At 35.9% G+C, this 68,571-nt stretch overlaps 9 protein-coding genes across 12 annotated transcripts; 6 read left to right on the plus strand and 3 right to left on the minus strand.

Annotated features, from left to right (window-relative positions):
* Positions 1–6,698: 6,698 nt before the first annotated feature.
* LOC149399709 (thaumatin-like protein 1) lies at positions 6,699–9,382 on the plus strand. 2 transcript variants are annotated; one of them, XM_089611425.1, is made up of 4 exons: positions 6,704–7,036; positions 7,110–7,449; positions 7,967–8,296; positions 8,921–9,382. In XM_089611425.1, the coding sequence occupies exons 1-4, from the start codon at positions 6,976–6,978 to the stop codon at positions 9,132–9,134; spliced, it is 945 nt and encodes a 314-aa protein (XP_089467551.1). In that variant the 5' UTR covers positions 6,704–6,975; the 3' UTR covers positions 9,135–9,382. The 2 variants fall into 2 exon arrangements, with proteins under 2 accessions (XP_089467552.1, XP_089467551.1); XM_089611426.1 differs by lacking the exon at positions 8,921–9,382 and having other exon boundaries at positions 6,699–7,036; positions 7,967–8,300.
* A 2,544-nt stretch (positions 9,383–11,926) lies between these two features.
* On the minus strand, positions 11,927–15,144 carry LOC149399710 (S-adenosyl-L-methionine-dependent methyltransferases superfamily protein). The gene is made up of 7 exons (XM_089613518.1): positions 14,970–15,144; positions 14,696–14,888; positions 14,384–14,463; positions 13,795–13,855; positions 13,574–13,689; positions 12,941–13,073; positions 11,927–12,425 (listed from the first exon to the last, which is right to left on the minus strand). Exons 1-7 carry the CDS (start codon positions 15,061–15,063, stop codon positions 12,143–12,145), a joined length of 960 nt encoding a protein of 319 aa, XP_089469644.1. The 5' UTR covers positions 15,064–15,144; the 3' UTR covers positions 11,927–12,142.
* Positions 15,145–15,410: 266 nt separating this feature from the next.
* LOC149399711 (oligopeptide transporter 7-like) lies at positions 15,411–20,068 on the minus strand. The gene is made up of 7 exons (XM_089613594.1): positions 19,906–20,068; positions 19,761–19,817; positions 19,127–19,676; positions 16,971–17,540; positions 16,634–16,889; positions 16,377–16,559; positions 15,411–16,297 (listed from the first exon to the last, which is right to left on the minus strand). Exons 1-7 carry the CDS (start codon positions 19,946–19,948, stop codon positions 15,680–15,682), a joined length of 2,277 nt encoding a protein of 758 aa, XP_089469720.1. The 5' UTR covers positions 19,949–20,068; the 3' UTR covers positions 15,411–15,679.
* A 3,031-nt stretch (positions 20,069–23,099) lies between these two features.
* Positions 23,100–25,971, minus strand: LOC149399712 (S-adenosyl-L-methionine-dependent methyltransferases superfamily protein). 2 transcript variants are annotated; one of them, XM_089610237.1, is made up of 9 exons: positions 25,804–25,971; positions 25,558–25,702; positions 25,392–25,482; positions 24,771–24,968; positions 24,447–24,664; positions 24,209–24,340; positions 23,946–24,013; positions 23,798–23,859; positions 23,100–23,562 (listed from the first exon to the last, which is right to left on the minus strand). In XM_089610237.1, exons 1-9 carry the CDS (start codon positions 25,917–25,919, stop codon positions 23,429–23,431), a joined length of 1,164 nt encoding a protein of 387 aa, XP_089466363.1. In that variant the 5' UTR covers positions 25,920–25,971; the 3' UTR covers positions 23,100–23,428. The 2 variants fall into 2 exon arrangements, with proteins under 2 accessions (XP_089466363.1, XP_089466362.1); XM_089610236.1 differs by having other exon boundaries at positions 24,447–24,679.
* A 1,903-nt stretch (positions 25,972–27,874) lies between these two features.
* LOC149399713 (rhodanese-like domain-containing protein 17) lies at positions 27,875–29,710 on the plus strand. 2 transcript variants are annotated; one of them, XM_089612479.1, is made up of 6 exons: positions 27,875–28,013; positions 28,149–28,232; positions 28,360–28,439; positions 28,543–28,613; positions 28,686–28,739; positions 29,425–29,709. In XM_089612479.1, exons 1-6 carry the CDS (start codon positions 28,006–28,008, stop codon positions 29,506–29,508), a joined length of 381 nt encoding a protein of 126 aa, XP_089468605.1. In that variant the 5' UTR covers positions 27,875–28,005; the 3' UTR covers positions 29,509–29,709. The 2 variants fall into 2 exon arrangements, with proteins under 2 accessions (XP_089468605.1, XP_089468604.1); XM_089612478.1 differs by having other exon boundaries at positions 27,904–28,232; positions 29,425–29,710.
* A 3,885-nt stretch (positions 29,711–33,595) lies between these two features.
* On the plus strand, positions 33,596–36,978 carry LOC149399714 (MLO-like protein 4). The gene is made up of 15 exons (XM_089612133.1): positions 33,596–33,827; positions 33,922–33,979; positions 34,124–34,350; positions 34,554–34,670; positions 34,758–34,818; positions 34,927–35,033; positions 35,125–35,199; positions 35,278–35,363; positions 35,434–35,483; positions 35,564–35,604; positions 35,706–35,876; positions 35,974–36,009; positions 36,080–36,147; positions 36,236–36,296; positions 36,396–36,978. The coding sequence occupies exons 1-15, from the start codon at positions 33,711–33,713 to the stop codon at positions 36,798–36,800; spliced, it is 1,680 nt and encodes a 559-aa protein (XP_089468259.1). The 5' UTR covers positions 33,596–33,710; the 3' UTR covers positions 36,801–36,978.
* Positions 36,979–39,226: 2,248 nt separating this feature from the next.
* Positions 39,227–43,298, plus strand: LOC149399715 (26S proteasome non-ATPase regulatory subunit 4 homolog). Its single transcript, XM_089612577.1, has 11 exons — positions 39,227–39,340; positions 39,486–39,599; positions 39,872–39,977; positions 40,433–40,547; positions 40,801–41,010; positions 41,275–41,593; positions 41,991–42,114; positions 42,531–42,634; positions 42,712–42,780; positions 42,868–42,942; positions 43,052–43,298. The coding sequence occupies exons 1-10, from the start codon at positions 39,329–39,331 to the stop codon at positions 42,907–42,909; spliced, it is 1,215 nt and encodes a 404-aa protein (XP_089468703.1). The 5' UTR covers positions 39,227–39,328; the 3' UTR covers positions 42,910–42,942; positions 43,052–43,298.
* A 2,524-nt stretch (positions 43,299–45,822) lies between these two features.
* Positions 45,823–52,272, plus strand: LOC149399716 (Glycosyl hydrolase family 38 protein). The gene is made up of 28 exons (XM_089610341.1): positions 45,823–46,076; positions 46,182–46,265; positions 46,766–46,854; positions 46,929–47,103; positions 47,285–47,404; positions 47,527–47,610; positions 47,708–47,779; positions 47,863–47,976; positions 48,048–48,148; positions 48,246–48,339; positions 48,455–48,622; positions 48,700–48,789; positions 48,883–48,948; positions 49,051–49,107; positions 49,186–49,408; positions 49,493–49,617; positions 49,730–49,795; positions 49,899–49,958; positions 50,082–50,153; positions 50,579–50,626; positions 50,728–50,847; positions 50,931–50,996; positions 51,081–51,193; positions 51,280–51,367; positions 51,448–51,558; positions 51,644–51,739; positions 51,818–51,865; positions 52,051–52,272. The coding sequence occupies exons 1-28, from the start codon at positions 45,846–45,848 to the stop codon at positions 52,270–52,272; spliced, it is 3,003 nt and encodes a 1,000-aa protein (XP_089466467.1). The 5' UTR covers positions 45,823–45,845.
* A 4,737-nt stretch (positions 52,273–57,009) lies between these two features.
* On the plus strand, positions 57,010–59,075 carry LOC149399717 (uncharacterized). Its single transcript, XM_089610342.1, has 7 exons — positions 57,010–57,014; positions 57,115–57,249; positions 57,319–57,384; positions 57,479–57,551; positions 57,619–57,831; positions 57,899–58,341; positions 58,925–59,075. The coding sequence occupies exons 1-7, from the start codon at positions 57,010–57,012 to the stop codon at positions 59,073–59,075; spliced, it is 1,086 nt and encodes a 361-aa protein (XP_089466468.1).
* Positions 59,076–68,571: the final 9,496 nt, after the last annotated feature.

The following is a 68,571-nucleotide window of genomic DNA, read 5'->3' on the forward strand; positions in this document are numbered from 1 at the left end:
TGTTGGCAAAATTTTGGAATACTGAGAAAGTGGTTATTGAAGGAGATAGCAAAGGCATAATAAATAGGCTCGCGAATAATTTGAACTACTTTACTTGGCCCTTGTTGCCCCTCTTTGAGAATATTTTAAAAGTGGTTAATGTTTTCTCTCATTGTAATTTTGTTTGGTCTCATAGGAGAAACAACTCCTTATAGCTCATGAACTCTGTCAATGTGATAGGCATGAGAATGACAATTTAGAAGTCGGCTGATGAGAATATAGGACACTCTTTTTTCTAATGGACTTCCCAAAAAGAAATATTAGGAGAGGTTTTAACGAGGTCCTCAAATTATAAAAAAATAATTAAAAAATTGCTATAGTCTTCTCTTCCGTATGTTATCCCACTTGTAAAGATGAAGTAAATAAGACAAAATTGACTAGATAAAAAAGTATTGGTACATGTTTTTCAACACCTTTATGTTTCTGAATAAAAAAAAAAGGACCTATAGTATTATACGTTACACATGGCTAGAGAATTGTTTCCAGAGGTGGCTATATACTGAATTGAATAATTTATGTTTACAGCTCATTACTTTAAAATCTTTGTAGATATATACGTAACCGTGTTTACTTTTCACGTCTGAGAAGGTTACATTCATGAATAACAACACACTATCAATATAATAGTGGGTCAATTTAATCTAATATTTTCTTTTTAGTCATATGATATCTTATTTTTCACTAGCAGCCTGAGACACCCCCACTTGCAATAGTTTCCAGTATTATTGACGACATGATTACGAAGCTCTAAATTGTCGATAATGTAATGAGCAATTCAAAACTGCCTATACCTATGCTGTGCATAAGAAACTCCATTGAAGTTGCTCTTAGAAGATCTAATAATGCTCCATGATACCAAATATTGTGGTGACATCGATGTGAACAATCTCGTCTTCACCCGAAAGAAAGACACCCATATTTTTTCGATTATATCATCGTAAAAGTGAAGAAAATGTACACTAAATGACTCACGCCAAAGACTCTTAGGCAGCATGTCAGAGAAAAACCAATTAATTCGATCATTTTCCATTTTACATAATAAAAAAAATCTTTTATTACATATAATTAATAAAAGTATTATAGAAATAGTACTCCTTCACTATAATACATATATATAGGCATTGACCGACTGAGTCGGTCATATTAATTTTCGAAATCACATCTTATTTTCTACGATCATAGGACCGTAATGTTCTACAAACATGATTTGGAGGATATAAATAAATAATTTTGAGGTCTCTGAACTCATTCACATATTCAGAAATGAACGCTATTTAAGAGTGAGTACAAGAGCTTAAAAGAATCACAAAATAACTTATCGGAGTTGGAGTTCGAAGTTCGCCGAAAAATACAACAAGGGCGGATGATAACTCGAGTTTTTCGCTTCCGCTTTTACGAGTTCTTATATTTAAAACACCTTAAGTACGTGTAAAAAGCTCTTACCCTATTAGGATTGTTGACCTTTTTGTAGTTACCAGTTAATTATTTAAATACATTAGCTCAATTAAGAAAAAAAATCCTGCTCAATCATTTTCCAACACACACATGCGCGTTGACGTCATTTTGACATCTGTGGATGGAATCAACTAGTATCACAGATTCACAGTCGAACAAATCAACAAAATTATATTCCTTTCATTCAGAACTAATGAAGGTTAAAAGTTCAAAATTTTGTGTTTAAAAAATGGATAAGGTCTCAACATCAACTACAATTTTTTTATTTTTTTATTTTTTTTATTTTTTTTTTTAAGAAAAGGAAAACAAGCCAAGAAATGGGCTCCCGTCATTTTATATCGAAAGCCCACAACTTCGTGGAATTTTTCTGACTGGAAATCACCCAAAGCCGTGACATTTTAAAATATATTTTTAGAATACCTCAATTCTTAGTTATACTGAGAATTGTCATTTTAGTTTTAAAATTCCTCATTTTGAAGTTATTTTTCTTGTTCGTTACAGTTATATTAGAGTGATTTTTTTTTACTGTATAGTTTTATTTAAATTTTTAATCAGCTATTCACATTTGAAAAAATTAGACATCTATAAAATGTTTGAAGATTAAGATATTCAGAGAATCAACATCTTCAAATTGTATATTATTTTTTGAAATGCAAAATATAGTTAAAACGCCATGTTCAAGCTTCAAGCCTTCAACGGTATCCGACAAGGAATTCTCAACACAGTGTTGCTAATTAAAATTCATTTTTTTTTCCTTTGATGCAAAAAAATAATAATTTAAATTCATTTTTTTGGTGTATGAACATTGGGATTCCCAAAAAAAAAATTGGATGGTTTAGGCATAGTTTCTAAGCTAAATGGTGTTCTTTTGCTAAAAATTCTAAAAATGATCATATATAAGCTGTATAAAAGGCAAGCATTAAAATTTAGGAATATATTGCAACTTTGACCACAATCTTTCAATTTATTCCTTGTTGAATTCTTTCAGGCGACAGACCTACCTGATATACCTACCAGCAAAGCACAACTAGAACCCAAAACAATATTTATAACTTGCTGATTGTTGGAGTGTCCACGTGCCTATAGAAGTTAAAAAGCTTGGTTTGATTTTGTTTTAATAGCTGTATGAAATATAATTGACCATGCAATTTTTTTGTTTTTTGTTTTTATACACAACAAAGCTAACAATTCATCTTCACATGTTAATATTTTGAAGGAAATTTAACAATGCTTGGATAAAAACATTCCTCACAAACGATATATTACAAGCAAAAGAAAAAAGAGAAAAATAAAAGTCACTTCGGAAAAAACATATCTTAAAAAGGCATAGAAAACCAAAAGATTTTGGAGGGATCCATGTTTGCTTCAACATTACATTTTCTTTTCTTTATTTTTGGTGTGATTCTAGTTAATGTGAAACATATCTTTCCATTATTCCCTTCTAATATCAATATCACAATTTCTCTTTAACTATACTAACAAACATCATGAGTGTCGGAGCAACCCCTTTTCACCGTTGATCGATCACAACATGCAGACCCATCGAAAAGCCTAACCAACCCACCATTCTAATTAACACCAACTTTTTTTTCTTCTTTCAAAGAGTGTCTTTTTATTATATATACAAAAATCAAAAATCAAAATGGAAAGGTGGTAGAAGGAGGTGATGTATGTTTTGATGGAAATTAAATAAATAAAGAAAACAAAAGGTAGAAATCATCTTATCCAAATGTGACACTTTACACGTTCATGTAGCCCATCAATGGAGACCTTGATCTGTTGATCATGCTGCTGGAAAGTGAATAAAGATTTTGTAGGAGAAAGATCGCGATTATTAATAATTAACCATCAATTTTGGTTTGATTGTTTGGTAACTGATACGTAGTCACAAATTTTAAGTGGATTTTCTTGATAAGTTCTTATCAGGCCATGATATCGTTATTCCTTAAAGAACATTAATACTTATAGTATATTATACAATATAATTCATAATGTTGATGATGGGGAATTCGGGAATGGGGATGATGATAACAAAATAATAATGCAAATAATATATATATATATATATATATATATATATATATATAAGTCGATAATTTTTCGCTGACCGATAATGGCTCGTCGATAGTTTTATTATTTTATGTAATTTCTATTGGAATTTTATATTTATGCGAATATGTTACCAATATATTGTTTTATTTCGATATCATTTTGACGTTATTCAACCAAAAAAAGTTATAAAAAAAACACATTGTATAAGGAAACTACAAAAAAAATAAAATTCCCATGTTAAGAAACAACCACAAATCTTTCTTAGACACATGGACGATTTTAGAAAGAAAATGAAATTTTGATTTTTCAAAATTAGTTTATGACCTTTTATATTATTAAATTTACTCAAGTTCTTCAATAATCATAAAGAACTGTAATGGCATTTCTTAGAATATATTCCAAGTCCGTTGAGGACCTGAGCTGGGACTTTTGGTTAATTATTAACGAGCTTAAATTAATTTGCATGACCAAAGGCCATTGATTTGGCAATGATGACGAGCTATGATGGAGAATCTTGTCAACCTCACATGGTTCCACAATAATTCTTTTCAACCACACATTCCCATTTATATATTTACACATAGCTTTATAATTTTTATAATTTTTACAAGGTGCCCCCGCTTTACTCTCAAATAATTAATATATTTTAATTTGGAGAATAAAATATTTGAAAATATATCCAAAAATATTGTGTTACACATATAATTTGCACAATCCAAGCAAGAGTTCGGATGCACTGAAAACGGAAAGAATTCAGTACCGAGCCCAAGTCAAATAGACCCGATGACTCATTAAGTCTAAGCAACGTTAAGAAAGAACCCTATCGAGCAGAACTTCAGATAGAAGAGAAGCTGATAGGTCAAAAACTAGTCAAACAAAAAATAAATACGTGTAAACAAATTCAAGCTAAAGTAAAACGCACACCTCGACGATTATACTGAGCACGCGAGGGAATAACTACCCACTACACTTGTTTTGGGAATGGTTACCTGATAACTGTCAGGGACGTGAGATTGATCACCTCACGTACGCAACCCCAAGGTCTATAAATACAAGAGGACGCCGTTGAAACAGGAAAGTTTCATTTTTCATACATACAAAGTACGCCAGAAGTCTTACTTATCATTCAGCACCTTCAATTATTTGCTCTCTTTTACTAGATTCTTATGTATTTAGAGACAATCTTGGCTAGAATCTTGAAGTTCTCGGGACTGCGTGCTCGGAACCAAGTGCTATTCGAGAGACAATTATTATACTAATTTTGTTTGTCAATACTATGTAATATGATTTTGTGTTTTTTGTATATTTACTTTCTAAAAGTAGTACAATAAAATCAAATAAATTGACGATTTAATTAGACTAAGATCATGATTATAGGTAATTTAAATTGAGCTTGCTCGACTTCTTGAGTGATACTTGTTTAATTAATTTATAGGATCCTAATTTATAAGGCTATACTTGTTTACATATTGGTCATTTTAGGCCATAGTACACCCCGGTTCTCGACTTCGAGTGCCACTGATTTATTATCAACTTTAGCATAATGTCTCACTCCTCAGATCCGGCCAAACCCTCTAGTGAAAGAGAGGCCAGGCCGGAACGGGCCTAGGCCCAGACTTCTCCATGGCTTGACCATATTATTCTTGATCGTCGGTCAAATATATGGGAAATGATTTAAATTAATAGTAACTTTGATACTTTTGACCAAAATAAGTCAAAATTATATTTTTGGACACCCTTACTAATAATTGTAAATCTATGTATCTACAATTCTTGTTATTTGTAAAATTGTAAGTCTACAGTTTATGACAACTATATATTTTCATATCTATAGTTATTAGTAAAAATGTTAAAAAAAACATAATTTAATTTATTTTGATGTAAAATATCAAAATTACTACTATGTGTGACCATTTCCTCAAATATATTTGCATATTAGCCAAGAAAAAAATAATTAGGTGTACGTAAAGCAAATCGTGTAACGACCTTCCATGTAAGAGGTAAGAGACACCTTCCAGCAAGTGCACAGACATAAGATATGCCCAACAAAAGGTATATTTTAATCACACTGAACTCAATCCTTACTGGCCACATAAAAGTGATTTGGTCATATTCTCTTTTTAGATTATACTGTTTATAACTTATAACAATTATAGTTTTAAAAAATAAAATTAAAAAACGCATACCCACACAAAAACTTGCCACCGCGGATCTCTAGTAATCTACTCCAAATTCCTCTTTTATTCCTCGTTCCGAATTCCGATGCAATTTATGATACTTGAATCCAAAATAAGGGACTTACCTGCTAATAAAAACATGAACCATTAATTTTAAAAAAATATTAGATAAAATAATGATAAAATAGACAATCCTATTATTTTCCGTCAAACTTCAAGTAAAATATTCTTTATAAGGTGCAAAATGATGAAAAACCATATAGAGCTTATCTTAGCTCGTTTAATATTGGCTATGGTTCAGCTTATTAAGCTTGATTTTAGTTTTTTCTAAAAGTTAAATCATATTTAAGTGTTTGGTAAAATTGTTTTTTCTAAAAACTAAAAAGTGTTTTTGAATATTTTAACTAAAAAACCAAAAGCTACAATTTGTAGCTTTTATATGTAGCTTTAGTTTTTTGTTTGTAATTTCTCTCTCTTAACTTTTTTTTCTCTTACACTAACTTTTAATTCTAATTATCTTTATATGTTTTTATCAAATAATTTTTTTGACGTCACCAAAATTTATAATTTATTTTTTACATTCTATAGACACCCACTTTGATATATTTTTTATATAACAAAATATATCTTATTATTATTATTAATTACATTTTATATAAATAATTATCACTTATATATTTTACCAAACACTAAATCAGCTTTTGTTAACAGCTACAACTATTTTACAATAGTTTACCAAACACTCATCTGTTTTTTAAAACAATAGTTTTTTCGTGCAACTATTTTAAAATCACTTTTTTTTAAAGCAAAGCTATGCCAAACACAGTCATTATCGATCACTGTTCAAGGATTAAAGTGCAATCTAGCTTTCGACTCAAAGACAAAAGTAGAAATTAGCCGTTTCACATTTTACCTTCCATTTCCACATTCCGTCAATTATATTGTTTGTTTATAAATATAGACTCGGACGCTGATTCAGATTCTCCCACCTCTCTCTCTCTCTCTCTCTCTCGTCTTAGTTTTCTCTTCACTGAAAAAAGAGAGAAGGAAAAAAAAAATCAAAGCCAGCAGTCAGTGCGGTGTATATGCAGGGCTGTGAGTAATGCTGTTCATCTTCGTCTTCAACAATACTCATTGATTATTCAACAATACTAATCCTCTCTAACCGCCATTAAAGCTAATAATACCTCACCAAAAAAAGCCTTGCCTCCTAATTGATTAGATTGAATCCACGCCCATTCATTTAAATTTCATGACAATGGACCGAATTTCCCATCATCTCATCGTCTTCTTCCTCCTGCTCATTTCCAGAGGTAAAAAAACAATCATATAAGAAAGCCTTTTTTCAACTGAAGTGATCAACTTAATAGTTATATGATGTTGCAGTTTGGGGAGCTACATTCACATTCGTGAACAGGTGCGAGTACACAGTGTGGCCGGGGATTCTGTCGAGCGCGGGGAGTCCGAGCCTGGACAGCACGGGGTTCGAGCTCCAAAAGGGATCGGGTCGGACCTTTCAGGCTCCGGCGGGGTGGTCCGGAAGGTTCTGGGCCCGGACCGGCTGTCAGTTCGACTCCTCCGGACGCGGCTCTTGCGCCACCGCCGACTGTGGCTCCGGGACCGTGGAATGCAACGGCGCCGGCGCAGCTCCTCCGGCCACGCTCGCCGAGTTCACCCTCGCCGGCGCCGATGGAAAGGACTTCTACGATGTCAGCCTTGTCGACGGGTAAGTCCTTCTCATAACTTCCAAACCTTTTCATCTTCTCTTTAGTTAAATCAATTATATCGAAATATTGTTTCTTACTAAAGGTTAATAGTAACTACCTGTAAATATATATATATATATATACACACACACATGTTTTTATTAGTCAAAATACACATAACTACCCCCCGTTTAATTTTTTTACCAGCCATTTGTGTGTGTGTGTGTGTGTGGAGCCGTTCAACTAGTCGCTCGCTCACTCATATCTACAAATAGTTACGTAATGGGCGAAAAAAGTTCCGTAAAATATTATTAATTTTTCGGTGTCTATGTAACATAATTTTGATAAAGAGAAATGAATCTCCCAATAATCAAAGCAAGTTATAATATAATTGTCTAGTAGGGGACGTCTTAATAATTTATTTTCAAGAGGTCTCTAATTCCTAGCAACTTGGCTAGTGTCTTTTAAGAAAAAAATAAAAGGGGGTATAAATGTAAAAATTGATTTGTTATGGTATCGGAATGAACTATGTGTCAGGTACAACTTGCCGATGGTGGTGGAAGGGAACGGGGGGATGGGGGCATGCGCGGCGACAGGGTGTATAGTGGACTTGAACAGACGGTGCCCCGCGGAGCTGAGGGCGGAGGGCGGGGGTGCGTGCAAGAGCGCCTGCGAGGCCTTTGGGACAGACGAGTATTGCTGCAGTGGGGCCCACGCGACCCCCGATGCGTGCAAGCCGTCGATCTACTCCCAAATCTTCAAGTCCGCTTGTCCCAAGTCCTACAGCTACGCCTATGACGATGCCACCAGTACTTTCACCTGCACAGGAGCCGATTACACTCTCACTTTTTGCCCTTCTCTTCCTAGGTAAACATTTCTCAATGCTTCCATTAAGAAAATGAAGTGTGAAAGTGCCATGGGGTTCTATCTCAAAAAAACGATTAATAACGAGAGAAGTAACCCATGATCAATTGGTAATTGTCATATCACTTTTTAATGTGAGATTCCTAACATTCGTTGTCTGTCTGTCGTCTCAGCTATTGGCGATTAAAATTTGTTGGAGGATTCTTATTATTAAAGAAAGATTAAATAAAAGTCTAGCTTTTTTCAGTATAACAATAAAAAAAAAAAAACGAGTATAAATAGACATTTTTATTGATCTAAGCTTAGATGAAGAGATTGAATAAATATTTATTTAATTTATAAAAATTATAGACATTTTCTTTAGTAGATGTTGGTTATTGGATTTCTATCCAAATTTCTTATATAAGAATTAATAAAAATGAATGTTTCGCACTATAATCAAATGAAACCTTAAGAAAAAAATAAGTATTTTTACAGTTTAGTCTTTTTAACATTTCATCTATACCACGTGATAGTTTGCTTCTTAGATAGTAAACTTAATTTGATTATTGTTGTAAAATGAATTGTATATATTTTGTACAATCTTCCTAACAAAAATTAAAACATGTGTTTTTTGTCATCATGCAGTCAAAAAACATTGAGTGATTCGTCATCAACTCCGGCGGTGGTGGAAACGACAGCGAGCGGGTCGGGGCAAGGGTCGATTCAAGAGGCTTCTTTTGCTAGTTCATGGCTGGCGGATCTCGCGACCGGGGATTCGATCCGAACGCAACGACAACCTTTTGCATTTCAAGTGACGACATTTTTTATTTTATTGATTATTTCACTTTTGCACTTGTGATACAACTTGTAACCCCTTGTTCTTCTGCCAACTTTTTTTTAGACAAAAAGAGGTTAGACATTTAGTGAAACATCATTCTGACCTGGTAATGTCAGGAAAAAGTTGAGAGAGTCCAGATTGTAAAACCATCCAATTTCCAAATCCTACATATGTATTGTTCTAATCAAGCATACATAAAATTATTTGTGCAAAAGCTGAATAATTGAGCATAGAAATAGAAGAAGTAGCGTGTTTCTTTTTTTGTGTAATTGGTTTTTGACACCTGGAAAAAAATTTCTGCTTTGCAATTTACAAGAATGAAAAAGGAAAAATGAAAATAAAGTTTTGTACAGTGGTACACATGTGAATTGAGGTTTTGCAAAAGAAATACAGAAAGAATGCTTTTACTAAGCTTTTATGTTTTTTTTTTTTTTTTTTTTTTTTTATTATTTATTACATATTTTGGTAAAGACATGAGAGAAAATATTGACCTTGCCCATTAGTGATTTGTCATTATAAGATTTCTACCAATATACGGTATGGAATATGGATGATTATCTAGATACTTCATTTGGTGGGAATCAATGCTCCGCTGAATAATAAGTAGCGCTTAAATATGATTTAGTAGGGTCTCAATTGTTGAAACTTGCAAGTATTGGCTTTCAAATCCCACTCTACCTGACGTGATCATTAAAGGAAAAATAGAAGAAATGCTTATTGGTCACTTTTCGATGTGGTGACGCACAACAAAATCGTAAAAAAATAAAAATAAACTATTGTTAACCAAATGAAGTGTAAATAATAGATTTAAAAAAAAAAAAAAAAAAAAAAAAAAAAAAAAAAAAAAAAACCGTTCTGCTCATCACTCCGTGAAAATCAGTTAATGTTTAATAGACGATTTCAAACGTAGTAATTTATTCAAAGCGTTTCAGTGTGTCAGTCATTCTAGAATTTGCCTCTACGATGACTTGCATAGCATACATTAGTGATTAGACGCGCTTGAGAGTCTACATGCTTAACACTTTACCACTTAGAAATTCATACATAAAATTTTCCACTTTAGACTTTTTTTTTCTTCAGAGACTCATGTTTATTTGGACCACTCTTTAAGCATTCAGTTATTCTATCCAGGCTCTAATTATGACGAATTAATAACTGATTTTATACATCTCGTAACTCATAAGGAGGAATCAAGAGTCCAATTAGACTATTTGTTCATGAAGTGTATCTCTAAATCATTTTTCAAAAAGTATATTATTGAGAACTTGAAACCATGAAAAGCCAACGAAATTAATAATAGATCATTTGAAATATATCACATTTCATAAATAGTAATAGTTTCAACCTTGCCATCATAGGGATATTTGGAAAGAAAGGCAGCAACCAAACTGAAAGGGCAATTTACTTCAATAACGACGTTTCACCTAAATATCTTAGGAGATCTCTCAATGGTCGATGATCACGAATTTCTTTGTATCCATTTAAGCACAAACATAAAATGTATTATTGATCAATAAGAAGTTATGACTTATGATTGAACGCGAGTTTTTTTTTTTTTTTTTTTTTTTGCTTTTCTTTCAACATGGTTGAAGAGACGCACTTGTGGCATGGCATGGTCACATATTTGGAATATTTCAAACGTCCCTGTTTAATTTGGAGAAAGAAAACAACGGCTTGGGAAAAAGTAAGTGGTCACTGATGTTGAGGATTGCCCTTTTGGGGATTCTAGTTTAGCGGGAACAATAGCTTATTCTTCACCCACTTGAGGAAATCCATACACGAGAGAGAGAGAGAGTGAGAGATGTTCATTTCATTCCTAGTGGTGTTTTCATGATTTACCTTTTAGTGGTTCCGGATTTAGAAAGGTAAATATGAGCCAACGGCCATTATAGATGGAAATGAAACGGTGCAAAAATTAAAAAGAACAGGAAAAAGGAAAAGGAAAAAGGAAAAAAAAAAAGAAAAGCATAACTGATGTGTAAGGATAAGACTGTTTATCGCACTACCACTTATTCACATGATCATGTAATTAGTGATTTATTAATTATGTTTTATCAGTACGAAATCAAACCCTAAAACCGGAACCCCTGCCGACGCATTTGTCGTTATCTTAAATCAATTCACAACCTCAAAACATATTGTTAGTTTTCGTCATGATTCAAAAAGCAGAAGATAATCCTGCGTGTACTATAAGAAAATAGAAAATCCTCACTATTTCTATTTGTATTGAACACTAACCATCAAATTATTAATTAACGCAATGAAGCAAAGTCTACTAAGAAAAGCTATGATAACGATATGGGAAAAAAAGAGTGTATGTATACATTTACGTATATACAGCAAGTATTCGATGGCAAAGATATGTTAGCAATATGCCAATTCTAATTGGCCATTGTCTATTCTATTGACGTCTAATGAAAAGGCCAAAAAGCAATTTCCCACTTCAATAATAAATAAATAAAAAGCAATAAAAAAAATAAACAGTCTCGTTTAGGGACAGACAGTCCAAGCGTTAGAATCGCTTTCTAGACTTTGTTGTGCATCATCCTTTACAGAAAGGCTCGTCTTTATACTCCTTGATGCCAATTTTTAAAGCAACTACATTTGCTACTTGTGATATGAAGAAGATAAGGAATCTTCAGTCAAATTAAAAAAAATATATAAAAAAATAACGTTCAGTGCGTTCATCAAGATCATATTTAAAAGGAAAATATTAACCAGTACACCAAGACGATAAAACTTATTTAAAAAAAGGTAAAGGAATACAAGCCAATCGGTTAAGAAAATGCAGCTTTTAAGAATGGGATCCAACAATATAAGAGAGCAAGAATTTTGTTTTCCCTTCTGAGCTCTGCTTTAAAATAGAAAGTAGAAACTACACTCGTTAATAAAGTGATACACGGATAAAATATACTTTATCATCAACATAAAGTTTTAAAGGTTTTCCCTGTTGATGGTGCTCAGAGTGTAAAATTGCTAGATAAGATATATGTGCATGGTGTAAATCAGGTATTACGGTCTGAAAAGGGTCATCGCGTGATTCTGACCAGTAATGGGAAACAGTGATCCTTTTCGTAGCCGGGCCAGGAATCGTCATCGCCATTGATAAAGCTCTGATGGCGCTTCCAAATTTCATCGTCGTATTTCTCTGTCACGCTGAACTTCAAGCCGTGCTCAGTGATTTCCTCTAGGAACATGTCTAATGAATCGCCTCGTTTGGGACTGAAAAACATTGCCTCACAAGGTCCCACTTTCTTCAACAAACACTCAACAAGCTGAGCGAGCCCTTTGTGGAATTCCTTAAAGAATGTGCTGCCAAATCACACAACTTAAAAGCAAATCTTAAAAGGAAGATAAATTTGATAGGGCAAAAAGAACAGAAAAAAGAGATTTGACATGCACGTCTTTATGCTTGAATGTGTGTGAATACACTGCATTGTGTAGAAGATACGTGGATTAGTCTTGTCAACTATATCAAGATCTATACAGCTCCATGTCATCAAAAGCAGCGTTAATATAGTAAGGTTTCTTAGCCCAATTGCCTCAGTATCTCAGTGCAGATATGATGTTATAAAACAAGAAAGTGGAATCAGTCTGATGATTTAATGAAAGTGGAGTGTGGTGTATACACCTAATAGATGGCCAGCTAATGCACACCTAATATCCAGGTCACTAGTGATTTTATTCATTGGAAATCATCAGACACAAAATATAAATATTTTTCCACATCTTCTTTTCTCTTTATAATCAAAAGCAGTAGAGAACTGTGCATTTATACATGTACCATGAATAAAAAAAGACACCAAAAAGAGATAAGGAAATCTAACCAGTCACTTGCAACAATGAGGTCAAAAGCGTTGGCAATATCTGATATTTTGTCCTGATTCCAGTGCAACAGCATAGGCTTTACTTGTGTGTCACCAAATGCATCAGAGTTTGCCTCGACATTACTTGCAATATCTGGGCATTAAGGAACTTCCCAAATATGTTATCTGTTTCACTGTAAGCAATAACAAAAATAACAAAAAACCAGGATAACATGAAAGTTTTAGTCAACCTGGCAGAAGCATGTGTTTTCAGCATATCAATCTGTCTGATCATGTATTTGTTACAAGTAATTGTAATGAGAAGTTTCATTTACTTAAGAGTTTAGTTCTATATGTGAAATGCCATGAAGTATTAAGTGTGGGGTCATTTAGTAAAACTTGTAACGTACTCCAGCATATAATTGAAAGAGTACTTCAGGGAACGTCATTCAGTCTTAAACCCATTTCATGAAACTTGTAGTTCGTAGACCAGCCACCATAGCTCGAGGTCGAGGCTGGACAGCTGGTTTGATCTATCAGCCATCAGCTTCAGTTCAATCGATTAGTGAGAGGCGGTTGATAGCACGAGTATTTTATTAATTGAGATATTCCAATATAAGTTATATATGCACTCTGGTCGAGCTAAAAGGATACAATTAACTACTTGAGAATTTCCATCCGAGATAACGACTTCTGAAGCATCCGTCACTGCAGCGATAACTAAACCAGCCAAGCCATATCCTGCTCCAAGTTCAATCACTCTTTTTGACCTGAGGAATGACAACGAACCCACATGAGGAAACCGTCAGATGAATTTCACTGAAAACGGTAAAATTAAACCTGGGACAACCAAATGACACTTGACTTAAACAAACCTGAACATGTCTGCGTTTGACAAACAATAATATGCAAGAACGTCCTCCGATGGCCACTGACCTGTAATTCATGTAGAAAGGTAAAGCACTAATAATCAGAGGCTATTTACTGACAGTTTAATTTAAAAGCCACACATAATTAACATCAGAAATCTCGTCTGGAAAAAAGCCGACTCATGGCACCAAAACAGCGTGGCTGGTTGGTGCTTCATTTTGGCATTTAGAAATTAAATCATTCTCTCTTCTTATGTCTCTCGCAAACTACACCGCACTAAAACTTAACAGCAACAATAACAACACCCATTATGAAAAGATGAAATGGCACTACTAATTTTCAGTTGTGGCGTTGATGGCATTTGCTCAATTATCCGAACTTTAGCATAGCCAAATTAAGATGATATCGAGGACTTCCAATTAATGATTAGTGAGTCCATAAACATTATTTACATGAAGAATCTAACCTACTTTAGGACATTTAAACCTAAGACATTAGTGAAACTTCAAAAATGTGAAACAAATATCAATTATAAAGCCCACTACAGCCTAATTTATGAAAAATCAGGTCAGCAGGAAGTAAAAATGAACTTACAAACAATGCCGGTATTATCAATGTTATGGTTATTACAAAACTCGAGATCGCTGAGGTCAGCAACATTGCTGGCTCTTTGGCTGTGAAAAAAGTCGCATTTAGTATCAAACAATGAACTAATACAAACATCATTTGAATTATATCCTCTGTTAAAAAAATGAAAAAAATATTTTTTTATTTTTTTTTAAATAATTCGTTTAGCACAATCTAGCTCATTTGAGATGACATAATTAAACGATCACCGTAGTTTGGGCCAGATTTTCTTTGCAGTGCTAAATCAAATTCCGAGGTTCGAATTAAGTGCTCACTCACGTTAAGAAAAGCTGCGGAAAGCTCTCAACTGGCAAGAGGTAGCTCAGAGTGACATCTCTCGCGTCGTTTGGCTTTGATATAGAAGCTGTATCGTCAATGGAATCGCCTTTACTAGACAATCGACACTGTATCAAGTTGAATCCTTGCTTGGACTTCCTCGAAATTCGATATAAATCTATCTCAGATCGCTCGTCTTTGCAGGTGAAAAACGCAAAACGATCAGATTTCGTAAACGAACTGAACTCACATTCAGACACAGAGAAAGAGTAAGAACCTGATGGTTGAATATCTAGACGGTGGCGACGGAGAAGAGCTTGACGAAGGAGTTTCCATCGGAGAGACGAAGCTTTTGGAGCTCCGTTTTCCATGGCATTGCCCTGAACTCTCTAACCTCTCTTTCTCTCTCGCCTGGGGAAATGGGTGTCCGGACCGGTGCCCAATTTTGGGCTTCGCTCGAGATTGATTATTGGCCCACGATGAAATTAAGCCCAATTCTATAATTTTACAAATAAAAAAGCTACTTTCGTAATAAAAAAATTTAAACACGCTATTTCTGAAATTAGTTTTGTAAAACACACACACATACAATTTCCATTAAAATAAATAAATAAATAAATTAGAGACATACATTCCTCTTATTAACAAATACAGTACATAACGCAAATAAATTTTAAAATAACAGAGTTCCGCAACTCATAATTAAAAAGTTGAGAAATAAAAAATCAAACCACATTTCATTGATTCTAAAATGACATAACATTTCCTAACTAAGATGCTCCACCAAATTTCGTGGTCAATTCAAACATTGATACATACAATGTAAAAAAAAACGTGTGTTTCAAGCCAACCAAGCTTCAAGCAACGTACTCGATCTTTCAGAAACTTTCAACAAGAAGAATCATATATACAATGTTTTCGCTAAAAGAATCCCAAACCGAGGACGTGAAATATGATATATCCAACAAAATAAACGGCCTTGTGTTTTCAGAACACAGCAGGGCAGGCTTTGACCACAACACCGCGTTGAGTCGGACAAGCAGCCAAGGGACAACCCTCGGAGTCATTTCCCCACCACGTGAGCCTCACGTGCTCCGTCCCCAAGCACACGTAAAGCAAAACCCCCATGAAAGCCAGCCCTGCGTCGAGAGCCCCGGAGAGCACGTAGTTGTTCCGGCTCCACCAAGCTCGGTGCCACCTGTACAACACGAACCCGGACAAGAACCCGATGACGACCCAGCTCACGTAGTTCACCGACGTGGCCGGTGGCATATTGATCACCGAGCTCAGGATCACCGGCGCGTTGACCAGCCCGATCCAACGGCTCCCGGGGAACGCCCTCGACGCGAGCCAGATCGCGATCGGCGCCACCGCTCCGAACAGGAAAAACCAGTTGATGGAGGAGTAGAATCCGAGGTCGCCGAAGATTCTGCGGGGCCCGATGAGGCCCCAGATCACGGACGCGTCGTAGAAGACGTGGTCGCTAGGGCAGGTCCACGGGCTGTCCGGTGGGAGCGCGGCTCGGTCGCATAGGTCCGGGACCGTGTCCATGAGCCACCACGCTGTTCCCAGGTGAGCAAGTGATGATACAATAGTACCCACTACCTGATCAAGAAGAACATAGAAATGAAAACATAGATCTTGCGATACAAGTACGACCCGAGACGAGATGGTTTAGAAATACCTGTGCCATGAACATCGATCTCGGAGGGATTTTCATGTAATGGCCGAGCTTGAAGTCTTGCAGAAATGCGATACCTTGTTTCATACTTATGTAGCCGTAGACTTTGAAGCACATGTTGGCAACAGGGTATCCAGGGTATAGATACCCAATGATATACTCTGTGATCACATTCAAGCCTGGTGTCTGTAAAGTGTAAACCCACCGAAAATGAGTGTCAAAGATCGTATGACTTTAATGGAAAAGAGCAAGAGTCGGACCTGATTTGTTGTCGCTTTGATGATTCCGACGGGAAGGGTAAAAAGTATGGCTAGACCACATGCTAAAACAATGCCCCACCAAGGTAACTGAAGTTCGTCGATGTAGTACTGGCATGTAAGAACCGTTGCGGCTATGCTCAGTACAAGGATACTCGTGAACCACCATTCGGGAACTTGTTTGTATTTCCTCATTAGTCTCGTGTGCACATCCATTTCCTTTTCGCTGAACGCCGACTTGCTTAGCTCCAATATATGTCTACAAAGAAAAAAAGAGTTTTCCCACTTAAATCCCAAAAAAACCAGCTACTACAATGTTGCGAGTGTAAGATTTTATTACCTTCCGTGGAAGATGACAACATGCACGATAGTGGCGGTAAGGCAAGCGAAATTGAAGCCGTAGGTGAGAGCGAACAACGTGCTCAAATGCAGAGGACCGACTCGCTCGTAGGCATCGATATCGAGGTGGAACTTGGAATCCGTTATCGCAGAGACGTTGTAGCTTTGCCCCGTGGACGTGAAAAGGCCATCCGAGAAGATGGGGTATGTTTTCGCATCGTAGAGGTTGAGCCAATAAGCGAGAGGTACAACGACGTAGAGAAAGAGCGCAGAGCCGACGGCAATATTGGCTGTGGCGAACCATGGGCTGGCAAGTGGGCTACCGAGGTAGGAGGATATGCTTGCCCAGTCGAACCCGAAAGCGCCGATCCCGAGGCCGTGAAGTCCTGACCCTAACTGTTGGGCCAAGATTGAAGCCGGGAATATCCAACAGACCCAAGACAGGGATGTCAGACGTGAGAATAAGTAGCCTGGAAGGACGTAATAAGCGAAGCTGCAAACGAAAGCAATGAGGAAGAACTGGTTTCTGCTTGTACCACCCTTTGGCCTCTCGTCTTTCTCATGCAAAGCCCTGCAATATATTGTCGAATCACTATGACTAAAGCAGCTACAAAAGCAGCACAAGAAGTGAACCATATAGCCTTATAAAAACAGCTTCTGTTTTTTTACTCCTATATTTTTTTATGAAATTTCTAGCTATTTCATCAATATTTCAGACCATTAAATTGAACTAAAATTTTGTCATTCTGGAATTAATCTGAATATTCAATAATAAAAAAAATAAAAAGACAACTATGTAATTTCCTTAGCTGCGGAAAGTCAAAAGCCTATATTTTAAATCCAAGTATGCACTTATAAGTTATAACCGCGGGCCTTATATAAAAACAGTCAACGGTCATCAAAATTTTACATGAGAATGCATGAAACATACAAAAAAAGTCCATCGGGTATATAATCATATTTACAGTTTCACATTGTTATATAATCAACGTTTCGTAAATCTTAGATAAATAAGCACGTCCATGTATTTACACGTATAAATTGACGTAAATATTCCACTATTTTATTTCAAGGAAAGAGCAAATAAAAAAAATCACGTTCTTTTTATTACTATGAACTTAAAATTTACGAAACGTTGGTTATATAATAATTTCAAACATTAGTTGACTACTTACTTGTGTTGTTTAAATTGCATATACAAGTCATTTTTATTACTGTTGTTTGAATTGCATATACAGTAATTAAACTTACACTTATTGGCAAACGTACGCATTTAACAATACAATATTATTTTGACTAGACAAAAACAGTGTATCTTCCCCCTAATAAGAAAATTGCTCATTTTTTATTTATTTTTAATAATCCTTATATTTTTGACATATTCCCTCCAGCTACTCATGTTGAATCTCAGAAACTTTCTCTTACTTCTCTTCACGTATTATTCACTTTTTTTGTTTTTCCTATAAATTTATTAAATGTCACTTTCAGTCACCTTCTTCTACTTTACCTCCCAAAGTTGTTGTAAGCAACTCAAAAACTGTTTTTGAGTTTTCAAGAAGTGAAAATATGAAACAAAATTGGAAAATGTGTTTGGTAAGGTGTTTTCGGAAAAAAAATTTCAAAAAATTTTGAAGTTGTTTTGGAAAAAAGTAAAGAAAACTGAAAACAAATAAAATGTGCTTTTGAAATTTTTTTTCTTCTCTTCTCTCCTCTTTCTCGTCATCTTCTCTTTTCATTCTTTCAAAAACAAAAATGAAAATTATACCAAACACTTTTTTCAATTTTTTTAGTTCACTACTATTGTTCTTCAAACTTTAAATACGTACCTGCCACCAATGTACTATAAATTTTAATTTAAAATTAAAAAGTTATTTTTTCTGTCTGGAAAACAATTGAGATGCTAGATTTGCGCTATTTATTGCTTTGACTCTCCAAAAACAAGTCACGGCAAGTCTTTGGGGTCACCTATTATTGCAATTTTAAAGTTATTTCTATCAAGAGGACACTGTCTTTTCCGAACTAAACAAACCAAACACTGTAAAATAAAAGTCAACTGCCATCTGTTCACAACCATAGAGTCTAGAAATGCGAGTAAATCGGTAAAACAATACATATTTTACTATTCTTATCTTCCTTTTCGGCTAAAAATTAATTTACCTGAAGAGAGAGACTTGAACGAGATTCTGTGGCCACCACATGGCTGCAGGCTCCACCAAATACCGCCGGAAAATCCCCGCCCACCCGAACCCTAACACTTGCGTCGTCAGAACCACCATCAACGCAACGAAGAAGCTCATGCTCTTCCCATAGAAGAGCTTCACCGCGCTAACGATGTGGATAGCATAGACGTTATCGGCGCCGGAGTTGGCGAAGATCGTGATCAGAACATGCTCTTTCACGTTGAACGGTCCTGGATTCAGCGAAAATTCCGACCTAGTTCCCCTCAGAAACTTTCTATCGGTGATCGCCGCCGCCATGAGGTGGCCGAGAGGAACCACGGCAATCTGAGCGGCGATCGAGGTCAGGGAGAGCGGTTCTTTACGGTACCAGAAGAACTGCTTGAGGAACGACAGAACGACGCAAGCGAGGATTCCGAGGAACCACGTTCGAAACGTGACGGCCGGCAGAGAAGGATCGTCCGCGATCGGAACCGTGAGGGCGACCTGCTCAATCGGAGAGTTTTCCTCCGGCGAAACATTCCGATCGACTGACAACGAAGAAAGAGATTTAAAAGAGGTCACCATGACTGTTTCAATTGGTGAGAAAATCGTACACAAATATAGAAACTTACGGAGAGGAATTGAATCGGCGTTATCATCGGATCGCGAGGCTTTGGCGTCGCGATCGACTGAGTTGTTTGGATTGGTCGGAAAGTCAGAGAGAAAGTGAAGGAAAATTGGAGCGAAAAAAAAAAGAAAATAGAAAGGATTACTTACTAAGAGGAATTATGGTTTCGCGCTCAGGAATTGAATTAGTCATTTCATTTCTCGCTTCGCCGTGTGTGAAGATCTTCTGTCGGAGAACTTGAATCCGATTAGACCCGGGCTAGATTGGGCCCACTCGGTGGGCCTGTAATTTATTGGATCAAAATCGTGGCCGTTGAATTTAGATGTTGAATTTTTAAATGGTGAGGGTTTTGATCTCTTGTTAATTTATTGTAAAAATAAAAAATTAAATAATATTGCAATTTGGCCTAGGTCACGGCTTACGAACAAGCAGCTTTTGGGTTATCTGATAATTAATTTAGGAAAGGCCAAAAACTTGACTCCCCTTAATATGTCTACCTGCCTAGGCATCAATTTTAGGTGGTCAAAACAAAAAAAAAATATCAATTGTGTAACCCAATGAACGAGGACGGATTCATGGATAAATACATTTTTTCATCAAAAAATTAAGTAAATAACCAATTAAAATGTTTGGAATTGCTATATAATCAACATTTCGTAAATCTTAAATAAATAACCATAAAAATAACGTGATCTATTAAATAAAAGTGACTAGTGGTACCTAGGATAGCCTAGTGGTAATTCCACACTACCTCATGTGTGGAAGTTGTGGGCTCAATCCCCACTGCAGCAAAACTGCCTTCAAAATAAATAAAAGTGACTATTTATCTAAAATTTACGTCTGTAAATATATGAAAGTGGTTATCTATCTAAGATTTATATAAACGTAACTGTTTAGTAATGTCAAACTGTAAATATAATTTACTTGATAGACCCATTTTTTATTGTGGAGGAGAGAGAGAATCTATACTAACGACCGAGTATTCCATCCATATATTTTCAAGTACAAAAATAAGTACCCGTTATACTCATTTTTGTTATGAACCCAACAAGAAAATAGAAAGAACTTGAGAGAATGAACTTGGATAATTTTATTGTTTGCACTCATATGTACATGTCAGACAATAGAAAAAAGACATACAAGGGGTTGGTTCAGTGAGAATATTACTCCAGATTATGCCGATCGTAGTAAGGTTTCGTTGATGCAGTTGATAGGAAGGTCTATATAGATAGACGTAGATGTATACATAATTTAAAAAAAATAATACAAAAGAAAACTAAAAGAAATTTAACTCAATGGAAAATAAAAAGTCATCCAATTTAGTCAATGTGTTGATACGTTCTTATTGGCTTTATTTTTTAGTGCAAGTTGTGTGGAAAGATGTCGTTCGTTATGTTTCTACTTCTGGTGTGACATCTTTCCTCCTCTGTGCAGACTTTATTTCAGGCAAGTTTCCAGAATTGACAGACTGCTTCGCTGGTGTCTTAATTATGAGATATTCTCGCCGCTGTCTTCATTACGAGATATTTGCCTCGTTGCTGTCTTCATTACGAGATATTTGCCTCGCTGGTGTCTTTACCATGTGATATTCGTTTGATGCCGAGTAAGGAAACCCAAGATTCACTTCCAGGATTGTAAAGCTGCTATAAAAGACTTGATTTTCCCCTTAGCAGCCTTGACGCTTTTGATAAAACACTCAGAGCTCTTACACGTGCGAGACCGACGGACTGAGAGACTGTGTGTTTTGTTGATAGCGGTGTTTCTCTCAAACACTATTCCACAAAGATCGAGTGTCTGTGAGAGTTGGGTTTTGTGTTCTCGTGATTGAAGGTTCACGAACTGCTGAAGACTGAAGGTCATCCGAGCCAGGAGGTTGCTCGAAGGGTGGAATTGAGACGGAGCTCAAATTCAGGGGGAGTCCCTGACTAGGTGATCACTGGTGGTAATAGTCTCTAGGTTTTTATTGATTTGTTGATTGTAATCAGATATAAACCTTGTGTGTACTATATATTGACTACAAGATAGTGAAATCATTTCCACTGGCAGCGTGCCCCCAGATGTAGGTGTTGTTCACCGAACTGGGTAACCATATCGTGTGTATTTCTTTTACTGCACTGTTTGTTGTTTATCCATAATCTGTGTTCAAGCAAGTTGTCGGACACATTGTCAACGCATTGTGTACGACATCTTGTCTTTGCGACTAATCAGAATTTCACAATGTATTTATAACACACTCCTCCCTTTTTGCACATGCCTCACTAAGTTATCGCATTAAAAAAAAAAACCTTTATATGAAAATCGACATCCATGAAACCTAAAGCAAGGGAAATTCTTTTTAGTATAATGTGTGTTTCTCCCACTCATTGCAACATGTTCATTTATTTCATCATATATCTATGAATTTTTGCATGATTACGATAGTGCGTGCTGATCTTATCAATTTCTCGAAAGCATCTTAGGAAGTGTCTTTCTGGATAGAGAATTATACACAACTAAGAGTAAATAAGTGATTTATTCCACATTTCTATCTTTAAAAAAAAAAAAAAAAAAAAAAAAAAAAAAAAAAAGAAGAAGAGAGATTAACGAGTGTTTACTTACAAACATGTAACAAATTTATCACTTAGTCACATGTTTGTAATTAAGTACTCTTAGATTAGATGTGTCTTTGTCAAAAAAAAAAAATTGTGGAATAACCCACTTATTATTTACTTTTATTGGTGTCTAAATAATTTTGTTAGATTGTCACAAGAATGAGTTTGTGTACACCAATTTCTCTTCTTCTTTTTTTTTTATGAAGTTCGCGAGTAACAAATGATTTTGGAGAAACATGTTTCATTCTGACAATTTGCGATTGAAAGATCGCACAGTACACATCCACAACTTTCACGTGCATGCTTTGTAAACCGCAATGATATGTATATACAAAACCTATTTGTGTTTCACTTTGTGAGGATCACATAAATATATAGTTTTACGTGAGAATTTGAATTTGATTTTGATGGTTCGCCCCGAATTCACATTTAATGGATTTCAATGCAAAGTAGCAAACAGAACTTGAACAAGGAAAGATTGAAGATACGAAAACCAAATTGAAAGCTCGAAGTAAATGGAGAGTCGGCATAAGCACTATAAATTTGGGGCTTCAAAAGATACGAAAAGAAAACTTGAAGCTCACAAGTTATAATTTTAACGAATGGTGATAATCAGAAGCCATAAGATTAGTTTAGAGCTTCGAATGTCCTCCAATGGAAGATCATTGTCGGCTTTTGACACCCTATTGCGAGAGAGAGAGAGAGAGAGAGAGAGAGAGAGAGAGAGAGAGAGAGAGAGAGAGAGAGAGAGATTGAAGAAACCGAAATAAATAGAATCTTTGTATATTGAATCTCGCAGGTTATTGTTTAGACCTTAAGAGTTAATTACAACGGGCTATGACCATCATCAGTTTCCTAGCGTACGATTAATCACGAACTCTATTACCAACATATAGGTGAAAGTACCCCTCTAGAGAATATGAATGGAAGGGGTTTGGTAACTATGCTGTAAGCGTAAGGTAATTTAGCAAAAAAAAAGAGAGAGAGAGAGAGAGTTGATAGCGCATTTAAGTGAGTTCACACGACATATCATGAAATGTTTGACCTGACAACCTCGTCGATAAGAAACATATATGATAAATCAAGTGACCAATTTCGTAAACTTTGCTACAAAGAGCCCACTAGTTTGTGACGTTAATGGATCAAATCTCACCGTCTTCTCTATCTTTCCGCTTCGACACGGCCAGCTTTCAGCCGATTCTATCTCTAATAACTCTGAAAGGTCAAAGGGAAAGAATTGTTCCAAGTCAGTAATTATAACTGTTCTGTTGTGAAGGTAATTGTTCTTTATTTTTTTTTAACCCAACTTCAGCAGTTTAAAGTATCAGAAAACATATTTTTGGTGTCACTTTTATGCAGATAAAATAGAATGAAGGTACTAGTGTGTAAAAAAAAAAAAAATGCAAGGACTGTATTATTGGCTTCGACAAAGAAAGGGGGCGCTGCTTACTTGCTGAAGAGTTCTCGTTCAGGAATTGTTCCACAACATCTTCATTCTGAGCAACTGTCAAACTAATTTAGAGAAGCGGTGATTAGAGAAACCTGGTAAATATATGCGCAGTTCAATAAGGAGATGGTAAAAGTCAACAAGAAATTACCTGCAAGTGCTATAGACAAGAAAACCATGTACTCTCAGCAACCGGAACCCATTGGATAGTAGCTTTAACTGCAAACAGATGACAAATAAGATGTCTGGTCAAACTGATTGGGACAAGCACATGAAAACTATGATTGATCAACATTCATTTTTCTCATGTGGAAAGGCAAAAGAGGCATTGCTCGATTGTCGTCATCAGTTCTTTATGGAGAAAAAATCAACCAAGCAGGAAAAAGTTTTGCGATACATGTACATAGTGATGACCTGAAGTGCAAAAAGGCTATCGATTCTCTCGGCATCCAAAACACGGCGCTCAAGAGTTTTCCAACCCCAATTTTCAAATTTTTGGACGTGTTTAATTGATCCATCGTGAGTGCACTCTGCGTCCACTAGCACCTGAATCAAATGCAACAAATGGTAAACCTTTTACGCAAAATGGAGGCACTTCGATTCATGGAATAAAAGATTCCAAAAGGGAAAAAAGAAATGGCCCGAGATTTACTTTGTCGTAGCCACACTTCAACATCTCATCATCTCGAACAGCAAGGTGTAGTTCTTCTTTTCTCAACCCAACCACACCGGCGTGTTTTCCATAAAAGATCAACTCCGGTTGTTGAATCCCTGGATTCAAAGGTGGATTTTCTCTTGCTCGAGCTGCCCGTTTCCTTTCCTTCCACGTCTTTTTCGATGTCCACTCCTTGAATTTCTCGGCATTTTCACCTAACGAAGAGTCACCTACACAGTTGTAGAATCAATAATAATAAAGAATGAATGCCATTTAACGCCCTAGTAGAATCGAAAGCTTAAAAGTTTTCTGTGAATTTACATGAATGAGAATCAACACTATGCCTGGTGGGAGCTAGAGAAAACGATGTTCCATCTGCAACAAAAAGCCTGCAGCGATGACCCAGATCGTACTTCTGAACCACAGTCCTACAAGCTGCTAGACGATGTGTTGACACATCCACACCAGTCACTGAACCCGATTCACCGAGAAGGTCTAACATCATACAAAGTTTGGCACCTGAAGAATATAGAAGTTACATCATAGAAATCTCGTAATTAGAAAACAATATAGTTACAGACAGGGAAGAACACAGCAACGTGTTCAGAAGCAAAAGTAAAATATATATATATATATATATATATATATATATATATATATTAATATGTGAACAATTTTCCATAACTATGATTATATCACCATTGCAATGCAATTCATCAAAACAATTTGAACATTTTAAACAAACAGTATCAAGTAACGTAAGCCCAATTGACATCTCTCTTGCTTTTTTCTTTTTCATTTTCTATTTCATGTACTTTGTCACCACTGGAGTTCTTGAACCAGCCAGGGACATAACTTAAATATTCTTTAATGATAAGAAAGAAGCACATTAACGAACAAATTCTGAGCCACAAAATCACAAAAAATATACAAAAGAAATACCAGGCGCGGAACAGAGATCAAGAACATGATCTCCAGGTGAAATTTCCAGTGCTGAAACAGCCGCTCCAGAAGCTGCATCAATTCCATAAATCTAAGTCATACAAACAGTCAAACGCTACACACAACCAATACACACATATATGCAGATATAAATTAGAATACTGACCTTTCCTTCCCTGTAAGCCTTTGAATTAGCAATGTGAATATTGTTGGGAAGAGAATAAAAACCGCTCAGCCAATCGAGCTTCTCAAGCTCGCATCCAAGCTCGGATTTAATCGCCTCAATCTCCGATTCGAATCCAGGCTTCAGCCTTTTTTGGGGTTTCAGAAGGAAAAAAAAGGACTGAATTAGCCAAAAGGAAATGTAAACTTGGACATTTTGGGAGTAAAGTGAATTAACGAACGTTATTACCTTATGAAACGGGGAATTGAATCGGTTGATGAATAAAGTGAAGCGTCGAGACCATTGGCTTCTAGAAACTTAACAAACGCTTCTGGTAATGGAAGGTTCGAAGATTCAAGTTCCATGGAATTAAGCGAACAACTGAGAAGAAAGACTCTGAAGTCTGAACCTGGAGATAAACAGCTTTCAAAAAAAAAAAAAAAAAAAACACGACAGGTCGTTTTATTCTGCTCTAGAACGTTAAGCGACTAATCGAGAAAAATTTGCATAATTAAATTGTCCTCAGCTCGCATTTGAAATTATAAAGTAGCTTTTTTTTCAATAAAGAAAATAGCCAATTTTAAAGATGTAACGACTAATTCCAACTTTGCAATAGAATTTTTTTAATTCTTTATTTTATCGTTTTTTTAGCAGCTATACGAGTTAGGATTAAATTTTGGCATTTAAAATGAAACTGGAGCGAAAATATATTTCTTCTGGCCAATTATAGAGAACGGAAGGATTCCTTCCGGCGGTTGTGATGAAATGGAAGAAAAATTTACATTGATTCAGCGGAAGCGTTGGAAGCGAGCGAAAATGAAGAATTATGTTGCTTCTCTTAACATGCGGTAGTGTTTATTTTATTATTTTTTTTATTAAATTCTGGATTGTTGGATTTGTGACTGTTGCAAATCCAATGGCTCAAATTCATCATTTTTTTTACGTTGCACTGTATAATTCAAAATTGAAGGTTTACATAAAATGACATCCACATATCTAACATCATCAAACATATCTATCAAGTGTTCGACAAAATGCGTCTTCCAACCAGGATTGAGAATTAGGAATTGTCAGAAAAATAGTCCCAGACGAGATTCTGACGAGCATCCACTTGGTTTCACTCAACATTGTGTTGCCAATGTCTTCTACTTCGTCACCAAATTCATCATCGTCAAATTTTCGACCACCGCTCACGTGTTATATTAAAAAATATTATTGGATAATTATTAAACTGTTATCAACTATTATAGCAAATATTAATTGTTGATTGATATGTATCATCGCCAAATTCTCTTATTTTATTACATTTTCTCCTTTCGTTGGTAATTTATACTATTCAATAAATATATATATATATATATATATATATATATATATATATAATTAGGACTAACAAGTATTAACAACTTTAACTTTCGAAATTGGGGTTTAAAGTTTTGAATGAGTTAATTTTTTATTAACTGATTTATTTGTTTTTGTATAGGAGTGATTTTATTGCGCGTGAGGATTGAACTCATGACATGTACTTTGGAGGTGATGTAGAATTACCAACTAGGCCATGCTATGAATCACAAATTTGGAAATTAGATAAGCAGTTTGTTTTAATTAATTTTTTTTAATCGTGGTGAATTCGTCAAATTTACCCTTTGTTAAAGGACTATTTTATCTTACCAAATATTAACTCTTTTTCAAGTTAGCTACCTTTTGGATATACTTTAGGTTCAATAAGTAAATACTAAATACCACTTGGTGACTATGACGCGTTATTGACACAAAGTTCCATAGTTAGGATTTTATCGTGGAATATATACGATTAGTAGTGTGTTATCCACTGCACTTTCGTGTCTATGCGGTATCATATCATGAATGTACATGACTGACGTTTGGGATTGGTTTCAAAATTATAAAAGGCCGTTTCACAAGAATCCACAGATTTATTTTTTATTATAATATCCATACGCTTTGTATTTTATATTTTATGTTAATAATATATAATTGATAATATTTACTGTTTTAAACAACGTGTCACATAATAGGAATAGGATGACAAACATGAAAAAAAAAACACGAGAGATGATTGAAGATCAATATATATTCTTGATGCAAGCACTAAAGAGCATCAAACGACCACCAAACAGAAACCCTCACGTTTAAAATAAAAAATAAAAATAAAAAAAATAAAAAAAACTCGCGGAATTTCATGACAGTTAGACACGTGATGTGGTATTGGTGACACACACATATTGGTGGATGTGTGAGTAGATATCATAAATATAACCTCATAAAAAGATTCATCAAAAACTATTACCTACCCACCTATTGAGACTATAAAAGGCTGCCCAAAACTTCTCGCCTCAAGTTTCATCTTTGCTGGTTTTCAAAACAAATTGAAGCAATTTAGTCAAATGCCTAAAAGCTTTCACTATATAAGTACCAACGCTTTTGTTCTTCATGGCAAGGTCTTTATTCCCTCAACCATATTACTCCATACTCTATTCGCAATTAGGATAACAATACTATAATTTAATAATGGGGGTTTCTTGGTTTTATCTCTCTCTTTGTATCGTTTCACTTTTTCTTCTCCTGGTATACAGTTCGGAAGCGGAAATCATGACCGTTGATATTCATGCCTCAAATGATCTCATTTATAAGTCTGGGTATGGCTTTATAGATGTTAGGTAGGTGATCTCTCTTATATTTCTTTTTATTTATTTATTATTGTTTTATTTCTCTATACTTTTTTTTTTAATAATATTTCTCTATACCTTAAAATATATTTATATGAAAAGTATTCATTTATTACAGAACGGTTGAGGAGTTCAAAAATGGTCATGTGAAATCAAAGAAGATAATTAATATTCCATACATGTTCGATACCCCGGAAGGTATTAATACTTTTAAACTCATATATACATAGATATTTTTTAAATGTATTACTTCATGCATGGTATTAAATTAACTTTATTTTTTTTTGGTCTTCGTGTTAAGGTAGAGTGAAAAACCCTCAATTTTTAACAGAGGTCTCGGCTGTATGCAACAAAGAGGACAAATTTGTAGTGGTAATATTGATTTTTGAATTATGTAGTAATTTGTTATTAATTATAATGTATACTCACTAATTATTTATGCAGGGTTGCAAAAGTGGGGTCAGGTCTTTGGCTGCAACAGCAGATCTGCAAAATATTGTAAGAGAATTCGAACTTATGTTTTTAATAAATCTCAAGATCTTGACATTTCTGGAAAAAAAAAAAAAAAAAAGATATTGACATCTGTACTACATTAATTCATACCAAGGTTAATTTAGAATAAATACGTTATGAATTTAAAACAGATCATGTTGGTTTAAACTTTTTTTTATTTTTTATATTTTATTTTTTATAAACCTGTTAGTTTAAAAAAAAAAATAACAATTCAATTTTACATCATGTATCATATTGTCAATTGCACATTTAAGCACACGATATAATCTTCAATCGTCAATATTACGTTTCTTAAATATTGAACATTCACTCTCTCGCATAGGTCTCATGCGCATGTAGGAAGTCTTGGCACCCAAACTAAGCATTTGGAGGTTGATAGTTTAAAAGTTGAAGTATGTATTTTAAATTAGATTATTTAAATCGATCGATTTAGATATTTGGAAAGTAATTAAGCTTAAACGGATAAATTCAAGTAAATTAGTGTTTGATCATTTAAGTGGCTAAATTTGTATTGTAGTTGCGATTGTAATTTAACTGTCGAAAAACATTTTTCCCAAACATCACACATATTAAATGCGTAGCTTTTTGACGTTATGTATATATATATACATATATATATATATATATATATATATATATATTTTATCTAACGCAATGTATGAAATGGCAGGGCTTCAAGCATGTGAGCAATATGGGAGGAGGCTATATAGCTTGGGTTAAGGATGGACTTCCAACTAAGAAACCAGAAGAATAGATCTTAGTTTTATAACATGATTTAATGAAATAAAATGTTAAAAACAATTATTAATAAGGTGCATTTTTTTCACAATGGAGGTGGAAGTGGAAGACTCTCCATGTAAATGTAATCGATTAATTGTTCTTTTTTTTTTGTTGTAAAAAACTAAAATAAATTATTTACATGCTTAATATATAAATTATTTGAGCCTTCTAAAAGGCCCGACCTCCTTTTTAACCCACTAAGAAGCTCGAGCTCAGCCCAATTGGATACGAAGCCTAACATCAGATCAAGTCCGAAAATCAAACACACTTGACTTTTAAGGCCGAGGCTGGACATAAAGAAAGCTAAAGCGTGCATTATTAACACAAATTTGAAAAAATGTTTTTCTTAAGAAAATGATATATTATATATGCTACTAAGTTGCACAAATTTGCTATAGGTCGAAGAGTAGATATATTATCTTGCCATTTTCGGTAACTAATTAAGTGAACAACTACACTTAGTAGCCAACTATACTATTGGGCTACTAAGATGAGATAAGTTCAAAACTAGTTTTGAACTTAAGCCGCTTCTAGCTGAGCCAAAAATGAGTTTTGGACAAAAAAAATATTTAAAACACCAAAGAGTAGAAGATAAGTTAACATATCTATGATTAAATATATTTACATGCAAAAAAAAGTTATTATATAATATTGAAGGGTTATGACTGGATTAAGATTGCTCTAGTGCCTAATCTTCTCTTAAGCCATTCGGAAGCGTGGATCTAGGCCCGACCCGGTCTTTTTATCTGAGGGGTCGGGCTAGGTTCAAGGAATGATACCTAAGGCCGAGTCCTTAACCAAACTTTTGGATGGGTTGATTTAATTATATCACGCCGGTAAACCATGATAAAAAAAAATGAAAAAAACTTTAGAAATTTTATGATATTGTTTTGCTAATTTTAAGAACTCTAATAATAATGACGGATAGATGACCAAGTGAGGGGCTTTATTGTCTACTTGTGTTCCATTGTTTCCCTACCAACCCTGCATTGTTGGTCTCTCTATTCATTACACACCAATATTGACTTGATGTGTCTCATAAACTAGGATAGAGCCCCAACTAGCTCATTTAAGGCCAACAAGATTTGCACCAAAATTAGTCCCATTGCATGTTAATCAACCATAGCTTTGCTTCTCAATAGCTGACTAAAAAGAGAAGCTAGAATTATAAATGGCTATGAGAATAAGTGTTTACAATATTCCAAAAAAATATGTTTTATGTGATTATAATTTATTAGACTAGCAAACAATAAATATTTAAAATGTAAAAAAAAAACCATATAAGAATCATAAGTTAACATGTCAAATGCAGGTATACCTTTAACAACAAGACAATAAAACAGCTTGTGAATGCAAAAAAAAAAAAAAAAAAAAAAAAAAAGCCTTCCAAAAAACATTATTGTACCCTTTTGTCTCCTTATGGGTTAGTGATGATATGGTTCAGTGATTATATGCATGAAAATGACGTACATACTAGGTGATTATGGACGGTGACATTATATATATATATATATTTATCATTTCACTATTTTTGTTTGGTTCTTTCTTTTTTATATATGAAAACAAGTTTGGGTACTCTAGAAAACTAACCAAATTAAAACGTTGAAATTTCAATTTAACGACCGTTTCATAAGTTTTAGTCAATTACCCATTTGTTGGTGTGACAAAATATTTAGTATGTAAAAAACCGGATTTTAATCTTACCTAAAAAAACGCTCATTTTAATTTATTAATTTTCAAAAATAAAAAAATCTCAAAAAATATGTAACTGACCCCTTAAAACCATTTTTAATTTTTGAAAAAATATTATATTGAAGAAGTAAAACCGATGAACACAAAAAAAATAGCAAAAAGCCTAAAAACTTGTAGTCGAAGATGAACACGGCTGCATATAAACAATAATGAACTATTATTAATAGGAATATACAGTGATTCACTACATAAAATTTAAAATTCAAAAGTTGGAAAACATGGAACACAATATTAATTAACGTTAATTAACAAAAATTTACAGACGATTCCGGCGTGCTACTCCTCTTCTCCTCGATAGATGCATTCCGACGAAGACTTCTGCCGTCCTTAGAGCCTAGATCTGCCCACGCGACGTAGACGAAGAGCTATGCCGCCGTCGGAGCCCATATCTTACAGAATTCCACATAAGTAAATAGTATTTTTCATCCGGAACAATGAGTATATTCTTGAAGCTCTTGTCTCCACGACTCCATAGGACTTGAAATCACTCAATTTTGAGTTCGTATGAGGAAAATATGGATTTTTGAAGTTTTGAAGAAAAAAAACGAAAACTGAGAGAGAGAGAGAGAGAGAGAAAGATTGATATGATGAGAATGAAAGAGAAACAAAAAGTGGAACATGGTTAAACAAAAGGAAAGAGAGAGATGGGAGAGAAAGTATAAGAGATCATATCAATTAGTGATTTAAATTGGACTATTTTTTTCAAAAAATAAAATCTAATTAATTAAATAAATAAGAGTGATAAGGGGGATAAAAAATATGACATGCCAGCCGTTGATTATTTGTTTATCACTTGATAAATCATGGCTAGATTGCAATTTTCACGTATAAAGTGGTCTGATTGCGGTCAGTGTGGCAAAATAGCCAAAATAAAACTATGAAATTTGTTTTTAGCCTATGTTTCACGCCAACAAGTTTATGTGGCAATAATGAAGGTCTGATTTGCCCTTATTTATTAACAAATTCGTCATTTTCTCTCTCATACTTTTTTTACATAAAAATTTCAAAAAACCATATCTATCTCATATGAACTCGAAATTGAGTGATTCCAAATCATACGGATTCGTGACGCCGAGATCTTCAAAAATAGATCAATTGTGTTTGATGAAAAATCATGTTTAATACCATAGATGTAGAAAAAATCACGTTACTACCTTAAATATGGAAATAATTGAAAATTTTTGAAATTATAAAAAAATGGAAACGTTATGATGCATTAAAATTTTTTCATTAAACACAATGGGTCTATTTTTGAAGATCTTGACGCCATGAATTTGTAGGATCTGAAATCACTCAATTTCGAGTTCGTATGAGAAAGATACAAATTTATGAAGTTTTGATGCAAAAAAAATTATTTGAAAAAAAACTATGAGAGAGAAAATGACGAATTTGTTAATAAATAAGGGTAAATCAGACCTTAATTATTGTCACATAATCCATTTGGCTATATCCCTAAAAATTGTCAAACTTAAGCTAAATATAAAATCACATATTTAAATTAGCTTAGTTAGTTACAAATCTTAAAAAAAAAAATTGAACTCCAAAAATACCTCTAATGAAATAATATTTTTATTTTCTATTTTATATATAAATTAAAAAATTTCTTTATAAACATTAAAGATTTTTTTTATATAGAGAAGTTTTGATTTTTTTTATTTATTAAAACAATAAATAAATATTTTGAGGAATTTAAATTAGTTTTTGTAAAAATAAATAAAAAATAGTGGTATTTGCAATATAATATATTTTTAAGGGAGATATATAATTTATATTAAACTAAAAAGATATATTTGATATTTTTAAAAATTGAGGGTATAAATCGCGCATTTTGATTAAACATAATTGATTGATATTTTCCCTTTATTTATTTATTTCACAGTGTTGTCGTTTTGTTCGTCGTTTATTCATTCATGCTTTTATCGTGATCGAATCAAAGTGTTCCTTAAGAACCCAGGAAGAATCACATTTCTCCACTAAGTGACAAGGGTATAACCGTCATTTCGCGTTTTTCGTGGATTTTGACCAGTTCCATTGTTACCATCAAGGATCCACATGCAAGTCTCAGAGATGTTTTTTTTTACTATTTCCAAACTTCCCAAAATAAAAAAAAGAAAAAGAAAAAGCAGAAGAAAATTCCCTGTAAGTTAATAATAATGAATGCTACAGGGAATATGACTCGGAGAATTAGTTAATGGGACCTACTCTTTCTTCGACCCATGCATGTTTCTAATTCTATACATCAAGCTAGCTAGGCACACCAAAACCCCAACATTTATATACAAACCTATTAATATTTAATGCCCGTGTTTTTGTGATTTCCTCAAGCCTTCAAATCAAAACCATTTGATAGAAAGAAAAAAAAAAGGTAAGACAAAAGAGCAGTTCAGCTCTGAAAACGTTCTGGTTGATTTGAGCCGTGCAGAAATGGCAGAGCATGTTCGAAGTCTCGACAAAACGCCAACATGGGCTGTGGCTTCTGTGATCACTGTGATGGTCGCTTTTGGGTTCGCTGTACAAATCTCTCTCAAACGTTTTGGAAAGGTTACAATCTCTCTCTCTTTCTCTCTCTCATCTTCTTTTGCATTTGTTTTGATGTGGTTTTTTTTTTTTTTTTTTTTTCCTTTGTTTGATACAGTGGTTGGACAGGACTAAGAGGAAGTCTCTTTTTGCCGCTCTGCAGAAGATCAAAGAAGGCAATAAAATATTTCTAGAATTTATATGTTTAATTAAAATGGGATCCTTTATATATATATATATATATATATATATATATATATATATATATATATATATATATATATCTTGCGTTGTAATCAATGATGTTGAACTTGAAGCAGAGCTGGTGCTATTTGGGGTTTTGTCACTTTTGATGGGTCATTGGATCGTCGTTGTGGCCAAGATTTGTGTCAAGTCATCGGTGTTGGACAGCCGGTTTTTACCGTGTGCGATTGAAGATAGTGAGCTGATTTCAGCTGAAAATGTTCATGTTTCGATGTCCGAGGTCTTGAACAAGACTACTCGCGCTATCAAGAAGGATCTCAAAGCTCAACATCATTGCCCTGAGGTCTATATTAAGTATTAACATGCTTATTTCTCGCTCGTCATAATTAAGAAATATATTATTCTTAGTTGTTGCTGTTTTCGTAATAAATTGAGGCACACAAAAGGGTGATTTCAACCATATAGTGCTTGTTTAGTAATCATAATTTGATGATCAATAATCAAATGATGAAACTTTTTATGTGAATCATATGGTTTTCTGTCCAGAATCACGAATCGTTTGCTTCGCATGAAAGTCTCGAACAACTTCACCGGCTCATATTCGTCCTCGGAACCACGCATGTTTTGTACAGCTTCGCGTCCATCGTCTTGGCAATGCTAAAGGTTTATTTCTCAATCTCAATTTTCTCGTACGAAAACAATACTTGATTGAGACAATTTCTTTTTTACAATTGAATTTCGATGATGCAGATATATAGTTGGAGAATTTGGGAAAATGAAGCCAAAGCTATGGCGAATCAGAGCTTACAAGGTACATAATTTATAAGTATTTTTTTTTTTTTTTTTATCTTCATTCTTACACTTCTCATGTTCTTATCAATTGTATAAAATATGTGTAAATGTAATTTCTTTAATGAAGATACACCAGAAGCTTTGCAAAACTCTCCGAGGCTTAATAGAATGTCAACGTTTGTTGATCACCAAACTTCGCACCCATGGAGTCACCACCGACTTCTTGTTTGGCTGGTATTTTTTTTATCCTCACAAAAATAGCTTGAACTCTGATAAACCATATACAATATATGGAGTGACTACTAGTACTTGATCTCGCTCGCAGCTTTGTTTCAGCCGTCAGTTTTGGAGTTCCATAAATCGATCGGACTACATGGCTCTGCGATTGGACTTCCTCACCGTATGTTTCTTCTACACCAACAATAACCATTCATTCATCTGTTTTTTTTTTTAATTTTAATTTCCCTTGTTATTACAGACTCATGAACTTCCTTTGTCGTACGATTTCCACAAGTACATGCTTCGGAGCATGGAAGAGGAATTCCGAGACATCGTGGGCATTAGGTACCTCATTTTTTTAAATCATATCAAATACCTTTTCACACTTTGATTTGTTGAAAAATCTTATTTGCAGTATTCCTCTCTGGGTATACACAATATGTTGCATCTTCCTAGATTTCCATGGTAATTGTTCCCTTTGACCATTTCAATAGTCAACGGATATTCGGTATCACTAAGTGACATTGTTTGTGTGTTCAATCCAGGGAGCAATATCTACTTTTGGCTTTCTTTCTTTCCAGCTATTGTGAGTCGATGATGACGCGCCTTTTCTCCAAAATTTAATTTAGTTTTTATTTCTTTGATTCACGAATTTCATATCGATGTGTTGGTCTTTCTTTGCGACAGTTGATTCTCCTCATCGGCACCAAACTTCATCACGTGGTGGTGAAATTGGCTGTGGAAATCACAGGAAACAATTTGTCCAGGGAAACTCGACAGCACAAGCGACGCGACAATCTCTTTTGGTTCAGGAAACCGAAGCTTCTTTTGCACATAATACAACTAATATCCTATCAAGTAAGTAGACTTTAATACAGGCCTCGCAAAACACCGCCCATAATAGAACTTCTCCTCATATCAAGATTACAATTTTTTTTTTCTTTTCTTTCTGTAGAACGCATTTGAGATGGCGACTTTCCTTTGGTCCTTGGTAAGAGTCTCGATTTCCTTGCTGACATTCATTTGTTGAGACACTGACTGTTATTGTTTCTTGTTTCTAGTGGGAAGTTCAAGGACCTTCTTGTTTCATGAACGACCGCAGATTAGTCGTGATTCGCTTGTCGTTCGGGTATAAATAAACCACAAATTCGATTTCTTTTACGCACAGACAGACGATCTAGCCATTCATTCTCAAAATCGCGCGGTTCGTATTTCAGGGTGATTTCTCAGTTTTGGTGCAGCTTCATCACATTCCCACTCTATGTTATTGTCACTCAGGTCTCCAAGACTCGTTAACTTCATGAACATACAGATTAAGTGATCCGTGATCATATCACTCTCTTGTTGATATTTTTTTCGTTGTTGATCATGTCATAGATGAGTTCAAGGTTCAAGAAAACCGTGATAGCAGAGAATGTGAGAAAATCTCTGTCGGGGTGGCAAAGGAGAGTAAAGGCGAGACATGCCACGACGCACAACGCGCCATTTTTGAGCTCTGCGACGATCACGCCGTCCGATTCCATCGCGAGTGAAATGCAGAGCATGAACGACCTTGCCGCGGCTAGCAACGAAGGAACGAGCTCAAGTGCTGTCGGAGTTTCTTCACAAGAAGTCGAGGCTCAAGCCAGCTTCGAAATAGTGTCGCCCGGCTCTGTAGCCGTGCCATGTGACGCCGAGACGACGCAGTTTGCGCTCTTTGAGAATCCTAGTTACGCTAGTAACGATAACGAGATACGTCGCCGGACTGTCATTAATATCGATCATGTATCGCCGTCGCCTTAAAGTTATTCATTTTCTTGGTTGGTAAAGAAAGTTACGTGGTGGTTATATGCTATTATTGATTAGGATGATGTATGGTATAACCGTATAAGGACTTTTTATGGAGGATAGAATAGAGAAATTTAATACAACGTGATACCCCAAACCATACTGAAGATTATAAAAGCATCTAAATCTGTTACGATATTTGTTTGTTATTTTATTCAAAGCTTGATTTGTTTTATGTGTCGGTTTTAGGTCTCAATCCTAGATCATTAAACGGGAACAAGTTTATAGCTCAAACTCGGGTCGATAAAATTGTTTAAGCATCGTCAATTTACCCATATAAATATCTAGAGCGAAAAAGGAAAAAAAATATAAGGTTTATAGATGGATGGTTTAAAGAGTCTTTTTTTTGCATACAAAAATTTAGGACATGCGAATGGTTTGGTGCTTATATTTTATTTATATGAAACTGCATAAGCATATAGTTCTATGAAGTCTCTTAGAAAATAAAATAAAACAGACACTTAAATTGAATCTTTTTTCCAATCTACAATTCACCCAAAAAAAAAAGACATTTAAAATTATTTTACATATATATATATATATATATATATATATATATATATATATATTTGTCTTTTACCATCAAAACACACTCATACTTATGCTCAATTTGTTGCAGTGTGTTAGAAAAATTACGAAAATAGCGTATTTAAGGTGCAACATTTTTAAAATAGCGAGTATTTATATTTATTTAAAAATGAGATTTTTGTACATGGTAAATAATTATAATTTTTCTTATAAATAAAATTGTAAACAATAAATAAAATTAAATACAACCCAAAACAGTTAACAAACTATAAAAAAGTTATAAATATAAAGAAAGATCAAGAAAAAAAATAATTGTTACAATTTTTTGAAAACATTATTCTCACAATAAAATTATTAAGCATAATACACTTGTAATTAAGTATAAAAAACGACATCCATAAGCAATCTCGTTTGGTTATTTTCTTTATCAAAAGTTGTGAGAAAGAGAATGAAAAGAAAGGAGAGGAAGATTAGTCTTTTTCTCTTATTGAAAACTTGAAAAATCTATAATTGTTATGCACGTCTTAGGATCTTTGAGTGGTAGAAGACAAAGCTCACACATGACATTTACATGAAGTTTATTGACTAAATTACTAAATAAATTGTTTATTGAGAATCTGCATGAAGCACTCTCATTTTTCGTCGAAAACCTATAGCGTTTTTTCTATATAAATTACAAACATGGCGAGGGAAAAGTTACAGACAAATGAAAAGAAAAACTGATGGACAAATTATTTGTTGACGTAACTGATGGAGCGGGATTCGCTTCACCTATCAATTCTATTTATAAATTTATTGGTGGAGAGAAATAACGGGAATCGAATCTCGTCAATAGATTTGAATGTAATCATCCGCAAGAAAAAAATGAATAAGTAAAAATAATGCGTTAAGCTTTATTGATAAACACGTAACAATACAATAATTGAGTATTGAATAATGAGAGAGTGTGGGAGAATAATGTAAATAAAATAGACTGGTTGGCTATTAAGAGTCGAAAATTCTGCGGTTTATGGGAATGGAGGCTGTATTTGTAGCCGTTCTCTCGTTTCATGTCCTCTGTGGTCTTCGGTACCACGTCTCCACGATCTGCCTTCCTCGACAAATCTTGCTACACAAGATGTTAAATTGATCTTCCCGTGTGAAGATAAAACGACGTCTCTTTTGAATTTGTTACCTTTTCCACGTGGCTCCAATTCGCACGAGTATGACTCATTCCATGATTTGACCATTGAACTCGTCACATTTGACGAAATCGCGTTGGCATCTTCCTGAGAATTCCATGTCCCAGGTGAGGCATTCGTCACCTCGCCCTTGAGAGTTTCCGTGGTGGTTTGCAAGAAACCATCATTGGCATGCAATAATTAAAATGTTATCTCTATAAATTTTGAGCCCATTAGTCAACGATTTCAAGGTTGACCCAAACTTTTTGGGCTTACGTGCGTGACTAAGTCCAAATAGAACCAAGTTTCACACCTACAGTAACTATGAAAATTACACAAAGGTGCCAATTCTTAAATTTGAGAAATGTTGAATTAATATAAATTTTTATGGTTTTTTATTTATTTTTTTTTATCTTTAACATTCTCATGGCCTTGTTGATATTCCCTTAACATAAAACTATCGACGAACTTCAACCAACAAGTTTCTTTAAAATAAACATGAGAATAAGACATCCATTCTATTAAAATAATTGTCACCAATGGATACACAATTTAAAAAAAAAAAAAAAATTACCAGGATATCCATAATATTTCTTTTTCTTCCACTAGTTTCCCAAAAAGGCAAAGGCTCAAATACGTGGCAGCTGATAATTGGTAAATATTCCAGTACCAGAAGCTTCGTTTGCACCTGATATTTTCTCATCCGTATTAAAATCTGAAGAAGACTCTCTGTGCAAGAAAACTGAACTCACTCTGTCTCTCACGGCGATCTCTCTACGATTCATATAATCAACCATGGTTCTCGAGGTAAAGTCTCTTCCTTTGGTAACCCTAGCTTCTACTATATGTTAGTATTTACCTGTCTGCGGTTTAGAAGCTTCAATTTTAGTATCTCTTAATGTGAGGGCGAAAGTTAGGGTTTTCGGTTTGAATTGATTTGGTTCTTATTCAGGCGACGATGATCTGTATCGACAATTCGGAGTGGATGAGAAACGGCGACTATTCGCCTTCGAGGTTTCAAGCCCAGTCAGACGCTGTTAATCTCATCTGCGGAGCTAAGACCCAGGTTCGAAATATTACCTCGTATTGTTTGTTTGGTTGTTGGAAAATAGTTTGATAAGAACGGAAAAATCTTTGATCGTTCTACTTAAAGAGTTGTAAGGTTTGTTCCAAACGTCGCCCCAACTCCCTTGGTTGGGAATATGAAATTGGAGTTCGTTTGGCTTTGCAAAATTAGATATTCAAATGGGTCCGTGAATACTGAGATGAAAGGGAACAAACCGTCGTGAAAGTATTTAATGATTGTTGATATTTGAATAACATGAATTTGGATTGCAGTCTAATCCTGAGAATACGGTGGGAGTTCTCACTATGGCTGGTAAAGGGGTCCGAGTTTTGGTTACGCCGACCAGTGATCTGGGCAAGATATTGGCGTGCATGCATGGTTAGTTTTCTTACTTGATTCAGCATTGTTTAGGTTTTTGATGCCATACTTTATTCATATTCTCTACCATTCTATTTCTGATATGTATTGGCTAGTGTAGATATACAAGTATGAAATTTGAACTCACCGAAAAAACCAGTAAGTAGTATGATTTTAAAATTATACCTGATTTACTGGTCCAGGTGTTTTTTTACATGTGATCTTTTGATGGAACTCCTGATGAATTCATAAATACTGATTATTTGGTAGTATCTTTCTCCCTCGTAAATCCAGAGAGTTACATATCTATATATATTTCTGCTGTTTTTTTACACTCTCGTGGGGATTGTTGTTTGTATTTACGTGTAGACATGCATGTGTATAAGAGTTGTTCCTGTCCATCTGCCTTGGAAATTATGCATCGTTTTCAATCAGTTTCATATCTTTTAATTATTTTTATGTTCTTTGTAAAATAGGTTTGGAAATAGGGGGTGAGATGAATCTAGCTGCCGGTATCCAGATAGCTCAGTTGGCGCTTAAGCATCGGCAGAACAAGAAGCAGCAACAGAGAATTATTGTTTTTGTCGGAAGGTAAATACTTCCTAGTCTGAATGCTATTGGCGAGCCTCATTTAGCTTGTATTTTTATTGCCTTTTCCAAAGCTCTATCTCTCTCTCTAATTTATTTCACTTTCTATTTTTTCTTAATATTAACCCGAGTAAATCATGCATTACTCGTATGATAATCACATTCTGATACTGATTTCCATTAGATATACTCCCACTGATTTCCCATTGTTTGTGTGATATTCACATTCTGATACTGATTTTCCTAAAATCTACAGTCCCATAAAACACGAGAAAAAAATGTTGGAGATGATTGGAAAGAAGTTGAAGAAGAACAATGTGGCAGTTGATATCGTAAATTTTGGGGAAGAAGATGAAGGGAAGAATGAGAAGCTTGAGGCACTTCTCAATGCCGTCAACAACAATGATACCAGTCATATGGTTCAAGTTCCATCTGGTCCGAATGCGCTTTCAGATGTACTAATAAGGTTGGTGGTTCAAATTTCCTTCTAGCATCTTTTAACTTCTGCTGTGAATATGGGGTGAAAATGGGCACTTATTTGCTTAAAAAAGTCCACGGATAGGTTCTACCATTCCACCGCTCTATGGCTCGTAATGCCATGTACTGCATTAAAAATATAGTCTCCTTTGCCCTAGGCTTGAACTGCATTTTTAAACCCAAAATTTTAAGGTTTTTTTTTTTTTTTTTTTTTTTAATTGAAATAAAAATTGATCACTTATGCGCGGTTCAGCTCACCGATCTTCACTGGCGGGGACGGGGAAGGCGCGAGTGGTTATGCGGCTGCAACAGCAGCTGCGGCAGCGGGCGGCGTTTCTGGTTTTGATTTTGGTGTGGACCCGAACCTGGATCCTGAGCTGGCGCTTGCCCTCAGAGTGTCGATGGAAGAAGAGAGGGCGAGGCAGGAAGCGGCTGCTAAAAAGGCCGCAGAAGAGGCGGGTGAGGAGGCCAAAGGAGGGGACCAACCCTCGAGCTCCCAGAACGCTACCATCATCACTGAACGTGCCACCATTGCAATTTCTGGAGCTGACAATAAGACAACTGATTTAATGGTACGTATGTGTTACCTACATTTCTTCTTAGAAAAATGAAGAAAATATGGTTATGGTTTACGGGGAAAAAACATAAGAATTTGTTCCTTTGGAGGTTAAAAGCACTGTGTTGGCCACTTTTTGAGGATATCTGGGGGTATTGCCCTTCGGCTTGCTGTTTTAGTTTCCGATTTCGTTTCTTTTTTCTTTGGCTTATCTCATTCAACATTGGTCTACAGCCTTGTAGACTTGTTTCCAAAGTGGTTTCTTCTTTTTGAATAGTTTCTAATTTATTCTTACAAAAATAAAGGGTACTGGAGGCTAAAAAACAACGAATTGAAAACTTTTATTCATTTTTTATGTGATCAGTCATCTCCGTATTTGATTGTTTGATGATACTGATTTAATATGTTTATAGGACGACGATAATGCTCTTCTGCAGCAGGCCCTCGCAATGTCTATGGACGAACCCGCTTCAAGCCAAGATGTGCGAGACACAGATATGTCCGATGCAGCTTCAGAAGATCCCGATTTGGCCCTAGGTAACTCCTTTATGTTGACTTGTGCTCTTGTTTTCCTTGCTTTTATTCGTTCGGAGCAAGAAAAAATAGTTTGACCGTAACAATGAGTGATGGCTGAACCACTGCTGGAATCTGAGGATGTGTTAGAATACTCATAGCATTGATGGTTGTGAGTTTTAAGCTTTTCCAGGCACTTTTTTCTCCAATGAGCCAAAGACAATGGAGAATATTTAACAAAGTTCTTACTTTTGCTTAGTTTAAGCGATAGATTAGGCTAGTAGTAGATCATGAATACTTTGAGTAAACACTGGGATTTGTGCTGCAAATAATTTGAATAATATGAGTAGACTGGCCTAGTAGTAAAGCTTTGATGCCAAAATATCCAATCAATCATAGTATCGATAAATGCTGATTTGGTTGCTGATATATGATTGCAGCTCTACAGTTATCAGTTCAGGAGGGTGCAAAGGATTCCTCCGACCAGGCAGATATGAGTAAACTGCTCGCTGACCAGTCTTTTGTGTCATCAATCCTGGCTTCGGTATTTTTCTCACAAATCGGTTCTCACCTTTTTTTGTTTTTTCCGGGTAAACTCAACTGGTTAAATTCTTAATGCAGCTTCCAGGGGTTGATCCAAACGATCCGTCAGTGAAAGATTTGCTCGCTTCCATGCAAGGCCAGTCAGAGGTGAGCTCATTTAACATGAATTCTCCGAAGATTAAAATAGACTCTGTATGATGTTTGTAGTTTAACCAAGTGCATTTGCATTATCAGGGTGACCAGAAGAAAGATGAGTCGAAAGAAGACGATAAATGATGAATGTTCTCTGGAGTTGTTTTTCCGTGGAAGGTTTTCCACATCTGAGCTCAATTACCTCCTGTTTTTATTTAATTCACTCTTGAACTAGATCGTTAAATGGAAGCTCATTTTTTCGTTCCACATTATTATGTCCATGCAGGTCTAAAAAGACCCCTCATTGCAGCACCAGTAAAATCAAAATTGTTTCCATTTTTGGTGCCTCCTCTTACTGTTGAGAGATTATCATTTGTCTTGATGGGGTTTGAAATAAGCAGAGACCATTATTTATGAGGTTGTTCGCGGTACATTTGCCAAGGGCCTCTGCTTTGTTTCATTGAAATGCATTATTTGACGATTATTATGTATTGGTGGTGATTCTAATGACCAAAATGTACGATCGTGGACTAGTTTTCTCGATTTCTAAATCAATTTTTGGAGGCCAGCCTTCACTGCTCACTTCTAAATTAACCAAGCAAACTCCAGAAATTGCAAGATCCAAAATTTTTGTGATTACTGGTAATTTTATTTTGTCCGTTTAACAAATATGTTAAAGAAAATTAGCGGCAAGTTCTAGGAAGTTAAATGCTCATAATTTTATTTGTTTATACTTTATACTTGCATGGACTTTTATTTACATCCGGGTAGAAGAACGGTAGACGGTAGATATTTTAAGGAATAAAAAAAATGTAACGATATTTGGAAAATTAAGTTAAAGGGAAGAGTGGAATGTCATGTTGGATAATGGCAGCGGGATGGCTCGGAAATGCACTCTGCCAGCTCGAACTAAGGAGGAGCTCTTTCCGATCGAGTTAAAGGAGTACATCACCATAAACAATGCCCCGATATAAGCTCACGATGAGCCACTTGAGATGAGCTTGTCTCAGGATGACGATGAAGTTCTCGAGGAAGGCCAAGAAGACCAAAAGAAATTGAAAATAAATTCTCGTTTTTCTTTTCTTTTTTTTTTCTTTTTTTTTTTTTTTTTTTAATTCTCGTTTTTCTTTAATTTCATAGAGACATACACAAAAGAAATCGAGGATATTGAATAGCAATTTGCAACTATGACTTTAAAACAAAGAAGGAAAAAAAAAAGGTAGAGGAACATAAAGTGTTTGCACATTCTTTCAGTAATTACTTACAAGAAGCCATCAAAAATCAAAACAAAATTGGCATTTCAAATTCTCATGTTAGTTGACACTATACAAAGCATCAACCTCTGAGAAAAACTATAAATTACTAATCAATAAAAACAGGTATAATGAGGGCCAAAAAAAAAAAAAAAGAAGAATACGTCAAGAGAAGTGAATGCCAGGCTTGTTGAACAAAGAGAGCAAGTACAAGAACTCTTGTAGAGTGAGCTTGGAAGCTCTTTTATCCTCGAAATCGCCTTCTTCAAAACCTTCTTCTTCTTCTTCTTCCATCCCATCCTCTTCATGGTCGTCCAAATCCATTCCCGAAAACTCAATCTCACCCTCGTTGTTGTTCAACGCCAGGATGGTCTTGTAATGCTTCTCAAGCATAACCACGACGCCTTTATGGCTGTAGAGCGATCCGAGGGTCTTGTTCTAAGGTAAAAGAATAGTTTTTCAAGAGCAATCCAAGTCACAAATTCTGGTGACTTGGATTGGGAGGCTCGATCCTGACGATGGAGAAGTCGACATCCTTGGGACTTGCGTGCAATCTTCTCTATCGCTTGTCCTCTTTCCATTTTTTCCCAATTTATTAAGCACAAATTTTTAGAGAATTTTGGTTCGGGTGGTTTTATTTAATTTTACAAATACATTTCAAGTTGTTTAGGAGTTAAATTTTATTAAAAATTAAAAAATGAAAATAATTAAGATGTTACAAAATCAATAGACTACAGAATAGTTTGGTGAAACAAAAATTAAGGACCAAAATACCGTTAATACAAGGGAAAATAACACATTTATACCCTGTGTTTTAGTGAAATGTCGAATTTAACTTTCGGTTTTTAAAAATGTCGAGTTCATACCCTCTGTTTAACTAAAATGACGAAATTATACCCTGAAATGAATAACAGCGTCACAAATCTCCCTTTCATTGATATCAACTCTTATATAAGAAAAACCAAATCAAATCTAAATCAGTGCCCTAACTTTCAAATTCTCAATTTTGAAATAAAAATAGCCTTAAATTGAAATTAAATAATAAAACTCATACCTCCTAAGAAATGACTTCATTTCGTGTTCGAATTGTAACTCTAAATCCTAGATTCTCTATTCGAATATGCGATTTTGATGACTATCAACTATCGATGTTTACCCCTTTGCCTTTTCTGTGTTCTTCACGATTAAGAGATTGTTGTTTATTTTTTAGTTTTTAAATAAATTACATATATGGCGCGAATGAATAAAGATAATTGGTGTTTATATATAAATATTATAGTCAACGTCAATGAAAAGTCAATAAAAAGAATATTCGTGACACTGTTGTCTATTTCAGGGTATAATTTTATCATTTTAGTTAAACAGAGAGTATAATTTCGTCATTTTAGTTAAACAGAGGGTATGAACTCGACATTTTTGAAAACCGAATGTTAAACTCGACATTTCACTAAAACACAAGGTATAAATGTGTTATTTTCCCTTAATACAATTATTCATGGTATATTTACGCAAAAGAAAAACTTAATTGTTATCCAAATCTCTACAACCTTGTATCTACTATCTATCATTTCCTTAATTACATATCCTCCTCATTAATTTCTATTTAGGCCGGCGAGCCAAATAAAGCAAAATAATGTAAAGCAGCATTATTAACAGACTTTGGTTATTTAACAATATGAAAAGTTACCCTTATAATATTATAATAATATGTTCGACAACTTACGAGATATTTTGCCTTGTAGTTCATCATATTACACTCGTATAGGCTGAAAAGTAAAAAATTGTTCTTTATAAAAGTTCTCTTCTCATTTCTGCTCTGTTCGGGTTATGAAAATGGAAAAGCTTGGTTACACTCATAAGAGTTGGGTTTGGTATGTGTTGTGTCTTTCTTGGGCTGTTTCTGTTGTGGTAATTAATGGGGGTTATGTGAAGTACAACACAACGAGTGGGTTTGTGAAGGGAAAACTGAACGTACATTTGGTGGCTCACTCTCACGACGATGTGGGTTGGCTTAAGACTGTTGATCAGTACTATGTTGGAGCTAACAATAGCATTCAGGTTCTGTCTTTTTTATTTATTATTTAATCGTCTCTCGTTGTAATTGAAGTCTCTGAGCTTAATGGGTTTTAATTTGTTAATTTATTATTATTGCTTTGGTTTTAGGGTGCTTGTGTTGAGTTGGTTCTTGACTCGGTTGTGGAATCTCTGCGACGCGATTCGAATAGGAGATTTGTGTTTGCTGAAATGGTGAGGAAATTAAAAAAAAAAAAAAAAAACCCAGATCAATAGTTTTGCTTGATACTCGTGAGATTTTTTTTTTTTTTTTTTTTTTTAATTTTTTAACTCGACTTGGTATTCATCAAATAAGTCAATGAAGTATAAATTGTGTGCGTGCGTGTGTGTGTGTATATATATATATTTACACATATATTTCTTGTGTAAAAAATGCTAAAAATGGTAACTAATTCAATGTCGGAGTACCTTGTTCCATTCTTGCATTTTGGATTTAATGTGCAGAAAAGTCTGTTAACGTTTTTTTGGTAACCAAAAAACAATACCACGGTGAATTTCCAAAAATATGCCAAAGCCTATGAAGCAGTTCACTTGTTGTGAGACTTTGTTCCAGAAGTATCACAAAGAACAATTTTTTTTTTTTTTTTTTTTTTTTTTTTTTTTTTTTTTTTTTTTTTTTTTTTTTTTCTCTCTCACAAATAGTTTGACATTATTGATCGGGAAACAACAAAAAGGCATTTTTCCAAAGATGGTGGGAAAACCAAAGCCCGGAAATTCAAGAACGAGTGACGAAACTCGTGGACGATGACCGATTGGAATTCGTGTAAGAATGTACTTGCAATTAGCTTTGTCCCTAGACTTTAGTGTTACATTTTTTTTCCGGGTGATTTTGTGTAGAAACGGAGGTTGGTGTATGCACGACGAGGCAACGACACATTACATAGACATGATCGACCAAACGACATTGGGTCACAGTTACATAAAGAAACAGTTCAACAAGGTCCCTAGAGCTGCTTGGCAAATTGACCCTTTTGGCCACTCTTCTGTACAAGCTTACCTACTCGGCTCCCAGGTTTCAACAGTTCTCAACCATACTTCTGCCTTCTGGTTTTGATTGGTCCATAATAACAAGACTTTGAAAATTTCACATTCAGTTAAGAAGTTTACCACAGCCATGTGTTGTTGAAAGATTGATTGACTTTGTTTGTTTTTGTTTTTTTTTTTGTTTTTTTCATTTTCTTTTATTCTCACAGGCGGGGTTCGAATCCCTACACTTCGCACGAATTGATTATCAGGATAAAGAAAAAAGGAAGGGAGACAAATCTCTCGAAGTTATATGGAGAGGTTCCAAAACTTTCTGCGATACTTCACAGGTTCAAATTCGCAGTTTCAATAATTTTATGTTTTTATTTTCGACAATGCAGTTTCAACGATTTAGTTTCTCTTGAGAGTGAGACCTCAATGAAATGTAATATTGACTGAGACCTCAATGCAGATTTTCACCAACACATTTCCGGTCCACTATAGCCCTCCTAACGGTTTCCATTTCGAAGTGAACGACAACTTTAATCCTGTCCAGGTTCTATATTCACCAATATCATAAAAGAAAAATAAAAGGTTCAATGTGAGCAATGTCACATTTTTTTTTTATTATCATAAATTATTTGAATTTGTAGGACAATCCTCTCATTTATGACTACAACGTCGAGACCCGGGTTCAAGATTTCATTGATGCTGCTCTTACCCAAGTATTTATCGTCTCATGAAATTAAATATATGTTGTTTCTTGATATTTTTACTGTGACAAGCTAAAGAAAAGTGTTATTTGCAGGCAAATGTGACGAGGACAAACCACATTATGTGGACGATGGGCGATGATTTCCAGTACCAATACGCCGAGTCTTGGTTCAAACAAATGGACAAATTGATACATTACGTTAACAAGGTAAGTAACTTTCATCTTCTCAAGTAATAATCAAAATCTTCAGGCTCATAAGCCCATTCAAATTTTCTCAGGATGGACGAATTAATGCTTTATACTCTACTCCGTCTTTGTACACCGACGCCAAATACGAAGCAGAGGAGACGTGGCCACTGAAAACCGAAGACTATTTCCCGTGAGAATAGCTTGTTCTTTCACTCTCTCACTTCTTCAGAGCAATTATTATTCAATTTTTATCATTTTTATATAATCTATTGTGTATTTCATAAAAGGTACGCAGATGGCTCAAATGCTTATTGGACCGGATTCTTCACAAGCCGCCCGGGTTTGAAGAGATATGTTCGGATGCTTAGTGGATACTATTTGGTATCTCACTAAAATCACTCTGCAGATCATTTTCATGTTATTGCAATTTCCCATTTGCTAACGTCGAGTGAATGGTGATTTTTATTTATTTATTTATTTTTTTTGTGGAAAATAGGCGGCTCGGCAACTTGAATTCATGGCGGAAAAGCGAGAGAAGGGCTCAAACACTTATAAGCTCGGGGACGCTTTGGGAATTGCGCAGCACCACGATGCCGTCACAGGCACTGCTAAACAACACGCAACAAATGACTATGCAAAACGCCTCTCTATCGGCGCCTCTGAGGTCTTAGTTTCACTCTAAGCCTTAATTACTGGTGAGGCGGTGAATTTGATATAACCATTTTAGATTTTGTTTTTTAGGCAGAAGTTGTTGTGAACTCGGCTCTTTCATGCCTAGCTAAGAAAGAACCAGGCATTCACTGTGATTGTCAAGAATCGAGATTGTCCCAGGTGATTACACTAAACAAGCTTACTTTTGGCATAATTTTTTTCTTCTTTTTTTCAAATTAGGAATGGTAATAATCAGGTTTTTTTTTTTTACAGTGTTTATCGCTTAATATCAGTGTCTGTCCACCTACAGAGAAAGATATTCCAGAAGGGAAGAGTTTGGTAAATCTTTCAAACAAGTCTGATACTTTTTTCTTCTTTTTCTTCATGTTTTAATGTCTTAAAAAGCCTTTTAACTTCATTTTCTTTCCCCGGTGGTTTCAGGTGGTAGTTGCATATAATCCGCTCGGTTGGCCTCGAAAGGACATTGTTAGGATACCCGTGAGTATTATTTAGATTCTTCTATCTTACATTTTTTGTGTAGCGGAATCCATGAATGTAGAGAATATTCGTACCCAGGTAAACAAAGCGAATCTTGTCGTCCAAGACTCCTCGGGAAACACAATCGATTCACAGCTTACAAGGTTAGACCAGGTCACAGAAAACTTGAGAAAATTCTATGCAAAAGCTTACTTGGGAGGACAAGCGCCAAAGAAGGCTCCAAAGTATTGGCTTCATTTTCAAGTCTCCGTGCCACCACTCGGTTGGAATACGTACTTTCTTTCCAAAGGAGAAAATGGCGGTAAAAATAAAACAAAATAATCATAGATCAATTATTGAAAAAAGAAGAAGCATAGCCCGTAACTTTCAGCGTATACCTTTTCAGTGAAGCGTAGGCTTCAAATGGTCTCTGAGATGGAGAGCACCATTGAAATTGGGCCCGGAAATTTGAAGCTCTCATTTTCATCTTCTTCTGGAAAGCTCAAACGAATGAACAACACCAAGACCGGGGTACGTCAAATGATGTGATCTCGGTTTTCAAAATTTTTTTGGAAACCGGCCTAGTTTTTAGCTGATTCTCAGAGGCTGAAATCTTCACTTTTTTATTGTTGTGTATTCCAAGGTTGATGTACCGATACAGCAGACTTTTCTCTGGTATGGTTCAAGCAACGGTGATTTTAATACTCAGGTAAGCGCTCTTGTTGATAATTTATTCATTTATTAATTTACTTTTTGCAGTAAAATGATCTCTTGAGACCCTAGTAGTACTTGAGAACGATCGGTTTCCACAGGCTTCAGGGGCTTATATTTTCCGTCCTGATGGAGCCCCACCAACTGTAGTTTCTAGATCAGTAAGTGTTTATTTTTTACCTAGATTTATTGGTTAAGTTCACAATTCAAGGCTCTCTAAATGTGTAGAAATCTACATATTCCATTGGTTTTTAAACTTTAAAGGCGTCTCATGAAATTTACAGGCTAACATAAAGGTCATTCGTGGGAGCCTAGTTCACGAGATCTACCAACAGTTCAGTCCTTGGATTTCCCAGGTAAAAGTTAAATTACTAATCACACTACTATTCAAGAAGAATTATCATTTTATTCGTTTTATGCTTAGCACAAATAGCCTGGACTTGTTACGCTGGTTACATTTTGGTCCTTAAAATAATTTTACTTGTAAAATGGTCTCCAACCTATTGATTTCGTAGCATTATAGTCCTATTTTATAAGCATAATAAACTTTTTCTTAATTGAACTTCAACTACTAAACAGCTTAACACATATTTACATACTTACGATCTTGTTTATAATTTTTGAAAGTATCATTAAATGTTTGAACCACAATCTTATTCCAACAATCCATATATTTGTTTCAAGTAATTTTATGTAGTGTTTTTAGGGGTTTAAATTATAGTTTTAGTAGTTTCTGCTGTGAAATTGAGAAGCCATTGAAGTTGGAAAATATGTTTCTCAGGTTATTAGACTTTACAAGGACAAAGAGCACGCCGAATTCGAATACACCGTGAGTAACAATAATCATCCAACGCTTTAACTAGATCAACTTATAATAAATGAATTTATAACTAAACATGCCTGGTTCCGACAAATCTTCACCGTGTAAAGATTGGTCCGATCCCAACACACGATGGAGTTGGTAAAGAGGTAATCACACGACTGACATCAAACATGGAGACAGACAAAGTGTTTTACAGCGACTCTAATGGAAGAGATTTCCTGAAACGGGCAAGTCTTTAATTCACAAGAGATTCATGCATATGCAAATCACAGAAAGCATACCATATTCTTCTCCGATCTTTGTTTTATAGGTTCGTGATCATAGAGAAGATTGGCCTCTTTCAGTTACCCAACCCGTCGCAGGAAATTACTACCCTGTAAGAATGCTCTTTACCTGTTCCAAAGTGATATTAATGATGCTTTGATGTTTTTCTTTACAACGATTTGTTTTTCTTCTTAAGCTAAATCTTGGGATTTACACCGCTGATAAAAAAACCGAGCTGTCTGTATTAGTTGACCGTGCGACCGGTGGGTCTAGCATTGCCGATGGACAAGTAGAGTTGATGCTTCACAGGTTCCACTATATTTTTGTAACATTTTTAGATTTCTCATCGTTGTAAAAATATAAGTCCTCTATATTTACAACATTTTTTTTGCAAGGCGTACTCTATTTGATGACTCTAAAGGCGTTGGTGAAGCCCTCAATGAGACTGTCTGTGCTGATGAGAATACATGTCAAGGCCTAGCGGTAAGGAATTACATGTCTTGGCAGTCAAGTTGTCACTGTAACTTTATCTTGTTTGTCATGTTTTCTTTGTTCAATTAAAGGTTCGAGGAAATTACTATGTTAGCATTGATAAAGTGAAGACTGGTTCAACTTGGCGAAGAACTACAGGCCAGGAAATTTACTCTCCACTTCTTTTAGCCTTCGCACACGAGGTAAAATTGATATATATGCTATCACTTAATATTCCATGATTAATGATTTTTATTTCTTAAAATCTGCGATTTTAATTGACTACAGAAAGTTGAGAACTGGAAAGAGTCTCATTCAACGAAATCAACAAGCTTTGATATCAACTACAGCTTGCCTTCCAATGTTGCTTTAATTACTCTCCAAGTAAGTCAACAAGAAACGGGCTTGTTCGTCCTTATCTCATCCTCATGAGATCCGAAATATTTATAATTTTGTTTTCAGGAGTTGGATGACGGAATCGTTCTTCTTCGCCTAGCACATCTATACGAGGTAATGACATATTCGAATCTACAGTAATTTCATTCCATTCATAGAGGATTTAATCCAACATGTTGTTTGAAAAAAAAAAGGCTGGTGAAAACGGTATGCGTCATCATCAATCAATAAGCTCATAATGTGACTTTATTTTATTATATGTTTTTTGGTTTTGACGATTCGATTGCGAACCGTTTCAGATAGAGGAGGTGACGGAAATGACGTTGACGGCGAACCAAGAGAAGTCAAAGATGAAGAGAAAGTCATGGAAAGTGGAGGGCGATACGGGAAAAGCAGAAGCTGTGTCGCCTCAAGGAAATCCTCTAAACAGCACGACCCTCGTCGCTGAGCTTGGTCCGATGGAAATCCGCACTTTCTTGTTGAAATTTTACCAATGGAAAAGTAGTGGTGTTGCTATGTAGCTTCCTACTTCCACTGCTGCAATGAATAAAATGGAAAAAATTGATGTTTTTGTTGCTATGTAGCTTCTTACTTCCACTGCTGCAATGAATAAAATGGCAAAATTGATGTTTCTAATCTTCACTTGAGTTTCCTGTAAATAGTGTCGTGTGTTCTTAACTTGTATTGTCAACCCTCACTTTAGTCCTTTTAGTTGTCCTTTAAAGTTTTTTAAAAATATTTATGGATATTTCCGTAAGATTAAATCAGTAGTATATCATTAACAACCAACATTTTAATCATTCTCAATGTGTCAAAACTCAAAACTAAAAATTAAAATACCGCTTACCAAACCTCCAAAGGTATAGTTTGAGAGGAAACATCTAGTTTGAGAGGCACTACTTCCTAAAATGTGAGGTCTCATTGTATGAGTTCAATCTTCCGAAATAATGATTTGTCGTCATTATTTTAAGTTTAATGAATTTTTTTGTTTTTTTTGTTTTTTTGTTTTTTTTTGTTTTTGTGTGTGTGTGTGTGTGTGTAGTATGAGCTTTAAAAATGTTTTATGTAATTAAATATATATTATATGTATGTGAATGTATGAATTAAAAATAATAAGAAAATGCACAACTTTGACTTTATTAATAACTCGCATATCATTAAGTGCTCCGTTATATATACATATATAGTATATAAAAATTAAAATAAAATATATTTTGTGATATTTATAGTATATGTGCATTATTTTTAATTGAAGGGATTTGGCCACTAGTAGTAATGGTTTCAATATTTTTGACCAAAATAAACCAAAACATAGTTTTAGACACTTCTATAAATAAAATCAGGAGAGAGAAATACAATTCTACCCTCATTTTTTTTCTCTCTCTTTGCTCTCCCTTCTTGGATTTCATTCAATCTCTTCTCACATCAACCAAAATCCCCCAATAATGGATTTTCCATAATTGTTTGACGATTTATTGACATGCATAAAATTTATTGACAATGATGTCAATAAATCTTCAAAGAATTTTCCATAATCATTTGAAGATTTATTGACATTCATGTCAATAAAAAGATTAAATGTCAAAAAATCTTCAAACGAATTCCAAAATTTTTAAACAATTTTTTTTTTTCCAAATTTTCCAAGTTTTTTTTTTTTAAAAAAAAATTCACATACCAAACGAAAAACGATCTCCAACTTTACTTGTGACCATTAAGTAAATAACAAAATTAAATATAACAGAAAATAAAAAGATATTTCATTAAATGTATTTTGTACTAACATATATATATTAAAGTCATACTTTTGGATTATTTGGACTTATTGATTTTGTTTCCAAAGTATTGAGGATGACATAATTTAAGAATAATGCCTTTGAAACTACTACTATTTGGGACCAAAACCAAAAGTCTTAATTGAATGTATATATACAAAAAGATCGGACCAGACCAAAATCCTTCAACAAGTCTAGTTTAGCCCAACCTTGATGACCCACATCGCCTGATCCAATCGCTCTAAATCTCTAAATTGTATCTAAATTAAAACTAAAAAACTATTCTCAAGAATTATTATTTACCACCCTACAATTGTCTCTCCGTAAAAGATTTTGAGATTAAATTGTGTAAAACATAAAATATGGAGTTGAATGTACCGGTATTAACGCGAGAAACCTAGCAGTTACTGTTATTAAAGCTGACATAAAGATTGAACAACTATCATCTCATTGGAATCCGAGAACCCCACACAGATCCCATCCCATTTTTGTTCCTTCTCCCATAAGAAACCAAAACCAACCAACCTAACCCTAATTTCCCAAATCTCACCTCATCAATGACTTCCCAATACCCAGCCCAGCGAAATCACCCATCAAGTGTTATATCAGATCTCGTCTAGTCTGTACATTTAAATCCTTTTGGCACAAATAGTTCACAAGCTATATATATATATATATATAGAAGAAAAGTCACTGAGACTAGTCTCGGATTTTTCGTTCGGAGGTCCGGAAGATTCCACTGAGGCCGCAGTGACGTCCGTCGGAGGAGAAGGCTGTATCTGTAGACATCGCTGTGATGTTCGGCTGAGTGCTGGCGATAATCTTCCAGGAGGCTGAGAGGGCATGGTTGATGGAATCCTCCGGCGGTCTTGACTTTTGTTGTTGTGGCCGACGACATCATTTCGTCGATTCCAAGCTGACTATGACAACATGATGAACAAATCGAAATCATGGCTGCTTAGAAATTCTTTGACGCGGACAAGGAACGCGATCGTATCTCTCCGTGGTAGCTCGTCTTGATCATAAGCCACGGCCAGCGTGTGAGCGGCTTGCTCTCCTTGCATGCCCAGACTGCGTGGAATGAGGACTCGGGGCCACCGAAGCAGCGGAGGCATCGTGGGTCGATGTTCATACCCCTCACGGCGAGGTTTCACCAGATAAAAGAACGCACCTTTGGTGGGACCCGGAGCTGCCGAAGAGAGCTCCACCCAGTAACCACTCTTGGTGGAGTATTCGCCGTCTTTGTGATGTTTCCAACTAACAAAGCCCATAGCATTTGTTTGGTTTGTGTAGTCTTGGCCAATAAAGTCCAACCCAAATTTCAAGACACAAAATAGCATTTTGATCCAGTCTGCTATCATAACGTTTATTTATTTATTATCATTGAAAGTTGAAAGTTGAAACTGTATTTTGGTCCCTTATTTATAGGGTTATACTCACTTAATTCAATTGATTTATAGAAAGTCCACAAAAAAAGTGATTATAATTCAAAAAAAAAAAAAAAAAACTGTCAACATAATTCATAGAAAAAAAAAGTTAGTACATAGAACAAACTATTTTCATATGTTACCTTTCTTCATTTTTTTTAAATTTGTTTTGTTATTTTATTTTATAAGTCATCATTAGTGTGATTCATTTTTTCAATTCTTAGCAATAATAAACTAATTAGCCTTAAATATCTCAAATAGGAAATATATATTGGGATATAAATTTTAAAATATCATATAGTTAGAAAGCTTTGAAAATTACAAAAATTTCAAATAAAATAGAAATAGGAATCAAAATTATTAAAATGCCTATTTTTACCTTTCGCCCAAGGCCCCCAAATTCATTGAGCCGCCTCTTCTGAGGTTCACAAGCTATATGTTTGTGACATTTTGATCGTTAAACATGATTCTTACAGCAAATGGTCATCAATCTATTAATTCTAAAGCATTTTGGTAACAATTTTTTTTGACATATTTATTAAGTAATCGCATTAATAATTTAAAATGAAACCATTTTTCCATTTTCAAAACAGGAAAAGAAGGAGAAAATGAAACCACCTTGTAAACGCAGTTGACTATTCTCTAATGAACCCTAATATATATATATATATATATATATATATATATATATATGTATAAGGGGAAGATAGCTTTTTTCCTGCCTACTTTTTTCTCCGAATTTAATAGGAAAAAAAAAAAATTCAAATATCATGTATTAATTAGAAATCGCGAGAATCGAGGCATATTTGTAGAACGGTACCGTATAACAATTTACACCGGCGCACCATTTTTCCATTTTCAAAACAGGAAATGAAAGAGAAAATGAAACCACCTAGTAAACGCAGTTGACTATTTCCTAATGAACCCTAATATACATATATATATATATATATATATATATATATATATTTATTCTGAAGCAACAGGCCCACTGCTCTCTTACGTATCCCATTCCGTATAACAACCCCTCCCATTCCGTAATTCCGTATAACCAAGATAAAAAATAGACCTCACTGAAAATTAATTCTCCATGGAAGTCGAAGACATACCGAGTTTACCATATATTATCGCAAAGGTTAGTGAACGATATCAAATGACACATTTTTATCTTGTTTGCGAGGTTAACGTCGAGTATCTTAGCGTTTAGGGTTAGATCGTTCCTTAACACTTTAGCGTTTAGGATTAGACTCGAAAATTGACGCTTGCTGCTAATTCGACCATCACTCTTGATTTTAAAATTATCTAATTAACATATACTTTTAGATTTTTGAAAGGTTTAATTAGAGTTTTGTCATAGAATCTTTGTTTGCAATTTGTAGCTACGTATTTTACGAGATGATTTTGGTGTCAAAGAAGTATTAGATTTGTACGATAAAGCTGTTCAAGAACGTGTATTTTCATCTACATTTGATAATGTCACCAACTACCATTACCGAGCAATCCTCGACCGGTTCAATACGATGGTTGATTTGTCCGAGTATGATGATTTTGACAAAGACCTTGAGAGCCTTATTTGGAGGGCTGAAAGGTATTTTGTAGCTTTTTTAACTTCCTTTTCATCTATTTTTTATTTTTATTTTTTTACGTATGTGTTTTTTTTTTTGTAGGATGGGACTTCCCACAGTCCATACCAATCTCCTTAAACTTAATAAGGAGGATTGGGCTTTGAGGCCAACATACTTCAAAAAAATGCATTCTTGTTTGTTGGAATCTTATCTATCAGTTGATTATTATTATTTGAAAATAATCGTTGCAATGAATGGTGTTTCGCGGGTAGACCCTGAAGAGTTTTCAGGTGCCGTTGACAATGGTGATTCTTCAGGTAGCCTATTAATTATGTTTTCAGGAACAAATGGAAAAATATTAATCATGTTTGATGTTATTAAAGACACTGAAGGAGAATTTGTTGAAGGCACAAGCGAAAGGAGTGCTGAATTTGTTGAGGCAAGCAAAAAAGTTTCTGCAATGAAGAAGAATAAGGGCAAGGGCATTGTGAATAATGAAGTAGAACCAGCAACAAGGTAATATTACAAGCCTATTAAGTTTACAAGGCTTTGGGGTTATTTGTTTTCTATGTAACTGTTAATTAATATCTTATATGTAGTCTCAAGGCCATTGAAGAAGCCTTGGTAGATAAAGCTGTTAGATGGACTTGTGAAGTGCAAGACCCATCTACAAAGAATAAGAAAAAGGACTTTGCAGAAGATGAGACTAGGGATCGTGTTAAAGCCCTAGAAAGGTATTATTAATCTAAGTTTATTGAGCAATGTGAGAAGATTTCATTCTAACTTTGATTTTTTATATCCAGAAGTTCTACTTTTGAAATGAAGTGCGCAGAGGATCATGTGAAAGATGCTTATCGACGTGCTGCAAAGTACAAATGAATCGTAAAGCTATTTAAGTTTACAATGCCATTGATGCCAAATGGTTAATATTTCATTGTTTTTTTGTTTTTATTTTTTATACAGGAGGCTCGAGACCACCGTAATAGTTCCTGCATTTAAAAATATACTCGTTGAGCTACATTATGCCAAACAAAAGGTAAATCAATAATTTGTTCTTTTTTAATTGTTGCTTGTGTTAATTAATTAAATAAAATTGATTTCAGATGAGTCCCGAACTCCGTAAGTATTTATTCGATGACAAGCACGACGCGTTGAAAAAAATATCGTCGTTCGATCCCAAACCCGCTGCCAAATATCTCAAACTTAAAAGCCCTAACAAGCTGCCGTGTGATCAGTTGAAGATGAATCAAAGACTTCCTTGCAAGTGTTATTTCGATCCATCTTGTGGAACTGGTCGAAGAACACATAATTTGCTGGTAGGCAGCTAGTAAATCTTAATCTGTCGTTTTAGAACACATAATTATATCTTGTTTATTTTTGCAGGAATCTAAAATGAACACTACTTTGGCAATATTCAGTGACTTTGAGAGTTCTTTAAATAATTTGATTACACAGTTGAAAAAGATAAGAGACGATGGTTCACAATTCCAAATGTATCGTCCACAACATCCAATGTTTGGGCAACCACAACCCCAACACATGGTCAATCAACATTACCAAATGTATGGGCAAACATCAAATCCTCCTCAGCCCCAACAAACGGTCTATCAACAATACCCATACCCAATGTATGGACAACAATTAGGCCCATCAAATCCTCCTCCATTTGACCCATCAAATTCTCATCAGCCCCAACAAATGGTCAATCAACAATACCCATACCCAATGTATGGACAACCATCAGGCCCATCAAATCCTCCTCCATCAGACCCATCAAATTCTCATCAACCCCAACAAATGGTCTATCAACAATACCCATACCCAATGTATGAGCAACCATTAGACCCATTAAATCCTCAACAACCCCAACACATGGTCTATCAACAATACCCATACCCAACGTATGGGCAACCGTTAGACCCATCAAATCCTCCTCCACGTAACTAGAAACAAAGGTACGCTTAATCAAATGTTTCATAAAATTGGAATTCTTTAATTGGTTAAATATTAACGAGTGTTTTTGCTTCATGTTTTTGTAAATCCCTTTGTGATTTAGTTTTATATTATTTTGCTTCTAGAGTTTTATTAGTTTCTTGTATCTAAACTAGGGTTCGTATAATGTTAAATAGCGTTTTTGGTTTGTATGATATTGAATTCTGGATTGACTTGGTTTGCTTGTTTGTTTAAAGGATCTATAATATTGTTTTATTAGTAAGTTTTTGTCTTATGTTTTGCTTCAAGTACTGTAGATATCTTGAAAAAGTTTTTACGCCGTGTTCATGAATAATCCGACTCTGTATTCATCAATCTTTTACGATATTACGTTCTTGACTAAACTTGTTACGTTCATTGAAACCATTTCGATATGTCTGATTCTTTTTTAGTTTATCGAACTGCGTGTTCAATAAGATTTTTTTTGGACTTGACTTGCCAAACTGTCACTTACATGATCAAGGGAAAGACCCCGGAGGAGATTAGGAAGACTTTCAACATCAATAACTACTTCACTCCCGAGGAAGAAGAGGAGGCTCGCCGCGAGAATCAGTGGACATTTGAATGAATGAACGAATGATCTCATATTCGTACTTGAAAAATACATTAACATGTGGTGGTGGTTCATCTTTAGTTTAATGAATAGCTTATAAATGTTTGGATGGTGGATGATTGGGTTTTAGGCATGGTTTTACTTTACATGTTTTGGCTTTGCTTGCTCTTTCTCTCTCTATCTTCAACTTTTGAGACCATCTCAGATTGTAAAGAAATGCTTGGATCTTTAGAGGATAACTTGATGGATAGTGTTTTCTGGCACTGAATATATTATGGCTAATTCTTGCTTTCTGTCTTTAACTTTTGAGACTAAGATTGTAAAGAAAATGCTTAGATTACTAGAAGATAACTTGATCGGTAGTCTTTTCTCGATAATTTTCATATCTTGGCTCGTTCTTGCTTTAATTACTCTCCAAGTAAGGCAACAAGAAATGATCTTGTTCGTCCTTGTAGTTGGCCGAGGTTGAACTGAAGAAGTTGTTTGGAGGGAAAACAGTATGTGTCATCATCAATCAATAAGCTCATAATGTGACTTTATTTTATTATATGTTTTTTGGTTATGATGATTTGAGTGCGAAACGTTTCAGATAGAGGAGGTGACGGAAATGACGTTGACGGCGAATCAAGAGAAGTCAAAGATGAAGAGAAAGTCATGGAAAGTGGAGGGCGATATGGGAAAAGCAAAAGCTGTGTCGCCTCAAGGAAATCCTCTAAACAGCACGACCCTCGTCGCTGAGCTTGGTTCGATGGAAATCCGCACTTTCTTGTTGAAATTTTACCAATGGAAAACTAGTGGTGTTGCTATGTAGCTTCCTACTTCCACTGCATCAATGCTATAAAATGGCAAAATTGATGTTTCTATTCTTCACTTGAGTTTCCTGTAAATAGTGTCATGTTGTTCTTAACTTGTATTATTGTTATGTGCAATTTTGATAAGCCCAAAATCAGCACATGGGCCTCATGAGCCATGAAAAAGACAATATAAAACAAAAACAAAAACCCTAGCTGGGGGGAGAGATTCACACGGCAGCCACAAAAAAAAAAGAAACAATCTACTTCAATTATTTCTAGAGTGGGAGAAGAAAAGTTCATTCTCTCTCTAAACCCAAGGCTCCAAGCCAAATTATATTCCCTCTACAAGAGTGTTCAAGAACTTGATAAATCAATTATCATGTTCTTCACTTGATAAGAGGAATATTCCATTACTAATCTCACAGATTCGAAGACACGTGGTCAAGTCCGCTCACGTCACGTGTCCGTAAGTGTTAATCCAAAAAACGGCTTAACAATTATCAACCCTCACTTTAGTCCTTTTTGTTATCCTTTAAAGTTTCCTAAAAATATTTATGGATATTTCCGTAAAATTAAACCAGTAGTATATCATTAACAACCAACATTTTAATCATTCTCGAGGTGGCAAAACTAAGAATTAATAAAATACCTTTGAGAGGCACTACTTCTTAGAAGGTGAGGGTGATGTTTGGTAATTAACTCAAAAAGTGTTTTTGAGTTAAAAAAATAGGAAACAAAAAGTGAAAATTGTGTTTGGTAAAATTTTTGGAAAATTTTGAAGTTGTTTTGTAAAAGAGTAAAGAAAACTGAAAACAAATAAAATGTGTTTTTGGAAAAAAAAATTCTTCTCTTCTCTCCTCCTTCTCCTCATCTTCTCTTTACATTTTTTCAAAAACAAAAATGAAAACTGTACCAAACACTTTTTCAGTTTTTTCAATTTCTCAAAAACAAAAATGAAAACTATACCAAACAGCTTTTTGAAAACAACTGCAAAATAATTTTTCAGTACAACTATAAAAATTAGAAAATAGAAAACAAAAACTTTTTGAGTTAACTACCAAACAACCCCGAGGTCTCTTCATGCATTAGTGTATGAGTTCACTCCTCCAAAATAGTGATTTATCTTCATTATTTGAAGTTTCATGATATTTTTTTTTTTTTTTTTTTTTTTTTTTTTTTTTTTTTTTTGTGTAGTATGAGCTTTAAAAATGTCTTATGTATGAATAAAAAATAAGAAAAAAATGCACAACTTTGACTTTATTGATAACTCGCATATCATTAAGATACTCCGTTATATAAAAATAAAATAATATTTTGCGATACTTATAGTATATGTGCATTATTTTTAGTTGAAGGGATTTGGTCACTAGTAGTAGTGGTTTCAATACTATCGACCAAAATAAATCAAAACATAGTTTTAGACCCTTCTAGTAATAAACAAGGAGAGATAAATTTTGTTATACAATTCTACACTCATCTTTTTCCTTTTCCTTCTTCGCTCTCCTCTCCTGGATTTCATTCAATCTCTTCTCGCATCAACTAAAACCCTCCAATTTTTTTCTCAAAATAAAACCCTCCCTCCAAGAGGTGTACAACGGAATTGATCTCTCACAGAAGATTGTTCCAATATGCTGGAGCTTTATCGCCGAGAGGCTTTGCCGCATCTCCGCCGCCTCTGACTGTGTCACACGGCTCCAACGAGGGTGCTCTGGAATCAGATCCGGATTTGGCTCCGTCCCTGATAGCGAATTTCACCTTCGTGTCACGACGCAACGAACTTAGAATCGGCTTCGATGAACATCATAATAGTCAAGTTGCTCAATGTTACGGGATAAATTAGTCAGACTCCGATCTGGCTAGTCGGACTACCGAGCAGAAATATGAATCCAGCACCGAGCTCAGGTTAAGTAAACCCAAGGGCCATCCATTGAGAAGGAACGAACCGTTCATAAGTTAAGAACGAAACCCACCGATCAGAACTTCGAAGAGAAGAGAAGAACGTGGGTCAAAGACTAGTCAAAACTAATAGAAAACATGTTTCAAGCTCTAAAACGCACACCTCGACGGTTCAGGAACCACGCGAGGAGCATTAACCGCCCACCTCAGAGAGAGGCGAAAGGCAGTTACCCATAACCGTCCAGAACGTGGGATTGATCACCCCACGTTCCTCAAAATAACCGTCAAAGACACGACCAGATGAGTATAAATAGAGGCAGCAGCACAGAACGAGGGACAGACTTTTTTTTTACACACTTTCTTTCACTTGAAATCTCTAGAAAACATTGCTCTCTTGTATTAGATTCGTCTGTATAAAGAGAAAGTCTTGCCTAAATCACCTCTGTACTCGGAGGCTTTGTACTCGGAGTCAGTGTATTTTCGTGAGATATTGTTGTACTAATTTAACAGGTCAACAGTTGGCGCTAGAAGGAGGGGGACCAGCTGAAGAATATGGCTAGTTCGTCCGCACCCGTGAACGCTGTCTCTATCCAGGAGACGGAGATAGAGCACCATAACCACACCCTGCCTCTCACCTCAGAAGAAATAGCTGAACTCCTTCCGGAACCCAGCCTCGAAGAACAATTCAGACAGATGCAAGAGCGTCTCTCGGTCTTAGAGGCAAATAACAGGGATTTGAAGAGAAGGTTACAGGCAAAGAGGGTCACACTGCGAAGCGCGATAGTGATCCCAGATGAAGAGCCCTCGCACCGATCAGGGAAGGAACCCATCGGACAAGATCCGCAGGTTAAGAAACCTCGGAAACATGCCAGAGATCGGTATGAGAGGATGGAAGATGTTTCTGAGTCCGAGAAGGAGCAATACAGTCAGGAAAAGATTCCTGATCGGTACCAGCCCAGCATGGACAAAGGACATTCAAGCACTTTCAGGCACAGCTTAGAAAGCTCGGAGACCGAAGACAGTGCAAGCACCAACAAAACAAACCTTAGAAGGTTGGAACGTCGGATTGAAGAGGTAGCTCTAGGTCAGAAGGAGTCTGTTCCAAAGGTTGGAGAAGCTATCTCCCCGTTCACGGCCCGCGTGTTAGAACACCCGTTGCCTGATCGGTTTAGGATGCCAAGCATCCCAGTATACGACGGAAAGACCGACCCGGGAGACCATATAGACACCTTTTCCTCTTGGATGCTGCTGCAAGGAGCCGGACCAGAAGTTATGTGCAAAGCCTTCTCTATCACTCTGACTGGCTCAGCCAAAAGATGGTACAGAAAACTAAAGCCAAACTCCATAGGATCCTGGAAACAGCTGTCTAGAAAATTCTTGGAACAGTTTGTCGGTTCCAGTTCAGGGAAAACTCCCAAAGAAAGATTGCTGGCGGTAAGACAAGCCCATGACGAGTCTCTAAAAGATTTTATTAATCGCTACTCGGAACAAGCACTTCAGGTTGACGATCTGAACGAAGACTTTAAGCTCTTCGGGATCTCTTCCGGCGTCCGAACAGAGTCAGAATTCTGGTGGTCTCTTCAGAAGACTAGTCCAAGGGACTACAACGATTTCTTGAAGAGAGCTCAGAAATATATCAACGCGGAGGAAGCAAGGCTGGCAGCAAGAAAAGCAAAGCCACCGAAGAGCTACCGAGAAGAGCATAGGGAACGACACTCTGAGGACCACCGCCCACCGAAGAAGAGCCGGTCGGGAGCAGGACCTCTGAAACCTTTTTCCAGTAAGTTCGATAAATATCATAAGCTCAATACCCCGATAGAGGAGATATTTAGTCTTACACAGGACAAGGAAGATTTCCCTAAGCCAAAGCCGATCAAGAAAGATATCTCAAAGAGAGATATCTCATCGGTCACCGTACTGCCGACTGTTTCAACCTCAAAGAGGCCATAGAAGCTCTAATCCGAAGATGAGCGTTGAAGAAATTCAAGGCCGAGCAAGGGGAGCAAGAGGAGCAGAGAGGTGAGGCATATGCCGAAATCTCACTCATAGTCGGAGGACCACATGTGAGAGGAACTTCAAGGAGCGCTCAAAAAAGCTATGTAAGGGAAGCCTACGCAGGACCCCGGCAGATCTTGTTTACAGCCGAGCAGAGGCCTAACAAGATAGCCAAGTCTAGCTCGGAGCCTATTACCTTTACAGCAGAAGATGCTCGGTGGGTGATGTATCCTCACAACGATCCATTGGTCATTTCGGCCTTAATCGGCAACAGGAACGTACACCGGATTTTGGTGGACACTGGAAGCGCTGTTGACGTACTCTATGAAGACACGTTCAACAAGATGGGTCTTAAGCAAGAGACGTTGGCTCCTTCCCCTGAGAACCTCTATGGCTTCACGGGAGATTCAATCCAGCCCAAAGGATTAGTCTCGCTCCCAATAACTGTGGGAGAAAACCCGAGGAGTAAAACCATCAACACAACATGGATAGTGGTCCCCGGAAAATCTTCATTCAATGCGATCATTGGCAGACCGACCTTGCAGTCCCTCGGGGCCGTTGCGTCGGTGGAATATTTGAAGATGAAGTTCCCTACCGAGCACGGGATAGGTGAAGTAGTCGGAACTCAGGCTATCGCGAGGAGCTGCTATGCGAATTATCTCAAAGAGAGTCAGGACAAAGATGTTCACAAGGTCATGATGATCGATTCAGATTTTGACCCACGCCTCCCGAGCCGAGAAGAAATTGGCCCAGGAGACGAAGTCGAGGAAGTCGCCCCAGATCCAAAGCAACCTGAGAAGAAGCTCAAGATTGGAAAATATCTTGAATCAGGTACCAAAAGTAACCTAATTACTCTCCTATCTAATAGTTTAGATATATTTGCCTGGTCGCAGTCCGACATGACAGGGATAGATCCTCAAATAGCATGTCATAGGTTAAATATAGATCCTAAAGAAAAACCTATCAGACAGAAAAGAAGAGCTTTAAACTCCGAAAGGTATACTGCTCTGAAGGAAGAAATAGACAAACTGATTTCTAACGGATCAATAAAAGAAACTAAATATCTTAAGTGGGTGGCCAACCCCGTCTTGGTCAAGAAACCCAACGGGAAATGGAGAACTTGTGTGGATTTTACAGATCTGAACAAGGCTTGCCCAAAGGATAGTTTTCCTATGCCGAGAATTGATCAGTTAGTAGACGCCACGGCAGGTCATGAAATCCTAAGTTTTATGGATGCCTACTCTGGCTACAATCAAATCCCTATGTATGGTCCCGACCAGGACCACACGGCATTCATAACTGATCGGGGGCTATACTGTTATACGGTAATGCCTTTCGGGTTAAAAAATGCTGGAGCAACATATCAAAGATTAGTAAATCGAATGTTCGCCGAATTACTCGGGATCACAATGGAAGCATACATTGATGACTTGTTAGTTAAGAGCCGAAAAATAGTTGAACATACGAATGATCTTAGAAGATCATTCGAACTGTTAAGGCAATATCGCATGAAATTAAATCCTCTAAAATGTACATTTGGTGTCTCCGCATGAAAATTCTTGGGTTTCATCGTTCATGAACGAGGCATTGAAGCGAATCCAGAGAAGATCACAGCCCTATGGAACATGAGACCACCATGAAACATCAAAGAGGTGCAAAAATTGACGGGATGCATAGCTGCACTAAGTCGCTTTATCTCTCGGTCTACCGACCGAAGTATTCATTTCTTCAATATACTCAGAGGCTCCAAGGAATTTGAATGGACCAAGCAGTGCGACGAGAGCTTCGAATCTCTAAAGGAACACTTGGCATGGCCTCCGACTTTGAGAAAAGTACAGGAGGGAGAGCCCCTGGAGATCTACCTAGCCGTCTCGGAACATGCAGTAAGCTCAGCACTAATCAAGAATGAGGGAAAACACCAAGTCCCGGTTTATTATACTTCGCGGCGTCTTAACGAGGCAGAAGGAAGATACCCGGAACTCGAAAAGCTAGCTTTCGCCCTCATCACTGCTTCTCGGAAGCTAAAACACTACTTCCTTGCACATCCGATTACGGTCCTCACCAATTTCCCACTGCGCCATGTGCTGCAAAAGCCTGACGTATCCGGAAGGCTAATGAAATGGTCAATTGAGTTGACACAATATGACATACACTTCAGCCCCCGACCAGTAATTAAAGGACAAGCAGTCGCCGACTTCATTGCAGAGTTCACATACAGGCCAGTCGAATTCCCGATTTGGGACATGTATGTAGACGGAGCAGTCAACGAAAAGGGGTCCGGGGTCGGAATTGCGCTATCCAGTCCAGAAGGAGACAAGGTAAAATTCGCTTTAAAATTTGATTTTAATACTTCGAACAATGAAGCTGAGTACGAAGCTATGATACATGGGCTGCAAATAGCAAAAGATTTAGAAATAAAAAAGCTCAAAGTATATTCGGATTTTCAGTTAATTGTTAATCAAATGAAATGTGAATTTCAGGCAAAAGGCGAAAAGATGTCGCTATATGCCGAAAAGGCTAAAAACTTAGCAAACGAATTCGAACTTTGCGAGATCACCCAAGTCCCAAGAGCCATGAACGTAGAGGCCGACGCATTAGCAAAGCACGCCACTCAAGGATCAGACTCAGAGTCAATCCCAGTGATCAAAATTGGGCAGCCCAGCATCGAGCAGGCCACCCACGTGCTTCATATCGGGCAACGAAAGTCTTGGCAAACTCCGATCAGGAAATACTTGCAGCAGGGAACTCTACCCAACGACAAAAACGAGGCTAGAAGTTTGAAGTTCAGAGCCGCCCGATATTTCCTCGAAGGTCAGAATCTCTACAAAAGGGGATTTTCCCAAGCTCTACTCAAGTGCCTAGATGAAGACGAAGCCGAGTACGCTCTCAAAGAAATCCATGAAGGGATATGCGGAAGTCACATCGGATGCGAAACATTGGCGCAAAAGATCATCCGACAAGGACTCTACTGGCCGACATTAAAAGCCGATGCACGGCACATGACGCAAAGATGCGTCAAGTGTCAGAAGTTCTCAAACATCCCGAGGCTTCCACCTAATCCGCTCATCACCCTCTCATGCCCGATCCCATTCGCAGAATGGGGAATAGACCTAATCGGAGCTTTGCCAACAGGCCGAGGAGGATGCAGGTATGCGATTGTAGCCATCGACTATTTTTCAAAATGGGTTGAAGCCGAACCCTTAAATAAAATAACGGCCCATGCAATTGAGAAATTCGTATGGAAAAATATCATTACTCGTTTTGGAATATCAGTCAAAATTGTATCCGACCACGGAACCCAATTCGACTGCGATTCCTTCAAAAGCTTTTGTGAAAAATATGGCATTAACAAAGTTTTTTCTACACCAGTCAGACCACAATCCAATGGATTGGTGGAGGCCGTCAACAAAACAATAAAATACGGCCTGAAAACAAAGTTAGACGAGCAAAAGTCAGAGTGGGTGGATATGCTTCAAGAAGTCCTCTGGTCATACAGGACCACCGAGCACTCCGCAACTGGCGAAACACCTTTCTCCCTCGCATACGGTTCCGACGCGGCCATACCGACCGACGTCTTAATACCAACAATGAGAAGAGAAAATTACTCAACAAAGGTAAACAACGACATGCTTGAAATTAGTCTAGACCTGTTAGAAGAAAAAAGAGAAAACGCCAGATTGAGAAATCTAGCTAACCAGCAAAAGGTTTCTCGGTATTTCAACAGGAGAGTCCGACCAAGGTCATTCAAAGTCGGCGACAAAGTCCTCAGAAGAGTTTTTCTCCACACCAAAATCCACCAGGAAGGAGCCTTCAACGCAAACTGGGAGGGACCCTACATCATCCGAGAAGACTTCGGAAACGGGGCCTACCGACTACAACAGTTGAGCGGCGATATGGAGAAAAACCCCTGGAACGCTGAGCACCTTCGCCAATTTTACGTTTGACTTGTTTATTTGTTAATCTTTCAAAAAGCGGCTTGGTCGCATGTATCGCGTTTACATTTTCAAAAATCGGCTTGGTCGCATGAATTATGTTTACTTGTTAAATTTTCGAAAAGCGGCTTGGTCGCACGTACTTATGATTTCAAGTAATTTTCTATCTTTCAATTTTCTACTCGGAGTTTCGAGTAATCACGTGCTTATAATTTCAAGTATTTGTTCATCTTTCTTTCCTCTGCTCGTAATTACTTATGTATCGCATTATGTATTACTTATCATAAATTATCTTTCAAAATTTCGACAAAGTAAACTGGGCGGCTAGATAACTAACGAACAGTTTTTAGAAAATATACCTAGTAATAGTAATACTTTACTTTACCAAAATTTTGAAACTAAATTTACACAAAATATAGATCCGACCAAGGATCATTGTTCAAATCCCGAAAGGGAAAAACGAAAATTACATAATAAAGATCCGACCTCGGATCAATTGTTCAAAACCCAAGCGGGTTAGCAGAAATAAAAAAATAATAATAAAACAACAACTATAAATTCTACTCTTGGTCGCCTTCTTCGCTAGCCCTTGACTCCGAGTCGAGATCGAGATCCGTCGCATCCAGAGTAGGATTCTTCGGACCAAGAAGCCGAACAGCCTCGGTCATCCCAGCGGTATAGAGATCATCGCGCATATCACGATAATCGTCGGAAGCTTTGTACTCTTCCACCGCCGCTAGACGAGCAGCCTCGAGGTCTTCTCGGAACTTTCGAGTTAACTCAGACCTAACCTTGGCTGTCTCATCCCTGGCAACATCTCTCTCCTTGAGAAATCGATCATTCCTTTGTCTCAAGGAGGTGAGCTCGGAGCCTAGCAGTCCGACTAGCCCGGTC

This window comes from Urtica dioica, chromosome 4, assembly GCF_054948205.1.
Source record: "Urtica dioica subsp. dioica isolate 48M chromosome 4, U.dioica_male_clone48M_v1_H2, whole genome shotgun sequence".
Classification (NCBI taxonomy): domain Eukaryota; kingdom Viridiplantae; phylum Streptophyta; class Magnoliopsida; order Rosales; family Urticaceae; genus Urtica; species Urtica dioica.

Coding starts and splice junctions, on each gene's coding strand:
- LOC149399709 (XM_089611425.1), top strand. CDS start 6,976: ATGACAATGGACCGAATTTCCCATCATCTCATCGTCTTCTTCCTCCTG. Junction 7,037..7,109: donor CCTCCTGCTCATTTCCAGAG/GTAAAAAAACAA, acceptor ATGATGTTGCAG/TTTGGGGAGCTACATTCACA. Junction 7,450..7,966: donor GATGTCAGCCTTGTCGACGG/GTAAGTCCTTCT, acceptor ACTATGTGTCAG/GTACAACTTGCCGATGGTGG.
- LOC149399710 (XM_089613518.1), bottom strand. CDS start 15,063: ATGGAAAACGGAGCTCCAAAAGCTTCGTCTCTCCGATGGAAACTCCTT. Junction 13,856..14,383: donor TGATAATACCGGCATTGTTT/GTAAGTTCATTT, acceptor CATGAATTACAG/GTCAGTGGCCATCGGAGGAC. Junction 13,074..13,573: donor AAATTCTCAAGTAGTTAATT/GTATCCTTTTAG, acceptor CTTAATGCCCAG/ATATTGCAAGTAATGTCGAG.
- LOC149399711 (XM_089613594.1), bottom strand. CDS start 19,948: ATGACTAATTCAATTCCTGAGCGCGAAACCATAATTCCTCTTA. Junction 19,677..19,760: donor CGCCGATTCAATTCCTCTCC/GTAAGTTTCTAT, acceptor CTTCGTTGTCAG/TCGATCGGAATGTTTCGCCG. Junction 17,541..19,126: donor GTTCAAGTCTCTCTCTTCAG/GTAAATTAATTT, acceptor AATATATTGCAG/GGCTTTGCATGAGAAAGACG.
- LOC149399712 (XM_089610236.1), bottom strand. CDS start 25,919: ATGGAACTTGAATCTTCGAACCTTCCATTACCAGAAGCGTTTGTTAAG. Junction 25,483..25,557: donor AGGCTTACAGGGAAGGAAAG/GTCAGTATTCTA, acceptor TGTATGACTTAG/ATTTATGGAATTGATGCAGC. Junction 24,969..25,391: donor TGATCTCTGTTCCGCGCCTG/GTATTTCTTTTG, acceptor TATATTCTTCAG/GTGCCAAACTTTGTATGATG.
- LOC149399713 (XM_089612478.1), top strand. CDS start 28,084: ATGGGGGTTTCTTGGTTTTATCTCTCTCTTTGTATCGTTTCACTTTTT. Junction 28,440..28,542: donor CATGTTCGATACCCCGGAAG/GTATTAATACTT, acceptor CTTCGTGTTAAG/GTAGAGTGAAAAACCCTCAA. Junction 28,740..29,424: donor CAGCAGATCTGCAAAATATT/GTAAGAGAATTC, acceptor ATGAAATGGCAG/GGCTTCAAGCATGTGAGCAA.
- LOC149399714 (XM_089612133.1), top strand. CDS start 33,711: ATGGCAGAGCATGTTCGAAGTCTCGACAAAACGCCAACATGGGCTGTG. Junction 34,351..34,553: donor CTCAACATCATTGCCCTGAG/GTCTATATTAAG, acceptor TTTTCTGTCCAG/AATCACGAATCGTTTGCTTC. Junction 34,819..34,926: donor GGCGAATCAGAGCTTACAAG/GTACATAATTTA, acceptor TCTTTAATGAAG/ATACACCAGAAGCTTTGCAA.
- LOC149399715 (XM_089612577.1), top strand. Junction 39,978..40,432: donor GATATTGGCGTGCATGCATG/GTTAGTTTTCTT, acceptor TTTGTAAAATAG/GTTTGGAAATAGGGGGTGAG. Junction 41,011..41,274: donor CTTTCAGATGTACTAATAAG/GTTGGTGGTTCA, acceptor TGCGCGGTTCAG/CTCACCGATCTTCACTGGCG.
- LOC149399716 (XM_089610341.1), top strand. CDS start 45,846: ATGAAAATGGAAAAGCTTGGTTACACTCATAAGAGTTGGGTTTGGTAT. Junction 47,405..47,526: donor CTTTCTGCGATACTTCACAG/GTTCAAATTCGC, acceptor ACCTCAATGCAG/ATTTTCACCAACACATTTCC. Junction 49,618..49,729: donor TGAACAACACCAAGACCGGG/GTACGTCAAATG, acceptor GTGTATTCCAAG/GTTGATGTACCGATACAGCA.
- LOC149399717 (XM_089610342.1), top strand. Junction 57,250..57,318: donor CGTGTTAAAGCCCTAGAAAG/GTATTATTAATC, acceptor TTTTATATCCAG/AAGTTCTACTTTTGAAATGA. Junction 57,552..57,618: donor TACATTATGCCAAACAAAAG/GTAAATCAATAA, acceptor AATTGATTTCAG/ATGAGTCCCGAACTCCGTAA.